Source organism: Triticum aestivum, chromosome 3B (genome assembly GCF_018294505.1).
Source record: "Triticum aestivum cultivar Chinese Spring chromosome 3B, IWGSC CS RefSeq v2.1, whole genome shotgun sequence".
Lineage (NCBI taxonomy): Eukaryota > Viridiplantae > Streptophyta > Magnoliopsida > Poales > Poaceae > Triticum > Triticum aestivum.
The window spans coordinates 30201146-30273234 of record NC_057801.1 but is presented as its reverse complement, the minus strand read 5'-3'; the positions used below and the strand labels follow the sequence as shown (position 1 = coordinate 30273234).

At 45.9% G+C, this 72089-nt stretch overlaps 3 protein-coding genes and 2 non-coding genes across 5 annotated transcripts; 2 read left to right on the top strand and 3 right to left on the bottom strand.

Moving 5' to 3' along the window:
- Positions 1-4589: 4589 nt before the first annotated feature.
- Positions 4590-5075, bottom strand: LOC123064527 (16.6 kDa heat shock protein-like). Its single transcript, XM_044487993.1, has one exon. The coding sequence runs from the start codon at positions 5073-5075 to the stop codon at positions 4611-4613; it is 465 nt and encodes a 154-aa protein (XP_044343928.1). The 3' UTR covers positions 4590-4610.
- Positions 5076-39497: 34422 nt separating this feature from the next.
- Positions 39498-40676, bottom strand: LOC123064526 (uncharacterized). The gene has a single exon (XM_044487992.1). It carries the CDS (start codon positions 40380-40382, stop codon positions 39633-39635), a length of 750 nt encoding a protein of 249 aa, XP_044343927.1. The 5' UTR covers positions 40383-40676; the 3' UTR covers positions 39498-39632.
- Positions 40677-45258: 4582 nt separating this feature from the next.
- On the top strand, positions 45259-45332 carry TRNAT-AGU (transfer RNA threonine (anticodon AGU)). Its single transcript has one exon. It is a non-coding gene; the product is annotated as a tRNA-Thr (tRNA).
- Positions 45333-46293: 961 nt separating this feature from the next.
- Positions 46294-46367, top strand: TRNAT-AGU (transfer RNA threonine (anticodon AGU)). The gene has a single exon. It is a non-coding gene; the product is annotated as a tRNA-Thr (tRNA).
- A 1379-nt stretch (positions 46368-47746) lies between these two features.
- LOC123064524 (uncharacterized) lies at positions 47747-49992 on the bottom strand. The gene is made up of 5 exons (XM_044487991.1): positions 49472-49992; positions 49283-49379; positions 48980-49180; positions 48257-48885; positions 47747-48151 (listed from the first exon to the last, which is right to left on the bottom strand). Exons 1-5 carry the CDS (start codon positions 49664-49666, stop codon positions 48149-48151), a joined length of 1125 nt encoding a protein of 374 aa, XP_044343926.1. The 5' UTR covers positions 49667-49992; the 3' UTR covers positions 47747-48148.
- Between the last annotated feature and the right edge of the window lie 22097 nt (positions 49993-72089).

The window sequence follows — 72089 nt, the reverse complement described above, 5'->3', positions numbered from 1 at the left end:
CGCCGCCTGGCGTGCGTTCACTGTCGCCACTCCCCATCTTATCTGGTTAATGGCGTGCGGGGCCCGGGGGAGGGGTCGGCCGACTCCAGGGGGCCGACTCCCTCCGGTCCGTCTTCAGGGCACTCATGCTGTCTTCGGTCTACCCACTAACGGGCGGCCCAGCCGCCCTTGGGTCGTACAGGCCGGCGTCGTGGGCACAGTGCGCCGCCTACTGTCGCTGAGGTCAGGGCAGGCATGGCCACAGTGCCGCGTCTCGCCGGAGATCTCCAGCGGTACGGCTCACTGTAGCCATGCCGGCTCGTCGTAAGCAAAGGGGGGGGGACTGCCATGCCGTGGCCGTACCCCGCCTCATCCTTCGAGATGTAGGTGGAGTCGTGGGCCGACTCTCCATAGCCAGCCTCTCTCGAGGTTGCCGGCCAGGAGTCGGCTTGTCTTGGAGTCGCCATCTGGGACTCGGCTTGTCGCGGAGTCGCCGCCTGGGACTCGGCATAACTTGAAGTCGTCCCTGGGACTCGTCATATCTTGGAGTCGTCCCAGGGACTCGACATGAGGGGCGCGGCCTGCCCCGATGTCTTGAAAGGTCCTGGGCCACGAGTTGGCCTACCCGTGGCCCATTATTCCGACAGCTAGCTCGCGCGTCTGTAATTGTTTTTTCCAGATTTCTCTTCAACTGTGTTGTTTATTGAAAAACCGGTGGCCATTTTTTTTTGAATAAAAATCTTTCAAAGACATTTGGAAAAGTTCATGGATTTGAAAAATGGCATTGATTTCAAAAAATATATATTTAAGAAAAGTTCAACAATTTTGAGAAAAAGTTCACAAATTTTGAGAAATACATCAAGGGTTCGAAAAAAAGTTCATCAATTTATGATAATACAAGTTCATGAATTCAAAAATAGTTTGCCGGATTCCGAAAAAAACAAGGCTTATTGATTAGAAAAAAACATCAATTTCGATAATAAAAAGTGCACCGAACTGAAATTTTTATTGATTTTGGGAAAAAAACACGGATTTTCTAAAAAAAAGTTCGCGGATCGGAAAAAACTTCATCACTTCTGAAAAAAAGTTCACCGGATTTTATAAAAAGTTTATGAATTTGAAAAATTTTACCAATTTTGATAAAAAACATCACGAATTTGAACGGAAGAAAAGGAAAACATGAATAGAGAAAAAAGAAAAAAGAAAAGAGGAAAAAGGAAAAGACGAAAAAAGATGTAAGCAATCATTCAAGTTGTGGTGTCTAGTTGGCTTACACTGATCGAGCAGGTTGCGGTTTTCAATCACACAATGGGTTGACTTTTTCTCAGGTCAGAAAAGAAAAAGGTTAAACAGGCCGTTTTTTTCAGTTTCCTGTTTTTCTTTGTTTTTTTAACTGGTTTTCTTCATTATGCTTTGATTTTCTTAAGTTTCTTTTCTTGGTTTTCATCATTTTCTATATGTTTTCGTATACGGCATGAACTTTTTCTAATACTCGTTTAGCATTTTTGTTAAATACAAGTTTAATATTTTTTAGTACACGGTCAATATTTTTCTGTTCAGATTTCCAACCTTTTTCAAATACAAGATTAATTTTTTAATATAGTTTCAACCTTTTTTTCTATGCACATTTTGAAAAGTTTTCAAATGCTTTGATTAGCATCTATAAAATACAAGTTTACCATTTTTATTACTTTGTCAACATTTTTCCTATACACAGTTAACATTCTTTTGCAAATGCTTAATTTATATTTTTTAAATACAAGATCAACATTTTATTAATACATGGTCAACGTTTTCTCTATCCGCATTAAAAAAAATTCAAATGCTTGATTTTTTTCCAAATGCAAGCCTAGTATTTTTCAAATGCAAGAATAATATTTTTGTCAACATGTTCAACGTTTTTCCTATACATATTTAATATTTTCAAATGCTTGCTAATTTTGTTAAATACTTGATATTTTATAAGTACATGATCAAAATTTTCACACATTGTATATTGTTTTGTATACATTTTTGGTATACACAGAAAGATTTTCTGTATACAAATTCAACATTTTTTAAATGCTTGGTTTACATTTTTATTAAATTTTCAATGTAAACATTTTATGTAATATATTTTTAATTTTTAATTTTTTAAATTTAAATACAATAAAATAAAAGTAAAAAATAAGCGAGCAAAAAAAAAACGAGGCTGTGGCCTCCAGCGAACCTGGCCCAGCGGCCAGCCCATGTTGTTTCTCACTACTATCGTTTTAGGGTTTTTCAGCTGGTTTTGTATTTGTCTAAAAAACCTGTTATTTATTCAGTTGTTCTTTTTTAGTTTTCACGTCCCTTTAATTTTTTTCCAAAAAAATTGTCAACATTTTTCAACCCTTGTTTCTTTTCAAATTCATGATTTTTTTTAGATTCGGAAGATTCGTAAAATTCGCGATTTTTTTCAATTCATGAACATTTTTCAAATTCACAAATATTTTTAGAAATCATGGAAATTTATTGAATTCGGAACACTTTAAAATCATGATCCTTTTAAGAAAATGTGAATTTTTTTAACTTGTGCTCTTTCCAACTTCGTGAGTTTTGCATATTTAAACATTACTTTAAAATCTTTATTAATTTCTCGAAGGTTCTTTCAATACTCGAACATTTTTTTATTTGTGAACATTTTATGAATTCACAACCATCATTTCTAAGGGTACCTACAACGTAGGATGCTTAGGGAGGCGCAGGATCGATTTCCTACCAATTTTCCCACTGAGTGGCAGTTAGGCCCAGTAACCCCGGCATCGGACGCTGCATCGGCGCAAAGGCAGGCATCAAACGCCTAGCCCTTTTCACTCCCGCAAGAGGCGGCCCGGCAACGGCAGCTCGACATCGAGGCCGACAACGTCAAGGCCAGGCAAAAACAGCTCGACATCGAGGCCACCAATGCCGCCACCAAAGCGAAAGAGGTGGCCCTGGCGATCATGAGCGTGGACTTGTCGAAGATGAGCGAGAAGACGAGGGCCTGGTTCGAGGCCAGGCAGAAGGAGATGCTCGACGCCGACGGCCTGAACTAAGTCGTTCGATCGGCCGTGGCCGTTCTTTTTTGAAGGCTGACATGGTGCCGCCCGCCCGCTGGGCCGCTGGCCATGTGCCGGCGAGAAAAACATTCATTTTGAAGGCCGGCTGTGTTGCCGGCCGCTGGCTGTGTTACCGGCGAGGACAACCATTCATTTTGGAGGTCGGCCTGTGTTGCCGGCCGCTGGCTAATGCCGGCGATGGACGTGTAGGCCGCTGGCTTTGTTGCCGGCGTGCGTGATGAACTGCGGCCGTAGGGCTTTGGCATTTGACACGTTTCTTCCTTTTTTTACATAAACGCGGACAAGATGGGGTAAATGATGCGAGCGCCCGCTGGACGCACGGCCACCGCATCCCCAGACAGGCCCGGACACGACCCCATCCCGCTGCCCAAACGGACAAAATCCGAACAAAACGGACGTCCGTTTGGGGTCGCGCGATGAAGTTGGCCTAAGCGCCTAGAAGTTGGCCTAAGCGCCTAGTTAGGTACTCCCTCCGTTTCTTTTTACTCCGTCTATAAATTTTGGTCAAAGTCAAACTACACAAAGTTTGACCAAATTTATATTAAAAAATATGAACATCTACAATACTTAAACTATATAATATGAAAATACATTTCATGATGGATTTGAAAATGTTGATTTCATATCGTGAATGTTGATATTTACAGTTGATGTTTCATGGTGCAGACTAAAAGAAACGGAGTATCTACTGTTGTAGATGCCCTAAGGCGCTACTTCTGAGTGAAGGTGCGTAAATAGATAAAAAATTGGCCGTCATTGTGGGCTAATCTTTAATCCAGAGATGGGGTGGCCTAAAATAAAAGATGATAAGCATATTGCCATTTATGATCGATTTTAAGATTGGGAATGGTACTATCCTCTACTCACTCTGTTAAAAGATATAAGATGTTTTAAGTTTTTGTTGAATGAAATGTATATAGACACGTTTTAGGGTCTCTTTGATTCGCAGGATTGTCAAAATGAAGGAATAAGAAAAATGTAGGAATATGATGGCATGTCCTATAATATCCTACAGGATTTGAAAGAATGTTTGATAGCACAGGAAAAACAAAGAAATTCTACAAAGAGGTTTGAGTGGATGGAATTTTTCCTTCAAAATGTAGTACAAATGGATACTATGGAAAAATTCCTAAGGACGCCAATCTTACGAATCAAACAAGCATTACAGGAAAAATTTCTAAGGGTTCAAATCCTCTAAAAATCCTATGCAATTCCTTTGAATCAAATGAGCCCTTAGCGTGTTTCTCCACTCATTTAAGTCTTTATGTAATTCATATTAAAATATCCCCAACATTGCATACTTGTGAATGGAGGGAGTATTCGTTCGCGACAAAAACCAAAGGTGGCAACCCATGCATGTTACAAAACTTAGAGTACAATATCTCGCTCGAATTATCGCAATCACATCCCACACAAGTACACTGAGCACGCTCACCTAGCAAACAACATAGGTGTAACAGCACGTACGTAGGTCGTGTGTAGCCATATGCATATAGTTCGACCATGTATATCCCTTTTTTTTGAGACTAACCAACCATGACCCTTGTGGTCTCAGCAGCCTTGGATCTCCACGGCCTTGACCTGCGGCTTCTTGGCCTCTTCCTCCTTGGGCACGGTGACCGTCAGCACGCCGTCCTCCATGGACGCGCTCACCCCGTCTACCCTCACGCCCCCCGGCAGACGGAACCTCCTCTCGAACCCGCCGCTGCTGCGCTCCACCCGGTGCCACCGCTCGTCCTTGCCGCCACCCTCCTCCTCCTCCTTGGCGCGCTGGCCGCTGATGACCAGCACGTCGCCGTCCACGACTTCCACCTTGGCGTCGCCCTTCCGGACGCCGGGGAGGTCGGCCGTGAAGACGTGCGCGGCTGGCGTCTCCTTCCAGTCGACGCGGACGTTCGTGAGCTCGGGGCAGCGCTCGGCCAGGGCGCGGACGGCGCCGCCGAAAGGGTCCGCGTCCGCCCAGAAGTCCACCGACAGCGGGTTGCCCAGCACGCCGCTGCACCGCGCCAGAGCCATTCGCTCGCTGCTCACTTAGTTGATCTGCTCGCTGCGCTGTGCGCTCTCGTATTGACTTGCTCGTTCGCAATCCCTAATAGCCGTATGTGTGAGTGTGAGTGTGACTGTGTGAGGCGATGTACTACGTGCATGGATGTGCGCCTTTATAAGAGAAATGGGTGTGTAGTGATCTCTGGATGTGTCAGGCGACTCCTCCAGAGTTGATAGAGAATTCGAGAGTGGCCCGCGGTTGGTGCCGCGAGCATGCTCGGCGTTGCGAGAAACATCTTTTCTTTTTTGAGAACTGCGAGAAACAAATTTTTTTTTAAGACAACCTCGCAAAGCTTTATTACGTCGTCACAATGTTTACAGAGACGAATAAAATGCCTTCACGCTGGCCTAACCAAACATGACGACCAACACTCAGAGTTAGAGCATGCTTTGCTAAGTTGTGAGCATCGTAATTCGAGCTCCTAGACTGATAAACTACTTTACATGAAATGAAAAAGGACGCTTGCAACTCAATTTCTCTAACCACAGGCCCATAAGCCGAAGTGCTTCTCCTGCCAATCTCACTTGCAACAGCCTTGCAATCTGTAGCAACATGTGCCTTTGTGATGTTTAGATCAGCTGCTAGATCGAGGCCTTCCCGTACTGCCAATGCTTCTAGAGTAGAAGGATCTTTGATATGTTTGAAGATAATGGCTGATGCTCCAAGGAAATTGCCGATTACACCTACCCCTAGACTAAACACCCAAAGTCTAGTGTAAACCCTGCTCATATCCACCGTAAAACGCCTGGCAGCCTGTCCACCCAACCGGCGCAGACGTTCGGCATGTCATGTTTCTTTTTCTTTTTTAATGTTCGGGAATTTCACATATTGTTCAAAATTTCAAAAATTATTCATAATTTCACAAAATGTTCCTGTTTTCAAATTTTGTTCATAAGATCAAATATTATTTGTGTTTAATTTTTTTTTGCCTTTGTCAGAAAAATGTTCCTCTTTTCAAATTTGTACTAAGTTAAAAAATGTTCACGTTTTTCTAAAACAAATAAAAATATAAAAAGTGTCATTCCAAAAAAGGTTCATAAAAGTAGTCTCCAAATTTGTGGTTATCTCCACACACACGACATGAAGTTTTTGTAAAACTTGTCTGTAGGAATAGGATTTCTATTTCCGAAAAACGTTCAAAAATTTATAGAAAGTGTTCGGATCCGCCATTGCAGTTCTCTCTTAAAACGTCACGCTGTCCGTTTGGTTTGTAACGTGCCCTGGTGAGCTCAACTGGCTGGCAATGCCAGTTCATAAGCGAGACGATAGCAGTTCCACAACTTTCAGTGTTCATTCTTTTTTGAAGAATTTTTATGTCGCACCGTACCAGCACAGGGGCGGACTGCCGCGCTCGCCAATGGGCCGGCCAGTCGGAGTTGTGTGTGTGGGTTGCGAGCCTATTTGACGCAGAACACGTTAAATAGACACCGCCTCCACGTCGCATCGGCCCACTATGGATACCTTTGGCTGATCCATCTTCATGATCCTTTTGTATATCACTTCAAGTGGTCTATGATCAATAAAACTTAGCTACACCCCTAAAAGAAAAAGAAAAAACTTATCCCCACAAATACCTCAGCTGAACGACGAACCCTAGTCAACCGCACTCTCTCAATTTCTCCGCTCCACTCACATCCCCTTCCCCTTGCTCTCCCCGGCCTCTCCCCTTTTCTCTGCAATAGCCAGAAGCAGATCCGACAGCGGTGATGACTCCATTAACTGGGCTAAGCTCGTCGCGGAGTCCTTGAGCTCGTTCACGCCAAACGACGAGGCGCTCGTGCTCCGCATTCCCCCCGCAACTCGCGGATGGATCGAGGCAGGAGCTTGTCCTCGAGGACACCGGCGGTAGGAGAGGGCAGTTGTCGCTCTGCGCTGCGCAACGTTGTCCGGGCCATCCCCGCCAGCACCTCCTCCCCCTGGGTGTCGTTGGGTGCTAGTGCTCGCATCACCGAGTTCGCGGCCGTGACATCGGTTGCTGGAGGCCAAGGGTTGCGCTTCTCGGTGCACAATTAGGGCGGTGTATGCCACGTCGGGCCGCTCCGACTACACGTCTTGCAGATCGGTGCTGAAGCTGCTCCCACCCGCCTTCGATGGAGACGTGGCGCTACGCAATCCGTCGCTCCTACACCTCTGCGGTGACGAACGCCCGCCGATGGGGCGACAAAAATGCGGCGGCTCTTCAGATGGGGCTTGAGGAGTCCAAGAGGTTGGTGAGGTAGAGGGCGATGGCGGCTGCGGAGAGAACCGCATGGCTCGCAAGGGTGGAGGTCCAAGCCACTCATCGCATGGTGGGGATCATCGGTTCCTCCTTCTCCTCGGACACTGGCAAGACATAAAACAACGCTCTAGGTTTCTCCGCCTGTCTCTCTAGGTTTAATTACTTTCTAATCTTGCATTTTTGTTAAGTGATGAACTCCGTCGGCTTTTTTGGATCGAGTTGTACTCTATCTGTGTCCCATTGTTGTGTTCATAAGATGTATCGATGATCTATTCAGTGTGTATGTTTTTCAGTTTTTGTATGGATTTAGGTGCGGGCATATACGGAATGCCGCTGTGCAAATGGAGTGTGCCCGTCCACTAAGCGCAGGCCTGCCCATTCGAGCCCGTGGGCGCATCGAACTCCAAATTAGGGGACTAGGTTGTGCTCTAAGCCGATGAGGGCTATATCATCGACCAAAAAAGATAGGGCAATGATCTGCGCCGGCGCGCCGGCCCAAATTTGGGCCGGTCGCGCCCCAGCCCTCCGTTTCGAACAATATCAACTGTAAGATTCGTTCCTCTTTTCTCCTCGATGCACACGGGACCCCCACGCTGCTGCTACGGGAGAGCAACACCGGGGCTAGCCGGAATCCCACGCCCAACCAACAACCCCTCCCCTTCCTTCGCCGAGAGAGAGCTAGGGCACGGACTTCAACCCCAAGTGCCGCCTAGGGTTAACGTCCTCGCTGCCGCCGGCACCGGTTCGGCGCCGGCGTCCACCTCTGTCGACGCGTCTGATCCACGTATTCTTCTCCCCATGTTGATCGTCTGAGGTGCGTTTCACGTGTCGTGGAAGTCTAACGTCTAGTCGCGGTGGCTTGGGCGTTCCTGGAGAGGCCGATCTTGCTCGTGTCTCCTGTCTGGATGGAGTCCAACTCCGATCCTCGTTGTCTTTGTGTATGGTGAGAGACCCCTGCTGTATACGTAAGGATGAAGGTCATGTTGACGTCATTGGATCGGTGATTCGAATGGGAACGACAGTTTGCAATATCGGCCAGAGAATTCATGACAATAAAAGGTTGAAGGCGGGATCTTCAGCGGTAACAAATGATATATCGGCGTCCTCCTCCGGGGAGGGTCGCCGGGAACAATGAAACTCATAAGTTGGAACTGTCGGGGTCTCCTCGGTGCCCCGACAGTTCGCTCGCTTCTGGCCATCCAGAGGCAACATAATCCAGATGCGTTTTTTTTGTACGAGACGCACCTGGACGAGGATAAGGCAGAGGTTCTGATGAGGAAGATGGGGATGGATTATAAAATTGTGGCACCAAGTCTTGATGGCAGAAAGGGTGGATTGTTACTAGTCTGGAAGAAGGAGGTTAGGATCTACTCCCGGACTACTACCTTTAGTTGCATTGATGTGGCGGTGGAGGAACTGGATGGGAAAGAGTGGAGGTTATCATGTGTGTACGGCGAGCCAAACTGGGATAATAAGGAGAGAACGTATCAACTCCTTCGTGATTTGCATGCTCAGTCTAGACTTCCATGGGTTGCGATTGGTGATTTTAACGAGATCTTATTCTCGTCTGAAAAGGAAGGAGGAGCACCACGACAACAAGTTCGGCTTCAGGCATTCCAGGATGCACTCTCAGATTGCTCACTAGAAGATATTGGCTACCATGGTGACAAATTCACGTTCTTTAGAGGAGGATTGAGGGAACGGCTGGACCGGGCTGTTTCGAACGCTGAATGGATGAAACTACACCCATTGTGTGGGCTGTCTAACCTTGATATGGGCAACTCTGATCACCGGCCAATTTTTCTGGATACGGATTACTTGACAGGGGTAGCTGCACCGCGAAGAACTTGATGAGGGGACCATATGGGCACGAAGAACTTGATGGTTGAATATGCCTCAGCCGACATGTTTGGAGACTATGAATAATCTCTCAGTCTCCTGAGTGGTCAATATAATTTATGTCCATTTATGATGTTGTAATAAGAACACGTGTATTGTTGTCATCATATTGTACATCACAATATATTGTATCAGCACTTTGGTACAAAATTCATTTGTATGTATTCTATATATCTGACAGTGATTTTCTTGAGAATGTTCATGCCTATATATAGATTTCTAAGGGGGATAATCTGATGAAGGATGATTTGTGCCATGTGGACATATGCACTAGAACTCTATAGACATTCAATCTACCGGTTTGGTTAGAGGCATCTGACCTTATAGGCCACACCCAAGTAGTGTTGCTGCTTTTCTCCCTGTGTTGCGGGATCTTGTAGCCTAAAAAATAAACACTAGTCAGGCATGTGCATTGGTTGCAGTATTGAATTTACTGAATTTCTTGAAACTACATTGGGATGCTACACACCGATAAAGTGTATCCACGAGCGTTGCAGACATATCTTAACATGCGGAGTGCATGGTCTGCTTTGGCATTAGACCTAGCACACTCCACATAGATTAATAATTAGTTGTTCTTATTCGAATAACATACTATTGATATTATCACGTAGCCTCAAAAAATATTTTATTTGTCATGTCAAATATTTCAAATATCAATGATCAATACTAAAAAAGCTGAGATCCTATCAGTAAAAGGAGATTCTAGATCATATACTTTAAGAGAACTTAACATCAATTAATTACATTCGCCAATATTCAGAGCAAATAATAATCCACCATTTTTAAGAAGATAACAAGCTATGTCGAAGATAATTTTTACTGTGTGATATGTATGTCATTTTAAAGCACCAAATAATTTCAAATATCAAAACTTAAGAACCAATTAATAACAACTTATGCACAAGATATACTTTGGTACATATCCTTGTTTAACAAAAAATACTTTGGTATACATCTATTCAGTTTTATATGTACTAATCAACTCCAGCCAAAAGTAGAAGGGCAAGAACTGATCCTCCCAGGTCTGCTCATGCTTATATAAACACCAACACAGAAGGCATAGGCTGACAAGTACAAACTACAAGGATACCTGGAGATACATACGTAGAAATAAAGAAACAAGAAACGATTCCTCATGGAACTTATCAAGAACAACACAAGAGCCCTACTCTTGGTAGCTCTTGTGATGATGTCTACCACCCTATTATCATGCCATGCAGGTACTACAGTCGTTTGTCTATATATTTTGCATGTGTAATTCAGCCTAACCCATGTAACTTACGTAATTTATGTATGCTGACGCTGCTATACTTTCTCGTGCACAGGTTCAACAAAACCAATCCCCTTGGACTTGTGTGTGCGTTTTGCAAGCTGTGAGAAAGGCCATGAATCCGAGGAGGCGTGCAGGAACCACTGCTCGTTTTTCGAATTCAAAAAGAGCCACTGTAAACCAGACAATGGTGGTTCGTGCTGCTGCTCTAATTAAACGACGTAGAAACAATAAAACGATGCGTGTAAGATAGGCTAAGATACATGCGCGCCATGGATCTGTCTAGTTCATGCAAAAGATTCAATAAAGTATTTATCAGAAATTTGACTGTGATGAGTTCTTCAGAAGAGAGGAACCAATTGTTGTTGTTTTTTAAGCAAGGAAAGGTTAATCTATTTTTGCATTAAAATCAATTGATCGGGCCTGAGTCAGGCACGAAGGCCTCACGAGACGCGCACGGGCCTCACTCCAGCCCTCCGATCCAGGGCCGCCGATAGTGAGAGAGCATGGGCATGGGGCCAGGTCCGCCGCCCACCAAGTGGGCGGTCGGTGATCCCGGCCCTCCAGCCTCCTCACCTCCCGTAGTTAAGGCTCGCCGCCGTCCACGTCGCGCTGCCGACCGGTGAGACATGCACGCACAGCGCCGTTGCCGATGTCCTACCAACTGCCAGGATCAGCTTTACTGGAACACGCCGCCGAAGAATGGAAGTACGAGGAAACCCTTCGAATCGCTTTGCAAAATGTTACGCCAGCGCGGACGTATTCACTACCGGAACAGGGCCATACCCCGACGGCCAAAACAATGCCGACGGCCCAAACAAGCACATGATCCTGTACACTCCCTATTTGGGGCCGGAGGGAGTACTTGATCAACACATGATAAACCGGAAAGGAGGGAGTATGTATGATTGGAGTAATAAAACTGTGTGTTCCGTGCGAGAGACAGAGACATGCTGCGACGCCAAGCAAGCCCAGCCCGGCAGGAAACCCGGGCGGGGACACCGAGTCCCCATGCACTCCATCGGTCTCTCATGGCCGATGAATCATCTCTCTTTCCTCCCCCCACAACACCACATGCACGTCCCTCTCAACCCCCGATCTATCCATGCCTTGACACCCACTAACCAACGACACAACCAATAGGGCTAGGGCATCCTCCATGCATGCACAAAGCAATACTCTGTCCCGTCGCATAGACGCACTGAATCCATCAATCGGTCACGATTCACATGGATTGATTCATCTTTCCATCTTACTTTACTTACAAGCAACCATGGCGACAAGTGGACAACCAGTCAGTAATTTTTGTTAGAGTTATATTAAGTGATGTCTTTTGGCCTTTTGCATTCTAGTCTCTTGGCATCCTCTTGTAGCCTTTTGGCATCCTCATGTATATGTATATATGTTGGCATTGGCCTCCTAATAATATAAGTTGCTTTCATAACATGGTATTAGAGCTCTAGGTTTTTTTTTCCACACGCGCAACTCGTGCTGCTTCCAGTCCAATCTTCTGCACGGCCGCCGTTGCTCTCTGTTCTGCCGGTCCGTGATTTTGCTTTTGCCTATGTCCATCTCCAGCTACAGGCGCTTCACGTCCATGCTAGCTAGCTGATCCATCGCTGTGTTGGATTCTATATCGGATTTCATCCCGATCGATTGAGCCGCTGGCCGCTTGTCTTCATCCAAGGTCGCCGCCGGCCGTTTGTCTTCCTCCGTGGCTGCCGGCCGCCGGCCTCGTCAGCGGCGCTGTTGCCTTCCACGGCTGCCGGCCGCCGTCCTCGTCGGCGCCGCTGCTGCCGTCTGCAGGCCGGCCCGTCGCTGCAGCCTGCTCGAGCCGCCTGTCGGTTCATCTCTCGATCGAGCAGAGGCAGCAGCTATCGGAGGTCAACCGCTCCGTCCCCGCCCGACCGCCGGCCTCGTCTGCATCACTGTTGTCTTCTTCGGCGCCACCGGTCGCCGCCCCATCTGCGCCGCTGCCACCGGCCGCCGGCCCGTCCGCGACGCTGCTGTCTTCCGCAGCTGCCTGCAGGGCGCTCGCGTGGTCACGTGAGTGGCTGCTGCTGTTTCTTGTCCGGGTGTCTACTGCTCCAGATCGCAACTCTGTCAAACCGATTTGATCCTTGTTCGGCTGGCTTTTCGTTTGATTGATCTGCTGCTGGTTCTGGCCGCTCTCATCTTGGCCAGTTGAGTCTTGGGTGATCTTTGCTATTCTCAAAAAAAAAAGAGCACCATGTCTTTGGCGTCATCTGGCTATGTTGCCATCCCGCGCTGCCCAGTGATATTTGATGGGGCTAACTATGCTGAGTTCGTTGCCTTTATGCGCATTCACATGCGTGACATTCGTCTCTGGGGTGTTCTTTTCGGTGAGGTCCCCTGTCCTCCGCGCCCAGTGCCTCCTGTGGCTCCTACCCCACCGCCGACACCACCGGCTATTGACGCAGATGCTTCTGATGCTGATAGGGCTGCAGCCAGGGTTGCTGCTGATGATGCGGATGCCGCTTATGACCAGGAGGTCTTGGATTATTCAAATGCTCTTTCTGTTTATCGTGACGATCTGGCTGCTTACACTCAGTGGTGTGATGATGATGCTCGTGCTGCGACTGTTCTCACTTCCAGTGTTTTGCCTCAGTTTGCTTCTGAATTTATAGGCCTCAGTACTGTCTTTGAGATGTGGACTCATCTTCGTCAGCGCTATCAGCCCTCTGGTGATGCTCTCTACTTGTCTGTGGTCCGTCAGGAGCATGCTCTTCAGCAGGAAGACTCCACTATTGATGAGTTCTACACTCAGAGTTCTGCTATATGGCGCCAGCTTGACTCCCTTCGCACTATTGTTTGTGGCACTTGCCCGTGTTGCCAGACTGTGAGGTCAGACTTGGAGTTTCAGCGCGTCTATGAGTTCTTGTCACGGCTCCGTGGGGAGTTTGAGCCTCGACGTGCTCAGTTGTTTGCCCGTGGCCGGGTTCCTATTTCTGAGGTGCTTTCTGAGCTTCGTGCTGAGGAGACTCACCTCCGTGGTGCTGGTTTGCTTCAGGTTCCCTCTGTGCTCTCTGCTTGAGGTGCTACTCCACCAATGTCTTCTCACTCCAGTGCTCCGCCGCTACTGCCCACTCCTCCGGGTAGTGAGGCCCGCTCTCGTGAAGGCCGCTCTCGTCCTCGTACTCATTGTGACTACTGCAACAGGGATGGTCACCCCGAGTCTGACTGCTTCAAGAAGAAGCGTGGTATGCGTAATAGGGAGCGCAATTCTTCTTTTGGAACTCGTGCTTCTTCCTCGACGCCGTCTACTGTCTCCTTGACTGAGCAAGATATTGTGAAGCTCAAGCGTCTACTTGCTGCTTCAGGTTCTTCGACAGGTACTGCAGGCTCTGTGACTGGTGCTTCTAGTGCTGAGCGACCACTGTCTACACAGTCAGGTACATCCTCATGGGTTCTGGATTCTGGAGCTTCATTTCATATGTCCTCCGATTCTTCTATCTTGTCCTCTCGTAGATCTCTCGATTTTCCAATTAATGTTCTTACTGCTGATGGTACTCCAATTCCTGTTGCGAGTCGAGGCACTCTTGCCACTTCTTCCTTTTATGTTCCAGATGTTTCTCACGTGCCTCGCCTTACCATGAACCTATTTTCTGCGGGTCGGCTTACTGATTCTGGTTGTCGTGTCATTCTTGACGTTGATTCTTGCACTATCCAGGATCGTCACACGAAGGCTCTGGTTGGGGCTGGCCCGCGCTACCGTGATTCTCAAGGGCTTTGGGAGTTGGACTGGCTTAATGTTCCTTCCGCTACCACCACACTCGCCAGTCCATCTGCCTTTGCCGCTTCAACTACCAGCTCCTTCCAGCAATGGCATCATCGACTTGGTCACCTTTGTGGTTCTCGACTATGGTCTTTAGTTCGTCGTGGTCTTCTGGGGCCTGTCTCAGGAGATGTCTCCTTACAATGCCAGGGTTGTAGGCTTGGTAAACAAGTTCAGTTACCTTATCCTACTAGCGAGTCAGTGTCGCAGCGCCCTTTTGATTTAGTACATTCAGATGTGTGGGGTCCGGCTCCCTTCTCTTCCAAAGGGGGCCATCGCTACTATATTATTTTTATAGATGATTTCTCTCGCTACACTTGGCTTTACTTCATGTCTTCTCGTAGCGAGGTTCTCTCTATTTATAAGCGTTTTGCCGCCATGGTCCACACTCAGTTCTCTACACCTATTCGCGTGTTTCGTGCTGATTCTGCTGGCGAGTATATCTCCAAAGTGTTGCGTGGTTTTCTTGCCGAGCAGGGTACTCTTGCTCAATTCTCTTGTCCCGGCGCTCACGCTCAGAATGGCGTGGCTAAGCGCAAGCATCGTCACCTTCTTGAGACATCTCGTGCGATGATGATTGCCGCATCTCTTCCGCCTCATTTCTGGGCTCAGGCTGTCTCCATTGCCACATATCTCATAAACATTCAACCCTCATCTGCTCTACAGGGAGGTATTCCTCTAGAGCGTCTTTCTGATCATTCTCCTGATTATTCTGCTCTTCGGTTGTTTGTTGTGTTTGTTATGTTCTCCTTGCCCCCTGAGAACGCACCAAACTAACCGCTCAGTCTGTTGAGTGTGTTTTTCTGGGTTACAGTGATGAACCTAAGGGTTATCGGTGTTGGGATCATGTCGGTCAACGGATGCGTATTTCTAGGGATGTGACTTTTGATGAGTCTCGTCCATTCTACCCACGACCATCCTCTTCGACCTTTTCAGTAGAGGATATATCTTTTCTCACGTTTCCTGATACACCTCCCTCTATGCCTCATATTCCTACTCCTCCTTCTCGTCCCACTATTGCAGATCCGACACCATCTTCTCCTATCGTTTCTTCTCCTTCCTTATTGCATGACACTCCACCTTCATCACCAATGTATTCACCATCTCCATCACCTCCGGTGGTTCCTTCTCATCCCACTTTTCCTTTTCATTATACCCGTTGTCGACGTGTTATGGATGAATCTACTGACGTGCCATCTACTTCTGGTGCACCGTCTTCCTCGTCCCAGCCGACTTATGGTCTTCGGGCTCGACCTTGCTCTCCTCCTGACCGCTATTCTCCTAGCCGATATGGCCTTTCGGTTGTACTTGAGCCTACCTCTTATCGTGATGCTCTTGTTCATCCTGAATGGCAGTTTGCGATGGCAGAGGAGATTGCCACACTTGAGCGCAATGGCACATGGGATCTGGTTTCTCTTCCTCCCCGTGTTCGTCCCATAACTTGTAAGTGGGTCTATAAGATTAAGACTCGCTCTGATGGTTCTCTTGAGCGTTATAAAGCTTGTCTTGTGGCTCGCGGCTTTCAACAGGAGCATGGTCGTGATTATGATGAGACTTTTGCTCCTATGGCCCATATGACCACTGTCCGCACACTTTTCGCTGTGGCCTCTATTCGTCACTGGTCCGTGTCATAGCTTGATGTTAAAAATGCCTTTCTTAATGGTGAGTTGCATGAGGAGGTTTATATGCAGCCACCACCTGGGTATTCAGTTCCCGATGGCATGGTTTGTCGTCTTCGTCGCTCTCTCTACGGCCTTAAGCAAGCCCCTCGCGCTTGGTTTGAGCATTTTGCCTCTGTGGTCACTGCTGCTGGTTTTTCACCCAGTGATCACGATCCAGCGTTGTTTGTCCACCTTTCTGCTCGTGGTCGCACTCTTCTTCTTCTATATGTTGATGACATGATCATCACCGGCGATGATTCTGAGTACATTGCCTTTGTCAAGGCCCGTCTTAATGAGCAGTTCTTTATGTCTGATCTTGGTCCTCTTCGTTACTTTCTTGAGATTGAGGTTTCCTCCACCTCTGCAGACTTTTTTATTTCCCAAGAAAAGTATATCCAGGGTCTTCTTACTCGTGCGGCTCTTAGTGATGAGCGCACTAATGATACTCCTATGGAGCTCAATGTTCACCTTCGTGCTTCTGATGGTGAGCCCTTGTCTGATCCGACACGTTATCGTCATCTTGTTGGGAGTCTTGTGTATCTTGCTGTCACTCGTCCAGATATCTCCTATCATGTCCATATTCTGAGTCAGTTCGTTTCTGCTCCCACTTCAGTTCACTATAGTCACCTTCTTCGCGTTCTACGATATCTTCGTGGCACGATCTCTCATCGTCTCTTTTCCCCCCGTTCCAGCTCGTTACAGCTCCAGGCCTATTCGGATGCTACGTGGGCTAGTGATCCTATGGATCGCCGTTCACTTTCTGCCTACTGTGTCTTTCTTGGTGGTTCCCTCATTTCCTGGAAGACGAAGAAACAAACTGCAGTTTCTCGTTTGAGTGCAGAGGCCGAGTTGCGAGCTATGGCTCTTCTGACGGCTGAGGTGACTTGGTTACGATGGTTACTGGAGGATTTTGGTGTTTCTATTACTACACCTACCACCCTCCTGTCAGACAGCACAGGTGCTATCAGTATTGCGCGGGACCCCGTGAAGCATGAGCTTACCAAACACATTGGTGTTGATGCTTCTTATGTGCGCGCTGCTGTGCATGATCATGTTTTTGCTCTTCAGTATGTGCCTTCTGAGTTACATCTAGTGGACTTCTTCACGAATGCTCAGACTAGAGCGCAACATGGATTTCATCTCTCCAAACTCAGTGTTGTGGATCCACGATGAGTTTGAGGGGGGGTGTTAGAGTCATATTAAGTGATGTCTTTTGGCCTTTTGCATTCTAGTCTCTTGGCATCCTCTTGTAGCCTTTTGGCATCCTCATGTATGTGTATATATGTTGACATTGGCCTCCTAATAATATAAGTTGCTTTCATAACAATTTTAACGAGTGCGCTTAACTTGTAGTACTACTGCTTGTATTACTACCTGGTTACCCAGCAGCGCACTCCGAAGCCCCTACTCTGCTGCTTGGGGGCCTTCTCGCTACAGTCGCACAGCAGGTGGCTCAGCATGTTCACCACGCTCGTGCCGATGGACGTCACATTCAGCACCGGGCTCACCTGGACCCCGCCGCCACCATGGCCGTCGCTGCCGCTCCTGCCGCCTCCGTACCCGTAGTAGTAAACCGATCTCGCACCGCCACCGCTGTTGCCGTTGCTGTTGCTACCAGCTGCGGTTGTCGTCGTCGGAGCGACTTTCTTGCAATGCGGCCGCTCGTGGGCGCCGACCGTGGCCGTGGCCGCCGGGGCAGGTGAACCTCCCTGACGCTGCCGACGCGCCCTCCTCGGTCCTGGTGGAGTTGACGCTGCTGCTGCGGACGAACGGGGTAGTAGAAGTAGCAGCAGCTCTTCCTCTGCCAGCTCCTCTTCCAGATGGTGGTGGAGTAGTAGAAGTAGTAGCAGCTCTTCCTCTGCCAGCTCCTCTTCTTCCAGATGATGGTGGTGTAGGAGCAGAAGCAGCATGTCTTGGCTGTCTTGCTATTGGTGTAGTAGAAGGACCAGCAGCTCTTGGCTGTGAGGTACTTGGAGTAGCCTTACAAAGAAAAGGAAACAGTTAATAATGATAGAAAGAAATGTACAAGAAAGGAAACATTAGTATATTTCAAGGTGAAAAATTATTACCACATGCTTATTCTTCCTCAAAGCTAGCTCAGGCTTCAACTGTTTAAGACAGTTTGTGTACCTATGCCCTTGTAGACCACAATTGCCACATGTTATGGTCCCCATTCTTGAAGTGTCTTTTGACTTTGGTACTTCAAATTTGCCCTTGACCCTCTTTTCTTTCCTTCTTCCTCTCTTGATTTTGAATGCAGGTGGTTCTATGTCTGGACTAGGGGTCCTTGTCCAATCATGCTCACTAGGCACAGGAAAGATCATTGGTTCATAAGCTGCAACATAAAAATCTTTCTTGAAGAATTTGCTGGCATAATCCTCTGGTTTATTTTTAGCCTTGTTTATTGCAGAGATGGCATGGTTGCAAGGTATGCCACTAAGGTCCCACTTCTTGCATCCACAAGTCTCAAGTTCCAGGTTGATAACATTTGTTTGCTGCCCACTTGTAACTTGCCATAAGTTGACCCCCTGCCTGTATTGGCTTGCAGTATCTGGCCCTCTCCTTCTCAACCTCTAGCTTCTCACTGTAATGAGGTGTTATCTCCCATCTTGCTGCCTTTATGCACTCTCTCTTCATGTGCCACCTCACCATCTACTTATATTTTATCCCATCACACATTGTCCTTATAGGTTTTCTCCTAACATCTAGAATGTACTTGTTGAACACCTCAGACAAGTTGTTCACTACCAAGTCAGTCTTGCAGTTTGTGTCAAATGCATGCCTTGCCCATGTTTTTTTTGGTATTGTAGTAAGCCATTCCCAACTTCCTCACTTTCAGCTCTAAGATCATTCATTGCAATATTAAATATGTGTTCATTGTTGGCATAGCTAGCATTATCCATGCATTTCTTAAGATCTTCACCCCTAAATCCAGCATTTTGGAAATTTGCATATAAATGTCTAAGGCAGAATCTTTGGTTGCAATTTGGAAACACGGCATTCACTGCATTCAATAACCCCTGACACAAACAATTTAACAAGTCTAAGCTACAAGCTAAAGAAATATGCACCAATGAAAATCTAAGCTACTTTAAACACTTGTTCAAAACAGAATGAAATATGCAAACACATACCTTTTGTCTATCTGACATTATAGTATAAGGTCCAAACTTGCCCACTTCTCCCCCTAGGCAAATTTTCAGTTGGTGTAGAAACCAACACCAACTAGGTGTGTCCTCTTGACCAACTATGCCAAATGCCAGTGGATATATGTTGTTGTTGCCATCTCTACCAGTGGTAGCAAGTAGTTGAGCACCTGTAGTGAGCTTAATGAAGCATCCATCAACACCTGCAGAATCAACATTTCCAAACATTAAATACATTCAAGTGAGATACAATATGGAGTACTCTACGTATGTAAATGGTGCACAGGGTTAGGGAACTAACCAGTGAATGGCCTACACCCATTGAGAAACCCCTCCCTTGCTCCATTAAGGCAAAAGAACATGGCATGGAATCTTGGGCCTGGGTGGGGTATTTTTGCATTTGGTACTGGAGTAATAGTAGTGACTATTACTCTACTCCCAGGGTTTGTGTCCATGACAGTCTGAGCATAGTCTTTAAGCCTAGTATATTGCTTCTTGTGATCTCCTAACACAGCTTCAATAGCTATGTTCTTTGCCCTATATGCCATGCACTTGGGCACATCTACACCATATTTTTCATTGCATGCATCAATTATAGTCTGAATACCAGTAGTTATATCAGATATGAAGAGATGCTCATATTTCTGTGCTAGCCACTTAGCACTAACCCTGGTGGTCTCAGTGGTACTAGGGCAAGTGTGCTCTAGTCTCATCTTCTTAATTACAAAGGTTTTCCCCCTTTTATAACTGCTGCCACCATTAAGAATTGGCATTGTTTATCTGTACACTCAACAATTATCCTTTGATCTGAATTCCTGTGATACTTGAAATCCCTGGCCTGAGTGATGTGCAAATTCAACAAAGCATCTCTGAATTGATGCTGATCCCTAAAACACAACTTTATACACAGTTGCTCATGTGGTTGCTCCATTTTCTCATTGTAACACTTCCTAGCAGGCCTTTTCTTTGCCCTACTCTTCCTTTTCTTTAGTAGGACAAAAGAGAGTGGCTCAAAACCATCATCATCACTCTCCCTCAACAACCCCTTCTCTTCTTCATCTGATGATGGTCTGAAATCAGGTTCAACCTCTGGTAGCTTACTACAATGTGACCTAGTGGTTGGTCCTCTTCTAACTGGCAGCTTCTGCTTCTTCTTTACAGGCTCAACTATAATTTCTTCTTCTTGTTCAAAAGTCCTATCTTCCTCTACCTCAAATGGGTCCTCAACTTCAGTGTCACCCTCATAATGCATCATTTCTTCCTCTTCTGTTTGATCATCATCTGGTTCTTCCTCTTGTACTTCTAGCTCTCTCTGTCTCTTTCCCTCTTCCACCTCTACATCTTCATCATCAACGATGTAATGAGGGTCACTTCCAATTTGACCATCCTCATCAGAGGCATCACTGTCCTCATAAGCCTCAAATCCTTGATATCCCTCTTCTTCTTCTTCCAAAACTGATTTTAACTTGGCTGTTGCATTCTTGCTTTCTTGTGTGCAAACACCAGGAGGACCAGCAGGATGAGGTGTGCTAGAGATGCTACATTGACTCTCAAAAACTACTCCTTCCTGGTCGACAGCTAAGATAGGAGGCTCACTCGGATCATAAACAATAGGCTCTTGGTACACCACAGTGGACAACTCTGGCTTTCCAAAATGTTGCATCTCAAAATCAGTATCATGGGGTGGACAAGCCCTGACTAGCAAATTAAGCACCAATTTGTCCTGGATCTTCCTCTTTATCATCTGTAATTCTGCATGATTGTCTACCAAATCCAGCCCTTTCTCTCCTAAAGATGGATTTTCAATGTGATACAAACAATCATATGCATTAAATCCTTGGGTTTCCATCACTGCAACCAAATTCAGATAAGTAATATCTGAACCACACAGCTTCATCTCCAATGGTTCTCTTGCATCAAAATGGATCCTTACTTGCCAAATGTCTTCATCAAAACTACAGAACAAATTAAATTTCATGTATTCATTATAATTGCTCTTAATTTGGAGAGCAACACTACAGTACAGAACAATTTAAAATAACCTGTAAGTCTAATATTTACTATTACTATTACAGATGCTAAAACATGAATCAATGTACTTTACTAATTCAGCACAATAGCAAAATCAAGGAAAAAGACAAGGCCACAATAATTCACTTAGTAAAACCATAATCCCAAACTTTTACTGTAATTGAACTAATTTGAGAGTGCAATACACTATGTTACTAGGTTAATTTAATTGTCCTATACTAGTCACTTCAATTGGATAAAACCTAATACCCAACTGGATAAAGCAGAAGATGAACAAACCCTAAAAATGCCCAATTGGATAAATCAGAGGAGGAGTAGGACAAGGGTACTTACAACACGTCGCCTAGTCCATGCGTCAACTCATGGCTGCTGCTAGGGTTCGCCACCCACTGATGCGCCAACCGCAACCGCTGCTCCATGGTGAGTAACATCGACTCCTCGTCGTCGAACGAGTACGCGGAGCTGGAGTCGTCGCCGCCATCCCCGTCCACGCCAGCCATTCCGCTAGGAGGCCAGAACGACATCTCACCGCCGCCATGGACGCCCTCACCGCCGCCTGGCGGAGTCGTCGACGCCATGGACTAGGGTTCGAGTCGAGGAGGAAGAGGGGAGGGGAATGGTGCGGCCGGGCTCGGGCTGGTGCGACCGCGCCGGTTAGGAGAGCAACGCACCGGCTTGTCCTAGTCAGCGCGCGGGCACACGCAGGCATGCGCCGATTGGCCAGCGTGGCACCTGACGGGTGGGGCCCAGTTGTCGGTTCTAGCGTCAATACGTATAAATACGCATTTTAGCCTCTTTTGTAAAAACCTGGACCAATGTTGGTACTGACACGCAAAAATTAGCAATCGTGGCACCAATCTGCATGTGATGCCTCAATTGTGGTACTTCTGTGCAATTAACTCGCCAAAATCAGAATAAACGAGGCGCTTCTGAATCGACAACAGAATAAGTGGGTGTTGGAATCCATCGATTCAAAGATCATCAAGGCCAAAATAGCAATCAACAAACTGATGAGAATTGAGCGTAGCTCAGTTGGCAAGGCGCGGGAGTTCGCAGCCAGCCCATTAGGGTTCAAGTCTATGCTTGAGTGTTTGGTGCTCATGGAGTTTTCTTGTATACAAAAATGCCACCAGGCGGGGTTGGTGTGATGCCCCTGATTCAATCGTACACTAATCATGCATGCAAATGTGTACGATCAAGATCAGGGACTCACGGGAAGATATCACAACACAACTCTAAAAGTAAAATAAGTCATACAAGCATCATATTACAAGCCAGGGGCCTCGAGGGCTCGAATACAAGTGCTCGATCATAGACGATTCAGCGGAAGCAACAATATCTGAGTACATACATAAGTTAAACAAGTTTGCCTTAAGAAGGCTAGCACAAACTGGGATACAGATCGAAAGAGGCGCAGGCCTCCTTCCTGGGATCCTCCTAACTACTCCTGGTTGTCGTCAGCAGCCTGCACGTAGTAGTAGGCACCTCCAGTGTAGTAGGAGTCGTCGTCGACGGTGGCGTCTGGCTCCTGGGCTCCGACATCTGGTTGCGACAACCAGGTAGAAGGGAAAGGGGGGAAAGAGGGAGAAAAGCAACCGTGAGTACTCATCCAAAGTACTCGCAAGCAAGGAGCTACACTACATATGCATGGGTATATGTGTAAGGAGGCAATATGAGTGGACTGAACTGCAGAATGCCAGAATAAGAGGGGGATAGCTAGCCCTATCGAAGACTACGCTTCTGGCAGCCTCCGTCTTGCAGCATGTAGAAGAGAGTAGATTGAAGTCCTCCAAGTAGCATCGCATAGCATAATCCTACCCGGCGATCCTCCCCTCGTCGCCCTGTTAGAGAGCGATCACCGGGTTGTATCTGGCACTTGGAAGGGTGTGTTTTATTAAGTATCCAGTTCTAGTTGTCATAAGGTCAAGGTACAACTCCAAGTCGTCCTGTTACCGAAGATCACGGCTATTCGAATAGATTAACTTCCCTGCAGGGGTGCACCACATAACCCAACACGCTCGATCCCATTTGGCCGGACACACTTTCCTGGGTCATGCTCGGCCTCGGAAGATCAACACATCGCAGCCCCAACTAGGCACAACAGAGAGGTCAACACGCCGGTCTAAATCCTATGCGCGCAGGGGTCTGGGCCCATCGCCCAGTGCACACCTGCACGTTGCGAGGGCGGCCGGAAGCAGACCTAGCCTCCCTTATACAAGAGTAGGCGTTCCAGTCCAATCCGGCGCGCGCCGCTCCGTCGCTGACGTCAAGAAGGCTTCGGCTGATACCACGACGTCGAGTGCCCATAACTGTTCCCGCGTAGTTGGTTAGTGCGTATAGGCCAGTGGCTAGACTCAGATCAAATACCAAGATCTCGTTAAGCGTGTTATTATGAAATAACCACGGACGCCGACCAGGGCCAGGCCCACCTCTCTCCTAGGCGGTCTCAACCTGCCCTGTCACTCCGCCACAAAGTAACAGTCGGGGGCCGTCGGGAACCCAGGCCCACCTCTACCGGGATGGAGCCACCTGTCCTTCCAGCCCCCACATCAGAATCACTTGCGGGTACTCAACGAGCTGGCCCGACTTTAGTCACCATCTGTATAGTATGTATATATGTATAGTATATACCCGTGATCACCTCCCAAGTGATCACGGCCCGATAGTATAGCAAGGCAGAATGACAAGAATGTAGGGCCAATGATGATAAACTAGCATCCTATACTAAGCATTTAGGATTGCGGGTAAGGTATCAATGACTGTAGCAACAATGACAGGCTATGCAACAGAATAGGAGTAACCAAACAGTAACATGCTACACTACTCTAATGCAAGCAGTATAGAGGAGAATAGGCGATATCTGGTAATCAAGGGGGGGCTTGCCTGGTTGCTCTGGCAAGGAGGGGTCGTCAACTCCGTAGTCGAACTGGGGTCGCCGGCAGTCTTGGGGTCTACCGGAAAGATGTAACGAAGGGGGAACACAATAAATAATGGAGCAATCAAAGCATCACAAAGCGTAACACGGCAATACGCGGTGCTAGGTGTGCCCTAACGCGGCAGTAGGTGGTACCGGCGAAAGGGGGAAACATCCGGGAAAGTATCCCCGGTGTTTCGCGTTTTCGGACAGATGAACCGGAGGGGGAAATTTGCTTGTTTGCTATGCTAGGGACGCGTGGCGGACGAACGGGCTGCGTATTCGGATTCGCCTCGTCGTTCTGAGCAACTTTCATGTACAAAGTATTTTCATCCGGGTTATGGTTTATTTTATATTAATTATCAAAGTTTTAATTCATTTTTAGAATTAACAGAACTAATTTAATTACAAAATATAAATATGATGTCAGCATGACATGTGCATGATGCCAGCAAGACCAAAGGTTGACTAGGTCAACCCTGGCAGGTGGGTCACGCCCGTCATAGCCATAGATTAACTAAACATGGTTAATTAGTTTAATTACTGGATTATGTTAACTAATTTTAATTAGTCTAGTTAAACAGAATTAATTAATTAATTAATTCACTAATTAATTAATTAACTAATTAATTTTAACATTTTTATAAACGTTCTAGGGCAAGGGCCCACTTGTCATAAGCCCCTGGGGCCATAGCAGGCATGGGCGATGGGCACAGCCTGAACGGGCGAAAGGGAAATGGGTGACGGGCGGGCGCCCGTTAACGGGCGAACCCGAGCGGCGGCTGTGACGGCGCGAGGCGAGCGGCTGGCATAGCGCGGCAGCAGCGGCAATGAGGCCACACACGGGCGTGTGCGCGTGAGGGCGCCGGCTGCAGGCGCGGCGAATAGTGCAAGGGCGCGGCCCACGGCAGGTTCGGTGCTGGATGCGGTCGTCGCCGGCGACCGAAGGGGGAAGGGGAAGAACGGGGTCCTCACCCCACGTTGTAGATGTACGCCGGCGAGGCTTGATGAAGACGGATCGAGGAAGGGCACGGGGAGGTCCGGCGATGGCGAGGCGACGACGATGAGCGGGTTGACGAGCGGCCGCAAACGATGGAGAACGACGTGGTCGTCACGCGGGAGGAGCTGGTGGTGCTGGCTGGTTGCTGCGATGGCCGGCGCGGCGCGGGCCGCCGTTGACAAGGCAGTCGGGCAGGGGCGATGGGGAGGCGCAGAGGAACAGGAGGAAGGGAGCCGGTGGGTGGCAGGGTAGCGAAGCATCGCTGGAGCGGCTTGCATTCGCGGTGGTAGGAGGCACTCGCGAAGGGGACGTGCGCGGGGAGCTCCTCTCCCGGGCGCGATATGTGCGAGCACGCAGGTGGCGGTGGATGGGGGAAAGCGAGGGGAGAGATGGGGATCGAGGAGTGCAGGATGGTGTGGCTAGGGTTGGCCGGGAGGGCAGGCCATATAGGCGAGGGGCGCGAGGGGGCCTGGCTGGCCAGTTGGGCCCGTTGGCCCAGTGGGGGGGGGTTCCTTTCCTCTCTTTTTTCTAGTTTTGTTTTTTTTGTTTTTATTCTTTTCTTTGCTTTCTGTTTTCTTTTATTTCTTTAATATTTTATAGTTTTACAAAAGGTAAAACCCACACCTAAAATAGAGTTACAATTCCAACTACCATCACAAAAAGTTTTACCCCTGAACAAAATAGTTTAGTATTTTATAAAATTCAAAAGGCACTTATTAATTGTTTTAGCTACTATTTATTCATTTTAGATTATTTAACATTTTATAGAAGTGTGGTCTCTCCACCATAATTACCTATGCAATATTTAGTACAAACCAAACATTTTTATTTTAATGTGTGAAAACTTTTATTATTTACCAAACTTTGAATTTGAATTTTGGACCGGTTTTGATCTAGCAATAGATTAGCAGCAGTAACCGTGGTGACGTGGCAACATTAGCGTGGGATCACTATAGCTTAATTATCCGGGCGTCACAATTCTCCTCCACTACAAGAAATCTCGTCCCGAGATTTAGGAGGGGAGTAAGGGGAAAAGGATTGGGTTACAAAAAATCTAACGGATCTTCTCAGTTTCGGTTGCTCTTCTCGAAGAAGTTGATCCCTTTCGTTGATTTCTTTATTTCTCTGCTCCAGTCATCATGATGAAGTCGGCATCCTTTCTTCAGGAACTTTCACCGTACTTATGAAAGAATAAAGGGGCTGGGAGAACAGACCTCTGCAAGGTTGACTAACTTGTTGATAACATCGGGGAAGGTGGGGGAAGTAACTCTCGAATTAAAAACCTTTAGAAAATATCGAGAGCAAAGTAGGAAGGTGTCATGAGAAGTTTCAAGCGGCAGGCAATCGTTCGATGCCTGAAACAGAGTGTGAAAGGGGTTCAAAGCAATCAGAATAAGTATTTTGTCTTATGCCAGTATAGATCAGTAGGACGGTGGTCCGTGAATTACATACGAGGCCACGCGCGAGGAATAAATTTGGGAACAGGGGGTGCACAGGAGAGTCAGGTTTCGATCATGTGGAACTGTGGGTTATGGGCCCACCATGTGGGTTAAAAGTAGGAAGGGCGGAGACGTCTTGCGTGATCATGCAAGCAAGGCATGTCTGAGGGTAGCCTGCCGATTATGTCGGCAATAACGTCGGTACCAAGGGCGAGGGACAAAGAGAACCATTTTCCTGCTCGTTAGGACGAGGCGGACCAATAGGCAAAGTTCTCGTCCATCGGTGGTTACCGGAATGCTATCGAGAAATGCAACAGGGTCTTACTGACACGGTTGTACACTAAGGTGTTTACATAAGCAGAAGAACATTAGTGCTTAGATCATATGGATCACAAGGAAGGTCAAACAATTTAATGGAAAGGAATATGTGTTTAAACACATATTTCAGGGTATATCCTTCCCAAGGACAAGCCGAGCATGATATCCATGACAGGATATAATGTAGAAAACCCTTTAGGTAAGGGGAGAGAAATTTCATGACATTACCCATGCAACGGTGTTTGGATAATTGAGTAAGAAACATTTAGCATTGGGCTTCAAATGTTCTTGTTGAAAATCGGAGTACCACAGACATGCTTCGAGATAGCATTGGCATGGTCATCAGCTGATGATCAAACTTTGGAAACACAAAGGATTCATCGGAAACAACTTATAGGGTAAGTCTTACAATTTCCTCATGGAAGAATGGATAGCCTTGCTGAAAAGGATTCTATAACAATAGGGACTCGGGCCAGGTGTGCTAGGCATGACATCACCTTACTGGGTCATATAAATACCAATGTTATAACTCTTGGAAATATGTCCCAACCATCATATCTGACAAAGATTCAGATCTGATTGGTGTCAAAATCCTCAGACTCGGGATGCCTGAGAAGAAAAGGTACAACACAAATTGACGAGATGACATTGTAAAATTCTCGGAAAATGAACTATGGAAGCGAGTACCGAAACAAGAGTTCATAGTAAACAAAAGAGAGGATGCGGAGGTGGCTGATGGACTCAGCGACAACCCATCAAAATTTCCAGAAATATGGATTTCCACAATCATGTGAACAAGGAGATAACATCAGTCAGATCAGATGATATAATGATGTATGCTCGAGGAAAACATACACAATTAAACATTGGTTGAAAAGGTGCACCCAAAATATGGGCCTATGTAGCATGATCAATGCTTAGAACGATGATTCGATAACCAATGGTCTAAGAATGAAATGTAGACCATTAACTTCAAAGCAATAGGGTCACTAGAAGTGCAGAATCCAAAGAGTACCGTTCACTTGTCGGTGTACCAGTTAGAATTGACATAGGGAACAAGAATTAATGGTGATGGTGAGAAGTATCACTATACTAGGAACTCTCAAGAGGTGGAGCAATCCTCACAACATCCTTGACATAAAAGATAGTAATACTTCAAGGTAGAACATAATACAAGCTGGAAAGCAAGTTGTATTCATAATGTGGACAAGTTCGCGATGAAAGGAAAGTCAAGGGTGTTGTCGATGATACTAAAAATCATCGAGGGCAAGGAGGGTATTTCTCATGATGAACACAGTTGACATCTCGAAAGAAGTCAAAGTGTTGAAGGTGATCCGACACATTTGCCGGGAGGTTTCAAGAGGATGCAATCAAACAACAATGGCAACAAGCAAGGAAATGACGAAGTGGCAAGTTATAGGATCAATATATAAGATGCAAGCTCGGAACCAAAGTTGCCTTTGAAGACAAGCAACATGATGTTGAAAGCTCGACGTAAGTCGTGCTCACACACTGAAGAATTCGTGCACTAGAGAAGGACGAGGTAGCACAGTCAAAGGTAGCAAGACCAGGATGCAGCCGATAGTCTAGGAATGAGCAGATTGAGTTCAAAATTTCCTAGTAAAAATACTAGGGGTATTTGATTTGTAGTGCAGAATAATTTCACTAGTCGGTGTCCTCGGTTGACAACAACCCGGAACCCGTAGAGTGATTACGACAAGGAAAGACATTACTTCAACAAAGTTAGTAAGATGTGGTGCAATGGCAAGATATCTTTGAGATACCAGGGGTAATACTCGAAGGTAGAACATGATAGAAGTAGAACCGGGTCATTGATCTGTGATAGTAGATACTTTAACCTCGCCAAAAATAGACGAGGCATTGGAATGAATTCCCATCAGATATATCAGATCAGGACAGCATGGTCGGAACCATAACTGTAAGGAATCAATTCAAGAATACCGAAAGAATCATACAGCTGGATAATCATTTTGCAAGAAGCTTCCGAGATGGTCTACATCATTTTCATGGGCATGAACACAAAGTTCAAGGTTAACTCCCACTTCTTTAATGCATATCATTTCATTCACCTCTCGCTTTGATATAACTGTAGTTTTGGAATTTTATCTGGTAAAACACCAGAAGAGTATGACTTGTGAAAACTTTCGGGTTCTCACGAATTAGGGGAAGGCATAGGTTCAACCCATCGGGCATCTTAGTAACATATACCACAAGTTTCAAAAGTAAATACACAAGCTTGAAAGCAGAGCATGGTTGGCCAAGCAAAGGATACAATTTACCAAAGGCATTATATACCCGTGGAAAGGCTCACAAGGTTATTGAATATGAAAGACGATGTCGGATGAAATCCAACAATGGATCGGGCGATCCACACCGGAGCTGATCTGAGTATCAGTACTCAATCAGAGGAAGAAAGAATGCACGGGCATCAGATTATAGAATATCCGAATAATTCGATGCTTAGATAACAAAGGAATTATGATTTCCAAAACAAGGGATCAGAAGCAGACGCTATGATCAAGGATGGATAAGTTGGATAGACCAGAGGCACAATTGACGACAAATAGTTTGGTCTAGAACCAGTTCATGTTCAGAATGATGTCTGAGACGGAAAGATAATTTAGAAGGGTCGATTGATGATTGTGTGCATTCGCACACATGTTGAATCAATAGGATCAAAATGACAGTGTCAAAAGATACTAGTGAATATTGCTAGTGATATGGGAGCATCCATAATGTAAGCATACAAGTATTTGCAGAGCAATAGTTTGAAGAGGATGCTCAGAAGGTCGGATAGTATTTCAGAGACTCTTATGAAGCATATGAACAACTGGGGATGAACGGATACTCAATAAGTGCGAGGAATTTTCAATAGGGGTATTCATGTGGTAGAGAACTGCAACACAGTAAGCTTAAAAGATTTTCGGAACAACGTAGAGCAACTTAAGGCATCTTGTAATAACAAGAGCAACTGAGGATGAAGGTATGAACGACAATTGTAGGTAGTTATCCATAAGGGTTTATCGGTGGTAGGGGATTATAAAGTCGATGGGCACAAGGGTCTCGGAAAAACCTCGAAGAGTATCTTCGGAATCTTCTGGTGCGGCAAGCGATCATCTGGAGTGAGGGCTCTCCGGGAGAAAGTATTTTCGAGAACCTAAAGTTAGTCTTTTTAGCAAAATCATTTAACCCGAATAGAAGAGAGATCAGAGTCCCAGAGTATAGACGAGGAGTAAAAGATCCTAATACCACCCAAATGGAGACGTGGGCCCGTAAGACACGCAGCCATGTTAGTAAAAGTTTTGTAGTGACTAGACTCGACTTTGGCCAAGGAGTGTGGAAGGGGATTCCTACAGGCAGTCGGCTCTAATACCAACTTGTGACGCCCTCGATTCAATCGTACACTAATCATGCATGCAAATATGTACGATCAAGATCAGGGACTCACGGGAAGATATCACAACACAACTCTAAAAGTAAAATAAGTCATACCGGCATCATATTACAAGCCAGGGGCCTCGAGGGCTCGAATACAAGTGCTCGATCATAGACGAGTCAGCGGAAGCAACAATATCTGAGTACAGACATAAGTTAAACAAGTTTGCCTTAAGAAGGCTAACACAAACTGGGATACAGCTCGAAAGAGGCGCGGGCCTCCTGCCTGGGATCCTCCTAACTACTCCTGGTCATCGTCAGCAGCCTGCACGTAGTAGTAGGCACCTCCAATGTAGTAGGAGTCGTCGTCGACGGTGGCGTCTGGCTCCTGGGCTCCGACATCTGGTTGCGACAACAAGGTAGAAGGGAAAGGGGGAAAAGAGGGAGAAAAGCAACCGTGAGTACTCATCCAAAGTACTCACAAGCAAGGAGCTACACTACATATGCATGGGTATATGTGTAAGGAGGCAATATGAGTGGACTGAACTGCAGAATGCCAGAATAAGAGGGGGATAGCTAGCCCTATCGAAGACTACGCTTCTGGCAGCCTCCGTCTTGCAGCATGTAGAAGAGAGTAGATTGAAGTCCTCCAAGTAGCATCGCATAGCATAATCCTACCCGGCGATCCTCCCCTTGTCGCCCTGTTAGAGAGCGATCACCGGGTTGTATCTGGCACTTGGAAGGGTGTGTTTTATTAAGTATCCGATTCTACTTGTCATAAGGTCAAGGTACAACTCCAAGTCGTCCTGTTACCGAAGATCACGGCTATTCGAATAGATTAACTTCCCTGCAGGGGTGCACCACATAACCCAACACGCTCGATCCCATTTGGCCGGACACACTTTCCTGGGTCATGCCCGGCCTCGGAATATCAACACGTCGCAGCCCCACCTAGGCACAACAGAGAGGTCAACACACCGGTCTAAATCCTATGCGTGCAGGGGTCTGGGCCCATCGCCCATTGCACACCTGCACGTTGCGAGGGCGGCCGGAAGCAGACCTAGCCTCCCTTATACAAGAGTAGGCGTTCCAGTCCAATCTGGCACGCGCTGCTCCGTCGCTGACGTCAAGAAGGCTTCGGCTGATACCACGACGTCGAGTGCCCATAACTGTTCCCGCGTAGTTGGTTAGTGCGTATAGGCCAGTGGCCAGACTCAGATCAAATACCAAGATCTCGTTAAGCGTGTTATTATGAAATAACCACGGACGCCGACCAGGGCCAGGCCCACCTCTCTCCTAGGCGGTCTCAACCTGCCCTGTCGCTCCGCCACAAAGTAATAGTCGGGGGCCGTCGGGAACCCAGGCCCACCTCTACCGGGATGGAGCCACCTGTCCTTCCAGCCCCCACATCAGAATCACTTGCGGGTACTCAACGAGCTGGCCCGACTTTAGTCACCATCTGTATAGTATGTATATATGTATAGTATGTATATATGTATAGTATATACCCGTGATCACCTCCCAAGTGATCACGACCCGATAGTATAGCAAGGCAGAATGAAAAGAATGTAGGGCCAATGATGATAAACTAGCATCCTATACTAAGCATTTAGGACTGCGGGTAAGGTATCAATGACTGTAGCAACAATGACAGGCTATGCAACAGAATAGGAGTAACCGAACAGTAACATGCTACACTACTCTAATGCAAGCAGTATAGAGGAGAATAGGCGATATCTGGTGATCAAGGGGGGGCTTGCCTGGTTGCTCTGGCAAGGAGGGGTCGTCAACTTCATAGTCGAACTGGGGTCGCTGGCAGTCTTGGGGTCTACCGGAAAGAAGTAATGGAGGGGGAACACAATAAATAATGGAGCAATCAAAGCATCACAAAGCGTAACATGGCAATACGCGGTGCTAGGTGTGCCCTAACGTGGCAGTAGGTGGTACCGGCGAAAGGGGGAAACATCCGGGAAAGTATCCCCGGTGTTTCGCGTTTTCGGACAGATGAATCGAAGGGGGAAAGTTGCATGTTTGCTATGCTAGGGACGCGTGGCGGACGAACGGGTTGCGTATTCGGATTCGCCTTGTCGTTCTGAGCAACTTTCATGTACAAAGTATTTTCATCCAGGTTACGGTTTATTTTATATTAATTATCGAAATTTTAATTCATTTTTAGAATTAACAGAACTAATTTAATTACAAAATATAAATGTGATGTCAGCATGACATCTACATGATGTCAGCAAGACCAAAGGTTGACTAGGTCAACCCTGGCAGGTGGGTCACGCCCGTCATAGCCATAGATTAACTAAACATGGTTAATTAGTTTAATTACTGGATTATGTTAACTAATTTTAATTAGTCTAGTTAAACAGAATTAATTAATTTAATTAATTCACTAATTAATTAATTAACTAATTAGTTTTAACATTTTTATAAACGTTCTAGGGCAAGGGCCCACTTGTCATAGGCCCCTGGGGCCATAGCAGGCATGGGCGATGGGCACAGCCTGAACGGGCGAAAGGGAAATGGGTGACGGGCAGGCGCCCGTTAACGGGCGAACCCGAACGGCGGCTGTGACGGCGCGAGGCGAGCGGCTGGCATAGCACGGCAGCAGCGGCAATGAGGCCACGCACGGGCGTGTGCGCGTGAGGGCGCCGGCTGCAGGCGCAGCGAATAGTACAAGGGAGCGGCCCACGGCAGGTTCGGTGCTGGATGCAATCGTCGCCGGCAACCGAAGGGGGAAGGGGAAGAACGGGTCCTCACCCCACGTTGTAGATGTACGCCGGCGAGGCTTGATGAAGACGGCTCGAGGAAGGGGACGAGGAGGTCCGGCGATGGCGAGGCGACGACGGTGAGCGGGGCGACAAGCGGACGCAGACGATGGAGAACGACATGGTCGTCACGCGGGAGGAGCTGGTGGTGCTGGCTGGTTGCTCTGATGGCCGGCGCGGCGCGGGCCGCCGATGACAAGGCAGTCGGGCAGGGGCGACGGGGAGGCGCAGAGGAAGAGGGGGAAGGGAGCCGGTGGGTGGCAGGGTAGCGAAGCATCGCCGGAGCGGCTTGCATTCACGGTGGTAGGAGGCACTCGCGAAGGGGACGTGCGCGGGGAGCTCCTCTCCCGGGCGCGATATGTGCGAGCACGCAGGTGGCGGCGGATGGGGGAAAGTGAGGGGAGAGATGGGGATCGAGGAGTGCGGGATGGTGCGGCTAGGGTTGGCCGGGGGGGGGCAGGCCATATAGGCCAGGGGCGCGAGGGGGCCTGGCTGGCTAGTTGGGCCCGTTGGCCCAGTGGGGGGGTCCTTTCCTCTCTTTTTTCTAGTTTCTTTTTTTGTTTTTATTCTTTTCTTTGCTTTCCGTTTTCTTTTATTTCTTTAATATTTTATAGTTTTACAAAAGGTAAAACCCACATCTAAAATAGAGTTACAATTCCAACTACCGTCACAAAAGGTTTTACCCCTGAACAAAATAGTTTAGTATTTTATAAAATTCAAAAAGCACTTATTAATTGTTTTAGCTACTATTTATTCATTTTAGATTATTTAACATTTTATAGAAGTGTGGTCTCTCCACCATAATTACCTATGCAATATTTAGTACAAACCAAACATTTTTATTTTAATGTTTGAATTTTTTATTATTTACCAAACTTTGAATTTGAATTTTGGACCGGTTTTGATCTAGCGATAGATTAGCAGCAGTAACCATGGTGACGTGGCAATATTAGCGTGGGATCACTGTAGCTTAATTATCCGGGCGTCACAGTTGGTCTCGTTTTTTTAGCAACCAACAAACTGCCATATGAGAAGAAAAAAGGTACTTCACCATGTTTTTTTCACTCTGTAGAAAGCACTAGCATCAGCCACGGTGCCGTATCTTGCCACGCGCCCTCCTTATCTTCTTTCACCGGCTCCTGGCACTGGCGTACGACGGAACCGCGCCATACAGTCAAGGAACGACAGCGACAGTCGGTGCGGTCTGACTCGCACCTCCCGACGCGGTGCTCGCAGACGCACGAGGCTGCGCCGCTGCCATCTCCGACCCCCGCGGTCGTCGAGGTCGTCGCCAGCCACGCGCTCGCCTTCTTGCTGCCGGGATACCCGTGCATGCCGTCCTCCACGGGACGCGGCTCCCTTGCCACTCGGCGTCCCGCTGGTGAGCCCACCGTCGAGCAGCCGCTCCGGCCGTGCCGAGGCGCTCGGGCTCGCGAGTCCTCCCTGGTGACTCATTCGAGGACGAGCGCGGCGGGATCTCTTCTCGCCGTCGGTGATGCGGCCGGTCGGCCAGCGCTGGGGTCTCCGCCTGTCTCGGTCCGGATTTGGGATAGAAAGCTCCTGGGCGATTTTTCCTCTGGTCGCTCTCCCTTGTCTGCTCGGGTTGACCAGGCTAGGCTGCCTTTTACGTGGCCAATTTGCTTGTGGCTGGGACTTTAGGCAGCCAGCAACGCTTGCTTTACTTGCTATTTGCTCCATTGATTTAACATATTAGCAGATATCTCACCTAGCAGTAGTTCTAGAAGTGATTTCATTCATGTTTTTACATGTTATATTTCAGTACTGTTTTCTGTTGAGTACCAATGTATTCCAGAACCTAAGTTGATGTAATATATTTTCACGCTTGTCACGTGTCGAGATTAATTACGTCTATTTGCAATTGAGATTGTTAATTTCTTGCAAATATGAATGCAAATTTTTTAGTGATTTCTTCAAATTGATGTATTGAGGTCACAAGGTAGTGTGTAGATTTACTGCTTTGCAAATTATCACCACTACTGTTAAAGCCAACATTTTGTCATCTTGACATTATGATTACTTTACAAATTAAGTGCTCTCCCACATATTTTACTATGTCGTGACATAAGACATTACGAGTGAGTATCTACTGATTTCATCAGATTATACTCCTTGGTGCTGCGAGATCTAATCCATTTTGAAGACTATCTTCAAGATGTCATACTTAGCAATTTGAGATTCACACTAATGATTTCAACCTAAGTTCTTGAAATATCCATTAATTTTGCAAAATTCATTAGAACACTAACCATGATGGTCGTTAATTTACTGATCATAAATTAATTATCTCTGGTAACCGATGGCTAGAGAATTTGAGGCATTCGCCCTCAATGGCCACCATAGCCCTACCTGGGCCATGGACATCATGATCGCTCTTGTGTCACGTGGGATAATATGTGCAATCCAAGACCTGTCGGATTCACCTATGCTTGGAGTCACACCGCTAACAGGATAAATATGTTACCTTATGCATCATAAGGCATTATATCGATCTAGATCTCAGCATCTGGTTATTCTGTATTAGCAATCCCTGCGATACAAAGGGCCTTAAGGGCAAAGGTTTGAAGCCCACTCCAACCATCAACCTGACATCATCAAAGGTGAGGGGACCATATGGGCACGAAGAACGTGATGGTTGAATATGCCTCAACCGACATGTTTGGAGACTATGAATAGTCTCTCAGTCTCCTGAGTGGTCAATATAATTTATGTCCATTTTTGATGTTGTAATAAGAACATATGTATTGTTGTCATCATATTGTACATCACAATACATTGTATCAGCACTTTGGTACAAATTCATTTGTATGTATTCTATATATCTGACAGTGATTTTCTTGAGAATGTTCATGCCTATATATAGATTTCTATAGGGGTTAATCTGATGAAGGATGATTTGTGCCATGTCGACATATGCACTAGAGCTCTATAGACATTCAATCCACCGGTTTGGTTAGAGGCATCTAACCTTATAGGCCACACCCAAGTAGTGTTGCTGCTTTTCTCCCCGTGTTGCGGTATCTTGTAGCCTAAAAATAAACACTAGTCAGGCATGTGCATTGGTTGCAGTATTGAATTTACTGAATTGCTCGAAACTAAATTGGGGTGCTACACACCGATAAAGTGTATCCACGAGCGTTGCAGACATATCTTAACATGCGGAGTGCTTGGTCTGCTTTGGCATTAGACCTAGCACGCTCCACATAGATTAATAATTAGTTGTTCTTATTCGAATAACATCCTATTGATATTATCACTTAGCCTCAAAAAAAAAATATTTTCTTTGTCATGTCAAATATTTCAAATATCATGATCAATACTAATTTTTTTTTGAGATCCTATCAGTAAAAGGAGATTCTAGATCATATACTTTAAGAGAACTTAACATCAAGTAATTACATTCGCCAATATTCAGAGCAAATAATAATCCACCATTTTTAAGAAGATAACAAGCTATGTCAAAGATAACTTTTACTGTGTGATATGTATGTCATTTTAAAGCACCAAATAATTTCAAATATCAGAACTTAAGAACCAATTAATAACAACTTATGCACAAGATATACTTTGGTATATATCCTTGTTTAACACAAAATACTTTGGTATATATCTATTCAGTTTTATAAGTAGTAATCAACTCCAGCCAAAAGTAGAAGGGCAAGAACTGATCCTCCCAGGTCTGGTCATGCTTATATAAACACCAACACAAAAGGCATAGGTTGACAAGTGCAAACTACAAGGATACTTGCACATACGTAGAAATAAAGAAACAAGAAACCATTCCTCATGGAACTTATCAAGAACAACACAAGAGCCCTACTCTTGGTAGCTCTTGTGATGATGTCTACCACCCTATTATCATGCCATGCAGGTACTACAGTCGTTTGTCTATATATTTTCATATTCATTTTTAGCGTGCGCACGCCTTTGCATGTGTAATTCAGCCTAACCCATGTAACTTACGTAATTTATGTATGCTGACGCTGCTATACTTTCTCGTGCACAGGTTCAACAAAACCAATCCCCTTGGACTTGTGTGTGCGTTTTGCAAGCTGTGAGAAAGGCCATGAATCCGAAGAGGCGTGCAGGAACCACTGCTCATTTTTCGAATTCAAAAAAAGCCACTGTAAACCAGACAATGGTGGTTCTTGCTGCTGCTCTAATTAAACGACGTAGAAACAATGGATGGGTCGTGCTAATAAATCGGTGCGTGTAAGATAGGCTAAGATACATGTGCACCATGGATCTGTCTAGTTCATGCAAAAGATTCAATAAAGTATTTATCAGAAATTTGACTGTGATCATTTCTTCAGAACAGAGGAACCAATTGTTGTTGTTTTTTAAGCAAGGAAAGATTAATCTATTTTTGCAGTAAAATCAATTGGTCGGGCCTAAGTCAGGCACGAAGGCCTCACGAGACGCGCACGGGCCTCACTCCAGCCCTCCGATCCAGGGCCGACAGTGAGAGAGCATGGGCATGGGGCCAGATCCGCCGCCCACCAAGTGGCCGGTCGGTGATCCCGGCCCTCCCGTAGTTAAGGCTCGCCGCCTTCCACGTCGCGCTGCCGGCCGGGTGGTGAGACATGCTGGGAGAGCGCCGTTGCCGGTGTCTTACCAACGGCTACGATCCGCTTTACTCGGATCGCTTGCAAAATGTTGCGCTTACAGTACGGATCAAACAAGTACGTACTTGATCGACACATGATAAAGTATGACACCACTTGCAAAGTACTAAAACTGTGCTCCGTGCGTGCGAGAGACAGAGACATGCTGCGACGCCAAGCAAGCCCAGCCCCGCAGGAAACCCGGCCGGGGACACCCAGTCCCCATGCACTCCATCGGTCTCTCGGGCCAACTCCACCGTGCGACCCCAAAGGACGTCCGTTTCGTCCGGATTCTATCCGTTTGGTAGGGGTTTGGGGGCGTATCCGGGCCTGTTCTGGATGCGGTGGCCGTGCGCCCAGCGCACGGCCGCATCCATTTGCCCCATCCTGTCCGCGTATATTTCTTTGCAAGTCCTTAAATTTTTTTTATTATTCATTTTTGGTACATGACAATACATCATCACATTTTGACTAGTAAAGTAAGGCCAAAAAAAATAAGAACCACAAGAATACATTTGAGAAGATACCCAACTTCCATAACTGCTCCCTTGAGTTGGGTTAGCGCCTTCTCAATGCACTCATTGTTGATCTGTGGAGGAGGCACGACGTTGCCCCCTCCTTTCTTCTTCAAGCCAGAAGTCGATGTTGCTTCCTCACACATAGTATCGTGCCTTGTTGCTTCTTCGCACGTAGTATCGTGCCTAGACTCTAATCTAGCAACAAGTGCACTAGTCTCATCTAAAACCTCTAGGCTAGCTAAAAGTGCACGAACATGCACTACATTTCGCTCTATCAACATATCGATATACTCTTCTTCCCAATACCAAAACTTTCATCCGGTCTACACAAAAAAACTTAAAGTTAGCACCACTAGTCTAATCCAAGAGCACAAACCGAAGCTAAAAGAGCACATACCCCATCGTTTAAGCACTTGATGAACACCCATCCGGGATGCTCCGGCGTTGTAGACACGCGGCGCACGACCACCCTTGGGCAGTGGTCGCATGCACTTGATGAGGGGCAACGGTGCGCCGACGAGCTTTTGGGCAAGCACAGAGCCCGGCCGGCCGCCATTCGCGTATCTGTCGGCGGACCACCGACGGTGCAGATCCGAGCGGCTAGAGGACGAGCTACTGCCTGCATGTGGCCTTGCGGCCCTGCCAGGGCCTTCGGGGAAGGTGCCCGGCCAGTCCATGGCGCGGCCCGGCCTCCCACAGCCGGGCGAGCTCAAGACCGACCGGATCCGCCCCAAATCCGGCCGGCGGGTGCGCAAACAAGGTGGCCGTGCTTGGGTAGCTCGGCGGCGACGAGAGGAAGGGCTGGGCAAGCGCGCGTCCGAGTTGCACGGCTGCAATGGCAGCGGGCGGCCGGCGGCGGCGAGGGGGAGAGAGGGGAAGAGTGGGGAAGAGTGGAGTGGATGCGGCCGGAGGAAGGAAGGGTGGCGGATAGAAAAAGGCCCGTCCTGTGCCACCGACGGCCGAGCCAGGGGAGGACACGCGCAGATGACCCGCGCGTCCGCGTGATGTCCGTTTCACCCAAAAACGGCGCAAACTTGAGCCGCGGATGGGTCGAAAGCGGACACAAAACGGATAAAAATTCGTTTGTGCCCGCGCGCTGGGCCGCCTCCTTTATCTCTTTTACCCCAAACGGACGGAGGCGGACAGGATAGGGTCGCGCGGTGGAGTTGGCCTCATGCCGGATGAATCATCTTTCTTTCCTCCCCACAACACCACATGCACATCCCTTTCTTCCCCTTTCAACCCCCGCTCCATCCATGCCTTGCCACTAACCAATGACACGACCAAAAGGGCCTCCTCCCATCCCATGCATGCACACAGCAATAAGCCTACTGTGGTACTCATACTCTGTCCGTCGCGTCACATAGACGCACTGAAATCGATCAATTGGTCCCGAATTCACATGGTTTGATTCATCTTTCCATCTTACTTACTTACAAGCAACCATGACGACAAGTGGACAACCAGTCAGTAATTTTAACGAGTGCGCTTAACTTGTAGTAGTACTACTGCCTGGTACTACTACCTGGTTACCCAGCAGCGCACTCCCAAGGCCCTGCTCTGCTGCTTGCCGGCCTTCTCGCCGCAGTCGCACAGCAGGTGGCTCAGCATGTTCACCACGCTCGTGCCGATGGACGTCACGTTCAGCACCGGGCTCATCCGGACCCCGCCGCCACCATGGCCGTCGCTGCCGTTCCTGCCGCCGCCGTATCCGTAGTAGTAAACCGATCTCGCACCAGCACCGCTGTTCCCGTTGTGAACGCCACCGGATGCGGTTGTCGGAGCGACTTTCTTGCAATGCTGCCGCTGGTGGGCGCCCACCGTGGCCGTGGCCGCCGCAGAGCCGGTGGACCGGCTCCGCATGAGCGGGAACGCGGGGCAGGTGAACCTCCCTGACGCCGCCGACGCCGCCCTGGCGGAGTTGACGCTGCTGCTGCGCGCGAACGGGGACGCCCACGACCGCGGCGCCGGCCTCGTCGCCTTGGCGCAGCGCGCGTGCGGGGCGGTGGGCGGCAGCGGCGGCACGGGGAGCAGCTTGCCGTCGGCGAAGAGGCGGTCGGCCGGCGCGACGTCGGCCGCCGCCGCGTTGGCGAAGTCGAACTCCGGCTCGGCCACGCGCCGCCGCCTCCGCCGCGACATGAGGGACGCGTCCGACCGCCTTGGCTCGGGCTGCGTAGTCGTCGGACACGCCGCGAAGGCCGCGAGGTCGTGCGAGAAGGAGATCCTGGGGCTGATCAGCTCCGCCGAAGCTTCCTCCTCCTCCTCCTCCATGGTACTACTGGATCAGCAAGGGGAAGCAAGTTGCTGTCAGAGATGCAGAACGCGATGTGAGAGCTGCTGCTCCCTAGAAGAAGGTTGAGAGGAACGTGGATATAAATAGGCGGCATGGCGAGTGTGGTGCGGAGGGTCCGGGGAGGTACCGGCCAGGACGGCAGGGCCCGTTCGCCGTGCTGTACAAACCTCGCATCCGATCGAATTCTGATTGCAAGTGAGAGGTGAGGTTGATTCGATCTCACTCGCGCCACCGCAGGGATCCTGGTCCCTTGGTCGGTCGGGTCACCTACCTACGCGAATGAATGGCATAGCCGCATAGGAGGAGTAGCTCCCTTTTTTGGTTCATTGAACGTGAATTTTTGGCAATCAAACTTGCCCAAGCATCAACCCACAATTGATCCCAGTTTACTTCTGACCTTGTTGTAATTTTTAAACAAATCTCTCGTTGGAAGATTTTATGATGCTGATTGATGAGTTTAATAATAAGCGGCTTAGGTCACATCGTTTTCCCAATTAGTTGTGTAGGGATAAAAAAAAATCGCGATGCCAGATTGCCACAGCACTGTGCGTGCTGCATGGCTCGACATGGATGGACACGAAAGGAGCCCGAGCGAGGCAAGCAAGCAGGCTCAGGCCTCCTTTGGTTTAGAGGAATTTCATAGGAATTCTAGAGGATAAGATTTTTATAGGATTTTTTTCTTTAGAGCCCTTTGGTTCATAGGAATGGATTCCTATTCCTATATAGGATTGGTTCCTATCCTTCACATTTCATAGGAAAATAAAAAAAAGTCTAGACTCAATGGAAAAATTCCTTTGGTGTCAACCAAATAACATCTTGTTTCTTATTCCTACTCATAGAATTTGAGATACATGTCATCTCATTTCCTACAAGATTCCTATTCCTATAATAATCCTATCCTATGAACCAAAAAAGGCCTCAGCAACTCACTTGTGTCGGAATGGAACAGAATATCGTGGCGAGGGGTCTGTCCAGTCCCTGTCTCCATGAATGGAATGAAACGAAACTGTGGGATCGAGCACAAAAACATGGCGGAATGGGCTTCCGTTTTCGTGCGCATTTCGACCGATCGATGGATCAAAAACCTCCAAACATGAACAGAAGAGGAAGCTTCGCTCCTTCCCTATCCTGCACCGCGGAACAGGAAAATGCTACAGCGAGCAGGATTCCGCTGTCTGCTCTCTGCCCTGCCTCTAGACTCCACTAGTAGTCGCTATAGCAGAGCAAAAGCGGGGGCAGGGACGCTGAAATCTTGTCCCTTCTGCCCGGAGTGGTGAAACATCCAATCGGCCAAGGCGAAATGGCAGCGTAAATTCTTTCCAGGATGTAGCGTGTCGTGTAGCACACCGTGCTGGTTGCACTTGCACATACAGGGCAGTAGAGTGGGCGTGCTCCTTTTGGAATTTGGACAGTGGGCACGCGCGCTAGCATGGCTCAATTATTCGACACACAACACAAGCGCACACTCCTCGCTCGCTTTAGTTAGTGCAACGCTGGCTTGGCTGGACCAGGATGCATATGGATCGATCGGGACGAATCATTGTGCATCGCCATGCATCCAAATGAAATGATCTCCACCACCTGATTATACATACATACATACAGTATACTAAAAAAAGTTACGGTTGCACCGACTCGATAGCTCCACCGGACGGCACAAAAATAGGCCCGTGCTGGTGTGGCGAAGGCCGGCTGCATGCGCCCCTAGCTAGGCTAGGGTAGGGGTGGTGGTGGTCAAAGTCGCAGGGGGGCATCTGGAACAGAGCCGCCCATGTATTCAGGGAAGCATGCATGTGTGGATGCGCTCATGCAGCAACTATGCATGAGGAGCACGAATGTTTGGACGTGCGGCGCACAGTCATTCTAGGTTTCTGATTCTAGGGAGAAAGAGAAACTGTTCCTCCTCGGCGCGCACTGTGCTCGTGTCTTTGACCTGCATCCACCGACCGATCTCCTCCACCTTCTACGGCGGACGGCGCTGCTGTGCTGTGCTGTGCATGGGTGTTACGGCCTCTGACGGTGTCTGGTTGGCTGCTTGGGGTCCCAGCCATTCCTGGATCTATGGTGGTGGATCCTGGCATCTTGCAGCCACCCTTCACTGTTTCAGTCGGGGAGGATGAAAATCCCGCATCGGTACGCGGACAGGGATCGGGCTCGGGTGTGAGAGGCCGCCATCCAACGTATCCTATATATGTCCGCTAGTAAATTCAAATCCAAGTGTATGTTGATCTACACAACACGTCGGATCGCATTCTTGATCACAACCAAAAAAAAGAGGCAAATATGATTAGTTTTTACATTCCCGAATCCAAAAGAACATCAGTCAGGTAGTTCACGCATTTCTGCCCTGCCAGACCGGCAATCCGCGCAAGCTGCTCTCCGACCAAGAAGATGTCGTCGCCGCTGCGTAGGCAGCCTCCACGTCCTCATCGTCCGCTACCACCAACTCATCTGCAACAACTGGTAGCAGAAGGATTGCACGATCATTCTAGCATCGGTATCCAAAGAGTCGACATTCAAGGTCAACCTCTTGGCTTCCTCCGCATTGGCGGCGATTTTCGCCCTCTTTTTTCTCGAGCGCGGCCTTCCTCTCTTCGATCATGGTCCTCCTCTCTTCGAGTTTGATCCTCTTCTCTGTCGCCTCCATCAATTGTTTGAACCTCTCCGCCTTCTCATCCTCCTTGATGTCCGAGTGCCACACGCATGCCGCCTCCTTCTTCACCAAGATGTCCTCGAACCTCTCTATCAGCTTGGCCGCCGCACCTTCTCGCTTCGCCCTCTCCTCCTCCCACTCCTTGCCTTCTTCGGCAGTTCTTGGGTTGGGTTGGTAGGGTCATCGGTTTCTTCCTCATTGGCTTGGGCGGTGGTCTTGCGAATGATCAGGTTCCACTTCGGTTGCCCATTCAACTTCAACCAACAATGCATGATGGTGAAGGACTTCTTATCCAACTTCTTTTACACCACACAAGCATGGTAGGCTACAAAGTGAAACAATGCATATCCGTCTAGTGAGCAAAAAAACAGTCCATGTATGGCTAGTGGTCAACTAAACTAAAGCATATCTGGCTAGTGATCGACTTACTTGCTCGGTGATTTGTGCACCGCTAGGCCACCGCATGATGAGATGCTTCAAGCGCCCACAATACCTGGACACGACCTCTTGGATGGTTAAGGGACTTCCACTCACGGTTGCGGATGACCGCGTCGGAGTAGGGCGTGAAATGCTTGTGTTCATGGAACCATATGTGAATGTTCCTCCAAAAGGTTGTGCTCTTTTGCTCCGTGTCATGGAGAGGATCAAGGCTAGTGGCCAACCATGCATATCACAACAGTTCGTCCTCCCGCATGTTGAAACTTTCTCATCTACCCTTCTTCTTGGATCGCCGGTTGTATCATCCGGATCATCATCGTCACTGTCCTCCTCCTCCCCCTCCGGATGTTGCTCTCCGGCGGCCCAATGCTACTGTTGTTATGTGCCATCGCCGATCTGGGTGTAGGACAATTGTGTGGCCACCTGGATGTAGGACTGCTGCTCCTGGTAATTGCCAGACTTGGTGAAATTTGAGTCTTCCACATGCCTGTACTTATAGCCCCCTCATCCTCCCTTGCCTCCATCGTGGATGATGTCAAGCATCTTCATGTCCGCGTCGTACGCCAGCTCCCCCGCTCTGGGCACCCATCTACTCCCCGGCCGCCGGCCATGCCCGGACGAACTACAACGAAGAATACTCAGAGAAGAGCGGCGCCACATTAACGTCGATAATGTAAGGCACCGTACCGGTGGTAGTTCCGAGCTGCTTGGCGGCGTAGTAGTACGGCTCCAGCCACGACGTTGTATGTATTGTCTTCGTTCCCGTCTGCTGACGTCCGCCACGGTCGCGCCGACCGCCTCGTCTGCCATGACCTCCACGCCCATCGCTACCACTAGGCCCACCGACAGCCAGCCGTTTCTTGAGCTTCTCCTCCTTTGTGGCCTTCGCTTTGACACGACGATTTTGCTGCATCTCCAAGCTGATCTTCCGAGGGAGCGTGATGCTCGGACCTCCGACACCTCTACCGACTCCATCTCCGATGGTTCCATGCATCGCGGCGGAAGGAAGGAGAGAGTGGGAATTGGGCGGAGAGCGGCAGGGAATGGAAGAACATAGTGGGCGATTTTGGCGCAGAAATTGTGCGGGATGCTACAAGAGCGCGGGCTCTGCCTTCCTTTTTGGTGGGTCGGCGGGGGGGTGGGTGGGGGGGAGAGCGGTATTTCGCGTGTCCGTACTCCCGCAAAGCACCCCCCCCCCCGGTTTGTCTCCGGTTTTGCAGAGAAGTCGTGTCCGGACCGCGCCGTGGACCGATACAGGACCGCCTTTGATGGCTTCCGTTGTCCGGACGGTTGCGGGAGGTTTGAGAGTCGGCGCTGGAGATGCCTTTACGTGTCTCTTTCTCTTTCTCTCTGCAAACTTTTTTTTTGAGGGAGTCTTTTTTTTTTGACTAATTTTTGAGGGATTCTCTTTGTGCAACTGTGCATGCCTTCGGTCTCTTTATTTTTCCTGTTTCCGTGGCTGGGTCTGGACCTATAGCCGATGGAAGGAAAATTAAACAGAGACCTGGACCTAGTCGATGCTGGGCTTGGGCCAGATTTTATTTCAATTTTGTAGTCGTGGGCCAACTTGTAGTACACCGCAATTTTCGCTGTGCAAAAGGGAAAGGACGAGGATTCTGCTTGACCATTCGATCATTTTTAGCAGCGTGAAGCACTGTCTGAGAGATGGATGATTCGGCCAAATTTCTACATCCAGTAGTGAATTTGGCCCGTTTAGAGGAATGTTTTGTTCTTATAGACTACATTTATTACTGCCAACAGTTGCTTTCATAGCTCAGTTGGTTAGAGCACCCGTTTAGTAAGCGGGAGGTCTTGAGTTCAACTCTCAATGAAAGCAATTTAGTTTTTTCTCTTCGACTCATTCCATTATTATTTTTCCTTTTTCTTTTGTCAGGATTTTTTTTTTTACTTTCTGATAAAGACGAAAAGCCACAATAGCAGATTCAGAAGCTAAGATTAAGTTTTGTTCAATGAAAGCAATTATTGAGTATAGGGTTCAGAGGGTCAATTTAGTTTTTTCTCTTCGACTCATTCCATTATTATTTTTCCTTTTTCTTTTGTCAGGATTTTTTTTTTTACTTTCTGATAAAGACGAAAAGCCACAATAGCAGATTCAGAAGCTAAGATTAAGTTTTGTTCAATGAAAGCAATTATTGAGTATAGGGTTCAGAGGGTGAGGATGATGGCAAAACCAATGTACACTCCAGCTAATTTTACAACAACAGCGTTCACGGGGGGGAATGATAGGAAAAACTTCCAACACTTCACCCGTGTTTCAGACACAATAATGCAGGCCAAGGTATTGCATCGCTAGCAATGTTATGTCTGCAGAGACTGAAGTTCAGTATTTAGAAACAGCCGTAATAGAAAGGATGGAATCTAGCAGTCCCTTTGAGGTATCACCAACGTTCAGAGGTAGGAGTACAACGCTATGGTCCAACAGCAATTCGTCGAAAAAACTAACTACAGGTGCCCTGTATGCTTCAGGGGGACGCCAAATGTACTTTGCCCCGCTACGTAGCTGTCCTTTGCTGAATCATTCAGACCGCTAACTGTCACCAAAGAACACCGCAAATTCCGCCTTCCTCACTGAGGTCTCCATGGAAAGGGAATGAACCCGGGCTGGCTCGAGAATTCTCCGTGATGATTTGATCATTTACTACACACTTATGGTTAAAAAAAATGAGTACACAATTAGCATGAAGCTACTGCCTGGAAGATGATTCGGTCTTAGTTTTATCCCATTCGCCGGTAGTGTTAGCTTATAATGAAACTACTTTTAAAAGTTCATCGCAATTGCTTTCATAGCTCAGTTGGTTAGAGCACCCGTTTAGTAAGCGGGAGGTCTTGAGTTCAACTCTCAATGAAAGCATTTTTTTCCTTTATAGATCAGTGTCATTATTTTTGAAATGAAAACCACAATAAAGAGTCCAACACAAAGTTAAAGTTTTTTTCAACACAAAGTCCAATTATGTTGTGTTATGCAGAGCTCAAAACGACAAGGTTCACATGGCGGGAGGTCTTGAGTTCAACTCTCAATGAAAGCATTTTTTTCCTTTATAGATCAGTGTCATTATTTTTGAAATGAAAACCACAATAAAGAGTCCAACACAAAGTTAAAGTTTTTTTCAACACAAAGTCCAATTATGTTGTGTTATGCAGAGCTCAAAACGACAAGGTTCACATGGCGAGAGCGATAAGGAAAACATAGCAGTAATTCAGTTCAACTCTCAATGAAAGCATTTTTTTCCTTTATAGATCAGTGTCATTATTTTTGAAATGAAAACCACAATAAAGAGTCCAACACAAAGTTAAAGTTTTTTTCAACACAAAGTCCAATTATGTTGTGTTATGCAGAGCTCAAAACGACAAGGTTCACATGGCGAGAGCGATAAGGAAAACATAGCAGTAATTCAGTTCAACTCTCAATGAAAGCATTTTTTTCCTTTATAGATCAGTGTCATTATTTTTGAAATGAAAACCACAATAAAGAGTCCAACACAAAGTTAAAGTTTTTTTCAACACAAAGTCCAATTATGTTGTGTTATGCAGAGCTCAAAACGACAAGGTTCACATGGCGAGAGCGATAAGGAAAACATAGCAGTAATTCGCAAAACTGCAGGCCTAGATATTGATCTCGGCGCTACGGCAACCAAGAAGACACCGCCACATCGCTAGCAATGTGTTGTCAGAAGAGACTGTGACTTCAGTATTCAGAAACTGCCAGAAACGATGTAATCTAGTGCTGTGAATTTTGGTCAGCTCGGAACCGTAATCACTCAACAGGCAGCAACGAGACAGTGTTCTGCTCCCATTACAACTAACAACGGTTGGATTGAACAAACACCATAAGAGCCAACTTTGCATTTTGTAGCATGTTTAACAGAAAGCATGAATTTCCAAACACTATAGCGCCAACCTTCTGCTAGCTTCTGTTCACTCTGAATTCCACTCACACACAATCACCACAGTTCAGAGCAACAAAACTATGATCTAGCTGAAATTCGTCGAACAAAAACTAATTACAGGTCCCCTTTATGCTTCAGCTTCAGCGAGACACCAAATGTACTTTGCCATACTATATGTATCTATCTATCCTATGCTAAATCATCCAGACAGCTAACTGTCACCAAAGAACAGAAGCAACACCAAAAATTGCGAGCCGAGACATCGGGTATAACATTCTGAAGTGGAGTTCAGAAAACTGCAAGTTGAACCAATCTGGAGTCTCAAGGGACTAAACATTCAGTATTTGAGAAACTGCAACCTGAGTGTGTCGCAGGCACTCACATGGTAGATTGAGTTCATTCTGAATTTCAGGTACATACAAGTCACCATGGCACATTATCTCTGATCATAAATATGTGGATAAATTGACTGCATACAGCTGAACTCAAAGATCACCTCATGGCACATCATCTCTGATCTTAATATGTGGAGAAATCAACTGCATACAGCTTCAACTCAAAGATCCCCCCCTCCCTCCCTGGCCCGTTAAAACAAAAAAAATCTGACCATCAACTGTCACTGAAGAACAGAAACAGCACCAAGGGATTTCAAGGTATGTAAACTTCAGAGAAGAGGAACACCAAAATGTGCTCTGATCCACTATGCAGCTATCCCCTTTGCTGAATCCTGAATCGCTCAGACCGCTCACTGTCAGTGAAGAACAGAAAGATCAACAAAAATTGCAGGTCAGAACACATACACATAAGCCTGCACGACAAAGTTGCATGAGAATTGAGAAGCAGGGGCCATTACCTTGTCCTGGTTCTCTCCGGACGGAGCAGCCTCGCTCCCCCGACCGACGAGGTAGAACAGCACGCAGGACACCACGCTGAGCGCCAGAGAAGCGCCGAGGACGGCGAGGATGCCGTACATCCTCCCGCTCCCGCTCCCCTCGGGCTCTCCTGGCGCCGCCGTTGACGGCGACGATGCGCCGCCGCACGAGGCTCCGAGGCGGCTGATCGCGACGCGTAGCCCGCAGGCGCGCGCGGCGTGGCGGCTCGCGTCCCTGATCCTGAAGCTCTCGACGCCGCGCGGGCGCTCGGGCTGGCCCGCGTCCTCCGCCGTGACGTCGCTCGCCCAGTCCGAAGCTGAGGAGCCGCGGGCCATGGTAGACGAGAGGAACCTGTCGAGGACGATGTTGGCCCGGCGAGCTTTGGCGCCGGCCGTGGCTGCCGCTTCCTCCGGGATGAAGTGCTCGGGCCGGGGCTGCTTCCTGCCTCGAGCAGGGGGAGCTGGGTCGCCTGCGGCCGGTGCGCCGGTCGAAGTCGATGCCCCCGCGGAGGCGAAGCGCATCGGGGAGTACTGCTTCCTGTTTCGCGACGGCAGGCGACGGTTGGAGTCGGGCGGCGAGGCGTGGGCGATCGCCACCGTGTCGCCGGGCACTGACAGATTACTCGGTTCAGTGAGTACAGAGGAATCATCAAGATCAAGAACGCAACCAAGAACAGAATGCTTCGGATTGTGTGTCGATCTTACCGGCCATCGCTGAGAAGTCCTCGTGCGTACCCGCCGCTCGCGCCGGCGACGAAGACGACGACGCGCCAAGAACAGGCGCCTCGGAGCCGGCACCGTCGGGAGCTCCCACGGCAGTGAACTTCGTCGGTCCGGCCTGCTTCCTTGACCGTGCGCGGAGGGAGGTGTACGGCGGCGTCGCATCGGCAGCCGCCGATCGGAACTCTAACGAATTCGCGCCAAGATGAATCAAGATTCAAGAACGGACGCGCCGCAGCCTTCAGTTCAGGCAATCGGTAAACACATGCCGGTGTTTGGAAATCTTACCGAAGTGAGTCTCCATAGGGTCCTCCAACGCCTCGCGGTCTTCGCTCTTGATGTTGGCAGACGCCGCCGCGGCCTCGTCCGACTCCGGCGAAGGTTCCTGCGCCAAAGAAAGAACCAGCAAGAACGTCAAGAACAGAGCATTCCGCTGTTTCGGTCGCCCGCCGCTCTGAACCACCATCAATCAATTACGTCAAGATCCTGCTTCCTGGCGCCCTCCGACGCGGCGGCGCCGACGGGATTGTGCGTCTCCGGGACGCGCTCCTGCTCGCCCTCCTTGGCGCCGGCCACCTCGCCGGCGAGAACCGCCGACGGAGCGGGATCCTCCTCGCCCTGCTCCGTCTGCCCCTCGAGCGGATCAACAGCCGAGCGCTCGTGTTGCTCCATGGGCAGGGATCGAGTTCTTGGTGTGGACGAAGAAGAGGGGGCGAGGGGAGGAGGAGGAGGAGGGAAGGCGGTTGTTCGAACTTTGAAAGAAGGCGGGGGAAGATGGTGGGGGCAAAGCCAAGGGCGCGAGCGGTTATGAGCCGGACCAAGTTCGTGAGACGGTTGCCAGCTCTGGTGTTCAGGCCCCAGGCCCGACTGTTCACGGGATCCGACGGTGGGCCCTGCTCCTTGAGATCCGTTCGAGTGCAAACTGTTACTACAAAAATGCCAAGAAAATCATGCAATGATAAACGGAAATGTTAACGCCCACACGTGTGCATCGCCCACACGTATGGGCGTTTGCACATCGTCCACACGCCTCCATCACCACTCATTTTGCCACGTATGAATAGATGACATCAGCAGAACTTTTTTTGGTTTTCGGCTTAAAAATGTTGTATTTCCTAAATAAAAAGGCAAACTAAAAATCCGTTTTCACCATTAAATCCGTCTTAACGAGATCTTCAAAACTAGACCCCATGTTGATATGTTTCGACGAATTTTTTTTTTTGCCAAAAGTTGCCACGATGTTTACACTGCAGTTGCCATAGGGCTTAAACTAAAGTTGCCATGTGGCAATTTTAGTTTGTAGATCATGGCAATTTTAGTATTTTGATGATGGCAACTCCAGTACTTTGATCATGAAAATTATTTTTTGTATGAACCATGGTAATTTTACGTGCATGTATCATGGCAATTTTAGTTTATGGTTCATGGCAAGTCTAGTTTCTTAATTCCCCGTTTTATAAATGTCAAAATTTACTTTTAAATGTAGAAGAAAATAGCTGAAACATATCATGGCAACTTCAGTGTAAACATCATGGCAACTCATATACAATAGATATGGCAACTTTTAATCCAATTTTTTTTATTGAAACATATCAACATGGGATCTAGTTTCGAAGATCTCATCGCGAGGGATTTAATGGTGAAAACGGATTTTCAATCGGATTTTTCGTTTAAGAGATAAAACATTTTAAAAACTGAAAATGCAAAAAGATTCCTGCATGCATGCATGCGCTGACGTAGCAATCTGTTTACATTAGAGACGTGTGGTGCGTCTCCCTTCCTGCCACACGTGTGGCAGTTAGCGCGACCCATGATAAAATGGCCGTGGGAAAAAATAGTGAAGACACAAAATTTTAAGTTTGGCCATGTGGTTAGTAAACATGATGGCAAATATAAACATATTACAAAATGGACAAGCAAAGAGCAAGGCAGATAAATGCTTGAATTTGCCATCTGAAAGCATGGCAAAAAAATGGAAAAAGAAAAGAAAAACCAAAGATCAAAATGCATAAAAGGTTAGAAAAAAAGTTGGCAAGTCACATTACATATATGATATATATCTATTTGGCATGATGGCAAAAGTATGCATCAATTGGTTTGCCACATGGTCTGAAATATACATTTGCCACTAAAATGTCATGTGATTTAAAGCTAATTTTGGCCATGGCTATAATGTTAATTTTCTATGGGATTTAAATTTATTTTGCCATGGGTTTTGAAAATGAATTGCCATGGGCTGTGGAGTTAAATTGTCATGATATTTAAAGTTGATTTGCCATGGCCGTAAAGGTGAATTTGCCATGGACATCAAACTAAAATTGCCATGGATTTTCTAGAAAAACTGCCATTATATGTAATTGAGATTATATTGACCAGTACGTAAAAGGTTAAAAATTACCATGGCAATATAGGTAAATCTGGCATGGGAAAAATAAATAAAAACTATCACAACTGAAACTATCTTTGCGGATGACTCGTTGATCTTGATGAAAGCCAATCAACATAATGCGGCGGCCCTGAAATCAGCACTAGATTTATATTGTGCGGCCACGGGACAGCTGGTAAGCGTGGAAAAGTCTAGTATTTTCTTTAGCCTCAATACAAAGGTAGATGTCAGAGAACACTTGTGTACAATGCTCAATATAATGACGGAGGCCCTGAATGACAAATACTTGGGCTTGCCAGCAAATGTGGGCGTTGATAAAACAGACTGCTTTAAATTTCTGATTGAACGTGTTGTTAAGAAAATTAGTGGCTGGAAGGAAAAACTACTATCTGCCGGGGGGAAGGAGATCCTGCTCAAGGCTGTGATCCTAGCCATACCTACCTATGCAATGTCGGTCTTTAAAATTCCTAAAAAAAATTTGTAAAGGAATCATTGACGCGATAGCGCATTTCTGGTGGGGAGACGAGGAGAACCAGAGGAGGATGCACTGGATGGCCTGGTGGAAAATGTGTGTACCAAAAAAACCAAGGAGGAATGGGATTTTGTGATATCCACTGTTTAACCTGGCTCTGTTGGCCAAACAGGCATGGCGTCTCCTTGATAATCCTGATTCCTTGTGTGCCACTATTCTAAGGGCCAAGTACTGCCCTGATGGCGATTTGCTGAATTCCAAGCCAAAGCATGGTGCTTCCTTCACCTGGCAAAGCATTATGGCATGCATTACTACTCTGAAACGCGGCTATATTTGGCGAGTGGGAAATGGACATAACATCAACATTTGGGAAGATGCATGGATCCCAAATTGTGCCACTAGAAAGATTGTGACTCCTAGGAGGGGACAATTGTTATCATGAGTGGTTGATCTGATTGACCCTATTTCCAATATTTGGGATGAGGACCTGATTAGACAAACTATGTGGCCCATTGACGCTGAACGGATTCTTAAAATCCCTCTTTCGCAACATAACATGTCAGATTTCATTGCTTGGAGTTATACGAAAAATGGTATGTTCTCGATACGGTCTGCTTATTCCATGGAGTGGAATCATCAGTACGACAGTAAACTAAAACACTCTAACGGGATGGGGCGAACCACACCTAACCCTATTTGGTGTCAGATATGGAAATTATCCTGTCTGGCAAAAGTCAAAATTTTAATATGGCGTACGTTACATGGCACTCTCCCATGCCGGGCAACTCTTGCTAATAGACACATGAAGGTCTCCCCCCTTTGTCCTACTTGCTCTCAGGGTGTAGAAGACACGAAGCACATGCTTTTCCTATGTACTAAAGCAAAGAAGGTTTGGAAGAGGCTAGGAATAGATGAGATTATTGATAGAGCTTGTGAGGTTGATCATGCTGGAGAGGCGTTACTGGAATACCTTTTAGTTCTTCCAGATCAAGATTTGCGTATTATGGGGTACCAAAATGTACGAGAAATGATAGATATTTCAGCTTGGTATCTATGGTGGGAGAGAAGGAAATTAGTGCACAAGGAAACAACTCAGAATGCAACTCAGATATCAATGGGGATCATAGCCCTCACATACAATTTTGTAAATGCATCATCTTCAAAGGCGTCCATGAAAAAGTGGGGTTGGCATTGTCCCCCTAGGGGTTTCGTGAAACTCAATGTTGACGCCTCTTGTGACCACGACATGCTGAAGGGTATGATGGGGGCGGTTTTGCGAGACGACAAAGGTAAGTTTATTGCAGGAGGAAATGGAAGGATTGACCATTGCGCGGATGTTCTGATGGCATAAGCTTTAGCCCTCAAATTTGGACTAACACTAGCGCAAAGGGCAGGGTGCAATCACCTAATCATCAACTCAGATAATCTAGAGGTGATTCAGACCATGCAGGATGGAGGATAGTCAACGAGTGCGGCAACGACAATTTTCGATGACTGCTTCCACTACGCATGTGATTCTATCATGACTAGATTCGAACATTGTAATAGAGAGGCAAATAGAGTAGCACATGAACTTGCTAGATTAGCTAGATTTTCTTCAACTTCAGATTGGTTCGAGGAGCCTATCAATGAAATTGTACTCATCCTCACAAACGATGTATTGGTTATTTCTAATGAATAAAGTTTCATTTTATTTCAAAAAAGTCCCCCACCCCTAAAAAAACAGAAGCTAACAACTTGATACCACTTTTCATATATTTTTTGCAAGACAGTACCAGTTTTGGGACACGACATTACAAATTGCACTGATAAGGTCAGGTTGTACGCCGTCAAACCGTCAATGCTCGAGGATCCCCTTTCCCCTATACCCTCCCGCTTCACCCCCGCATGGCGACCGGGGGGATCCCAAATTCCGGCGCCGCCGCCTCCCTCCTCACCTCCTCCCGCCTCCTCCGCCGCCGTCCCAGGGCTCGGTAGGGAAAAGCCCGATCGGAGCTGGCGGCAGCGGGAACCTCTCGTTCCATCAGTGGCTGGGGCTGGTGCGGCGCCCCCCCATCCTGGGTGCGGCGTGAAAGCCGGGCGCCGCGGCGCACAGGCACCTAGCTGGTCGCTGGCGCTCCTGCTGGGTTTCGGGCAGCATGGATGGTGGCGGGGCGCGCGAGGTCAGTGGTGGTGGCGGGGTTGGATCTGCGCTGGCTGCAGCTGCTTGCGGCACGGGCCGAGGACGGCGGGGCAGGTGGAGCGCGTCTGGCCACGGCGGCCGGCTTGGCTGGCAGGCGGCATGGGCCTAGGTGGCCTCGGCTGGTTGCTGCGGCTCCGCCTTGCGGGTGTGGTGGCTAGCGTTGGTGGGCCCTGCCCGGCTTCGGTGTGCATGCCTTGGCTAGGTAGGGGGGCGGTGCGGGCCTGGTGTGCTACGGCGGTGTGGCAGCGGTGGTTCGGCAGGCGGCGCGGGGCGGCGGTGGCGACCTCTGATGACCCACAAGTATAGGGGATCTATCGTAGTCCTTTCGATAAGTAAGAGTGTCGAACCCAACGAGGAGCAGAAGGAAATAACAAGTGGTTTTTAGCAAGGTATTCTCTGCAAGCACTGAAATTGTAGATAATAGATAGTTTTGTGATAAGATAATTTGTAACGGGTAACAAGCAATGAAAGTAAATAAAGTGCAGCAAGGTGGCCCAATCCTTTTTGTAGCAAAGGACAAGCCTGGACAATTTCTTATAATGAGAAAAGCGCTCCCGAGGACACATGGGAATTATCATCAAGCTAGTTTCATCATGCTCATATGATTTGCGTTCGTTACTTTGATAATTTGATATGTGGGTAGACCGGTGCTTGTGTACTGCCCTTTCTTGGACAAGCATCCCACTTATGATTAACCCCTATTGCAAGCATCCGCAACTACAAAAGAAGTATTAAGGTAAACCTAACCATAGCATGAAACTAGTGGATCCAAATCAGCCCCTTACGAAGCAACACATAAACTAGGGTTTAAGCTTCTGTCACTCTAGCAACCCATCATCTACTTATTACTTCCCAATGCCTTCCTCTAGGCCCTAATAATGGTGAAGTGTCATGTAGTCGACGTTCACATAACACCACTAGAGGAGAGACAACATACATCTCATCAAAATATCGAACGAATACCAAATTCACATGACTACTAATAGCAAGACTTCACCATGTCCTCAGGAACAAACGTAACTACTCACAAAGCATATTCATGTTCATAATCAGAGGAGTATTAATATGCATAAAGGATCTGAACATATGATCTTCCACCAAGTAAACCAATTAGCATCAACTACAAGGAGTAATCTACACTACTAGCAACCCATAGGTACCAATTTGTGCTTTTGGATACAAGATTGGATACAAGCGATGAACTAGGGTTTCAAAGGAGATTGTGCTGGTGAAGATGTTGATGGAGATTGACCCCCTCCCGATGAGAGGATCGTTGGTGATGACGATGGTGATGATTTCCCCCTCCCGGAGGGAAGTTTCCCCGGTAGAACAGCTCTGCCGGAGCCCTAGATTGGTTCCGCCAAGGTTCCGCCTCGTGGCGGCGGAGTTTCGTCCCGTAAGCTTGCTTATGATTTTTTCCAGGGTAAAAGCCTTCATATAGCAGAAGATGGGCACCGGAGGGCCACCAGGGGGCCCACGAGACAGGGGGCGCGCCCAGTAGGGGTGGGCGCGCCCCCCACCCTCGTGGCCAGGGTGTGGGCCCTCTCTGGTACTTTCTTTGCTCAATAATTCTTATTAATACCAAAAATGACTTTCGTGGAGTTTCAGGACTTTTGGAGCTGTGCAGAATAGGTTTCCAATATTTGCTCCTTTTCCAGCCAGAATCCCAGCTGCCGGCATTCTCCCTCTTCATGATAAACCTTGTAAAATAAGAGAGAATAGCCATAAGTATTGTGACATAACGTGTAATAACAACCCATAATGCAATAAATATCGATATAAAAGCATGATGCAAAATGGACGTATCAACTCCCCCAAGCTTAGACCTCGCTTGTCCTCAAGCAGAAGCCGATATCGAGAAATAGGTACACATGTTTAGAGATAGAGGTGTCGATAAAAATAAAATACGGACATGAGGGCATCATGATCATTCTTATAACAGCAACATATATAAATTTTGTCATATGATTTCTTATGCTCAAGTAACAATCTATTCACAATGTCAAGTATGGTTCATAAACTTCATTGAGAACTAACAAACTATAATCTCAGTCATTGAAGTAATTGCAATTTATCATAACATAGGAAAGAGTCAATATAAGAGCTTTTCAGCAAGTCAACATACTCAACTATCATATAGTCTTCTACAATTGCTAACACTCACGCAATACTTATGGTTATGAAGTTTTAATAGGACATTGAGAAAGATAGGGGCTTATTTTCGCCTCCCAATGTTTTACCTCAAGGGTAATGTCAACAATAATAGTTCATGCTAACGAACATCCAATTAGGTATATGTATCAGGATCTTTCCAACACGAGGTGCTTGCCAAAAGGATAAAATGAAAAAGGGAAAGGTGTGGAGATCACCTTGACTCTTGCATAAAGTAAAAGACATAAGGTAAAAGATAGGCCCTTCGCAGAGGGAAGCAGAGGTTGTCATGTGCTTTTAGGGTTGGATGCACAAAATCTTAATGCAAACGAACATCACTTTATATTGCAACTTGTGATATGAACCTTTATTATGCAGTCCGTTGCTTCTATTACTTCCATATCACACGATCGTATAAAGCTTATTTTCTCCGCACTAATAAGTCATACATATTTAAAGAGCAATTTTTATTGCTTGCAACATGACAACTTACTTGAAGGATCTTACTCAATCCATAGGTAGGTATGGTGGACTCTCATGGAAAAAACTGGGTTTAAGGATATTTGGAAGCACAAGTAGTATCTCTACTTGGTGCAAGGAATTTTTGGCTAGCATGAGGGGGAAAGGCAAACTCAACATGTTGGACGCTCCATGACAATATACTTTAACTAAGATGTGAGAAAACATAAACCATTATGTTGTCGTCCTTGTCCAACATCAACTCTTTAGCATGTCATACTTTAATGAGTGCTCACAATTATAAAAGATGTCCAAGATAGTATGTTTATATGTGAAAACCTCTCTTTCTTTGTTACTTCCTATTAATTGCAATGATGACCTAAACTATGTTTGTCAACTCACTACAAGAAATATGTCAACTAGTGACCTTCTGTCAGTGACCCTGGAAGAATTGGTCATAGATCTATGACCATTTGAGACCAATTGGTCAAAAGCTGTTCGGGGCGCTCCAAACCCTAAACCATTGCGACCATTTTGGTCAGAAAGGTCGTAATTTCCTTACACGAAATGGTCACAAAGCAAACAGTGCTGGTCTGCTGCCTTATTTCTAGTTGTTAACGACCAATATAGATGGTCACAGCCTTGTAGATTGTGGTGGGTTGTGATGACTAGGCGCCATCTTATTAGTTTTGCCTATGTGTCATGTCCATGTGTCGATTTTTGCCCTAGGTTGTGAAGCAACCTATATTTCTGTTACTCCAAAAATTCCCAAAAAATTCTCATAAATTGTTTGGATCGTATCTTCATCAAATATGTTAAAAACCTTCCTTGCCTAGTTCAAAAATAACTCAACAATATTCATTTTCCTATTCTGTTCAGAGCAGCACTTTGTGAAGGAAGTGTTATTTATATATTCTTGATTTCCCTAAAAATTTGTGAAGACATTCTTCTTAGTATATTATCATCCTCAGCCAAAACTCACGCCCATTGGCCATGTACATTTCCTGTACCACTAATCAAACACTTGGCTGCTAATTCATGTTTGAGCATAGTTCGGTCTCCTCATGAGAATCTTATGTTATAATTTTCTTCCTAGCACCTACATGGGGAGTGCCCAACCCACTAGACATGCCTAGGCCGCCCAGAATGCATGGCAACGCCACGGTCATGCGGTGACCACGCGGCGGCATGCGAGCGTATGCGCTCTAGAGTTGGGGCCCTCGGCCACCGTCCAAACCTCGATGTATAGGCATCAAACCATGTATTTCTGATTAAATAGATACTTATTTACCTAGAAATGATTTTTGGAAAAAATAAAGAGCAAACTATGAGGCACCTGCAGTTCAAATTTGACCCGCTTCCACCTGAATCGACGGGAATTTGTCTTTCTCACCAGAGGTGGATCATAACTTTTGACACCCAACCATTTTGTCAATTGTGCATTATATATTGCCTAGTATTTTATAAAATTGATTAGGTCTAATTTTGCAACAAATATATGGTAGGTCCTTCACAAAAAATCTCATTTTGGGCACTCGAAAAAATGGAAAATGAATTTTTCGTCCAAAGAAAATGAAAAGTTCCTTAAGCAACATTGTTTTTCATTCCAAGATGCACCCTTGTGCACGATATGAGGTCATTTGAACAAACTATGCCATGAATGTGGTCATAAGATTGATCATTTGGCTTGAAAGCCATGAATCTTCACACATGATAGCTCATTTCTGAGAACACTTTTTTAAAATAATTACCGTATTACAAGTTTATTATTTTTCCTGGAAACTTGGCCACATATAATGACACAATGCGGAGGTTTTCCAATTTTTTAATTTTTTAATTTTTATGCCCGTTTCAAAATGCGGTAAAAACGCCGGGCTTGACCGGTCCTAGCTAGTGGTTGAATCTTGGAATTTTGGTGTTTCTGTGATTAAATAGATACTTATGTACCTATAAATGATTTTTGGAAAAAATAAAGAGCAAACTACGAGGTAGCTACAGTTCAAATTTGACCCGCTTCCAACTAAATCAGCGGGAATTTGTCTTTTTCACCAGAGGTGGACCAAAATTTTTGACACCCAAAAATTTTGTCAATTGTGCATTATATATGGCCTAGTATTTTATAAAATTGATTAGGTCCAATTTTGCAATAAATATATGGTAGGTCCTTCACAAAAAACTCATTTTGGGCACTCGAAAAAATGGAAAATGAATTTTTCGTCCAAAGAAAATGAAAAGTTCCTTAGGTAACATTGTTTGTCATTCCAAGATGCACCCTTGTGCACGATATGAGGTCATTTGAACAAACTATGCCATGCATATGGCCATAAGATTGATCATTTGGCTTGAAAGCCATGAATCTTCACACATGATAGCTCATTTTTGAGAACACTTTTTTAAAATAATTACCGTATTACATGTTTATTATTTTTCCTGGAAACTTGGCCACATATAATGACACAATGCGGAGGTTTTCCAATTTTTTGATTGTTTTTGAATTTTTTATGCCCGTTTCAAAATGCGGTCAAAACACCGGGCTTGACAGGTCCTAGCTAGTGGTTGAATCTTGGAATATTTTTGGTGTTTCTCTGATTAAATAGATACTTATGTACCTAGAAATGATTTTTGGAGAAAAATAAAGAGCAAACTACGAGGTAGCTACAGTTCAAATTTGACCCGCTTCCAGCTGAATCAGCGGGAATTTGTCTTTTTCACCAGAGGTGGATCAAAACTTTTGACACCCAACCATTTTGTCAATTGTGCATTATATATGGCCTAGTATTTCATAAAATAGATTAGATCCAATTTTGCAACAAATATATGGTAGGTCCTTCACAAAAAAAACTCATTTCGGGCACTCGGAAAATGGAAAATTTATTTTCCGTGTAAAGAAAATGAAAACTCCCTTAGGCAAAATTGTTTGTCATTCCAAGATGCACCCTTGTACACAATATGAGATCATTTGAACAAACTATGCCATGAATGTGGCCATAAGATTGATCATTTGGCTTGAAAGCCATGAATCTTCACACATGATAGCTCATTTCTGAGAACACTTTTTTTTAAATAATTACCATATTACAAGTTTATTATTTTTCCTGGAAAGTTGGTCACATATAATGACACAATGCAAAGGTTTTCCAATTTTTTGATTTTTGCTGAATTTTTTATGCCCGTTTCAAAATGCGGTCAAAACGCCAGGAATGACCGTTCCTAGCTAGTGGTTGGATCTTGTAATTTTTTTTGGTGTTTGTCTAATTAAATAGATACTTATGTACCTAGAAATGATTTTTGGAAAAAATAAAGAGCAAACTATGAGGTAGCTACAGTTCAAATTTGACCCGCTTCCAACTGAATCAGCGGGAATTTGTCTTTTTCACCAGAGGTGGATCAAATCTTTTGACACCCAACCATTTGGTCAATTGTGCATTAAATATGGCCTAGTTTTTTATAAAAATGATGTGGTACAATTTTGCAACAAATATATGGTAGGTCCTTCACAAAAAACTCATTTTGGGCAATCGAAAAAAGGGAAAACTAATTTTTCGTCCAAAGAAAATAAAAGATTCCTTAGGCAAAATTGTTTGCCAATCCAGGATGCACCCTTGTGCACGATATGAGGTCATTTGAGTAGACTATGCTAAGAAAGTGGCCATAATATTGACCATTTGAGCAGACTATGCCATTTGAGCAGACTTTTTAAAGGTATTTATCGTATTAGAAGTTTGTTTTTTCCTAGACACTAGATCACATATAATGACAGAATGCAAAGGCTTTCCGTTTTTTGATTTCTTTAATTCTTTATGCCAATTTCAAAACGCGATTAAAACCATGGGCATAACCGTTCGTAGCTGCGGGTGGAATCTTACAAAACTTAAATGGCCAAAAAAGGCTAGAACGATTGGAAATGCATACAAGCTGGTTATCATCATCCATAAAATGCGGTATAACTTGAGTGAAAATTTTAGTGGTTCCATTTTGCAAAATATTATTGGTAGTTGCTTCATAAACCCCTTTGTTTTTAGCACTTAGAGACTATATATTAAATTATAGCCGTAGTCTCCAACCAATCAGGACGACTCCCCCGGATCACCCTACCGTAGGCGATCTGAACTATCCGATTGTCCCGGATCTAACAGCAGACTTGACCCCCCCTCCCACCATCTCACAACCCGCACCACTCGTCCTCTCGCCCCCTCTCTCCTACGCACCCACAGCCGCCGCCCTCTCCCTCCCTCAGATCTCGATCCGATCCAGATCGACGCCGCCACCCCTCTCTAACCCTAGCTTCCAGTCGCCAGTGATGGCGCCCTCCCTCCCTCGCCCTCTCCTTCTTCCCTCCTCACGGCCATCTCTCCGTTCCCCCATAGCCACACCGCATCCTCCTCTCCCTCCCTGCTCCGGCCCCAGCCCTGCCCGGATCCACCGTGCTTGTCCACAGCCACCGCCCCCACCTTGCCATCGATCTCTCCCACGGCGGCCGCCACCACCCCAAGTCTTGTCTTGCTATAACTCTTCATGAGCAGCGAAGGGAAGAAGAAGGGGAAAGTGGATGGCCGCCGACACCGCCTACGTGAAGCGGGTGCTGCTCGCCTGCAACGGAGGCGCCGACGCCGTCTTGCATGGGGTCGCCGTCGGCCTCGCAAGGCACGGCTGCAGGTACTCGCTCTCACTTTTCCCCTTCTTCCTCCTGTCGTTGGGCTCTGAATCTAAGCGCGCGCGCACACAGCCTGGTCCTGGTGGGCGACGGGAGCGCCCTGGCTGCGACGACAGAGGAGGCGCGGCGCAGCGCGGCAGAAGGGGCGACGGCCATCGCGGTGGTCGGGTTGGACCTCGCGGCCTGCGACGAGGCAGCCGTCGGTGCCGCGGTGGACGCGGCGTGGCGCTGCTTCGGGGACGGTGGGCTCCACGCCCTCGTCAACTGCTGCTCCTACGAGGGTATGCACATACTACACCCAACGGAGGAGGCAGAGCGGCGCCGGCACAGGGTCCAGATCTAGGCGGGGTCCTTCTTCCTCTGTGTGCTTCTGCTCGGATGCCATGGGAGTGCTAGAGACGCCACAGCGCAGCTGCTCCCATGTCAAGGTAGCCACTATCTCGCCCATCTTCTCCCCATCCAATCCATTCCCTTCGCTGACGCGTTTAGTTTCCAAGGGAGTAGCTCGTGCGCTGGGGCATGTGTTTGTCGTTGCCGTGGGCATGCTCCCGCTTCTTCACTACTTCTCTAGCCTGCTTTGCCAACTTGGCCTACTTCCTGGCCCATTCATTAGCATAATCCTCACCATGTTTAAGGCTTGTTGGATCAGCTCTTTGGCCAGGTGCCAGTGGAGGTCTTGAGCAAGGAGGGTTGAGAGCAAATTTCTTCATATATTTTGGAGTGACATATCTGTATTCTCTCCACTCCCGTGCCCATCTCCGTTCAATCCTCTATATGCGCACTTTGCGCTCATTCTTCGTCTCTTTGCCATGAGTTGCCTCATCAGGCGTGCAGTACCATGCATAAATGTCATCAGGGATTTCAAAGGCAGTATTGACTTCAAGCTTCTTTCCTCCTTTCTGAGGCCTTTTACCATCTGCCATTTTCTTCAACTGAGGAATTTGAACAATAGAATTCTCTGAGGAAGTATGCAGCTTTTCTTCGAGGAACGCTGCAAATGAGTTAAGTTGATGAAAACCTAGTGATTCAGCAGCAGACATGTGTACCTGTGAACAGAGTATAGGTGCGAAGAATTTGGAGAGGTCATATGCGCTCTCAGAAGTTTTTTGCAAATTGGAACAAGTTTGAGGAAATTGACTAGTTGAGTCTTGAAGAATTTCACTAAGCGTTCTTTGACTTAGGTTCCAGAGTTGTGCGGATTGTGAAATTCACACAATTGAGGAATCTTGAAGAAAAATGTCACTTAGAGAAACAAATCAAGAGCAGAAGTTGTGCGAGGTCTTTAGAGTGTTGAAGTTGAAGAATAAACACCTTTTGAAGATTTGATGAAAATCATCAGTAGCAATAAGGGCAGTAAAAGTAACTTTTAATTACCCTTGACGAAGAACACGACGAACAGGAAGTGTAGATTTAGAAGTTCGTCGGCTCAGATCTTCCACACCCTAACTTGGCAGAGGAAGACAAATACGGCGGCGTCGGAGTGAAGCTCTTCCTCACCGGTGACGATGGAAGTAGAGGTGACGCTAGGTTTGGAGAGACGAGCTAGGGAGTGAGGTCAAGCAGAGTAAAAGACGAAGTGAGGAGGGGAGGGTGTATTTATAGCCACTGTGAAAAATTGTTCGCCCAAAGAATTAGGACAAACGTGCCCCTGATCCTTCTCATTCGCGCGACATGTGTCACCCACGTACTATGTAGTGGAGATCATGTAAGATCGTGGGTGAATAGATAAGTTTTATCGTGGAATGTGTAATGGTTTGAGCGGCAATAGCCGAAAATTCAGATAAGAATATTTTAAAGTTTCGTTCGCAATTTCTTCAGCTGACAAGGACACAGTGAAGATTTTGAACGTGTTTCCAATAGAATGCACATGAAGAATTTGTGAACAAACTGGGTTGAGTTTAGCATAGAGTGGGAAAGGGTCCGATCACATTCACTTAGCGGAAAAGTCAACTTGAAGAAATAGCAATAAGTGAATGTTGTAGAGGACATGTAAACTCAAGTGTGTGTGTGTGTGTGTGTGTGTGTGTGTGTGTGTCTATATATATATATAGGAATTCCAAAAATGAAGAAAAACTCAAATTGAAGATTTTCAACCTTGGTTGGTGGCGTAACCCGCCGTATAAGAAAGCTAATTTCAGACACCGCGTACAATTGTTGTAGGGTTCTGAGAATCAATTTCTTCATTAATTTCTTCACATTTAGAGGGTTAGTCTTCATTGATTGAAGAAAAACGTTACTTCGTGTGTTGCACATCTAAGTCATCAAGTCAGCATAAGTGTTAGGATGTGTGTCCTTTTCAAAGAACATTCAAAGATTCTAGGATATTTAGCTCACACCACAACTTGCTAAATCTCTTCTCATCCAAGGGCTTTGTGAAGATATCAGCCAGTTGGTCTTCAGTATTTGCGTGGTCGATGGAGATGTCGCCCTTCAACACATGGTCACGAAGAAAATGATGACGAATCTGGATGTGCTTTGTCTTCGAGTGTTGAACTGGGTTGTGAGCAATCTTGATAGTACTCTCATTGTCGCAGTAGAGCGGCACATTCTTCACATTGATGCCTGATAACCCGCAAGTATAGGGGATCGCAACAGTTTTCGAGGGTAGAGTATTCAACCCAAATTAATTGATTCGACATAAGGGGAGCCAAAGAATATTCTTAAGTATTAGCAGTTGAGTTGTCAATTCAACCACACCTGGATAACTTAGTATCTGCAGCAAAGTATTTAGTAGCAAAGTAGTATGGAAGTAACGGTAACAGTAGCAAAAGTAATAATAGCAGTTTTGTAGTAACTGTAACACTGGCAACGGTAAAGTAAATAAGCAAAGCACAATATGTGAAAACCTCATAGGCATTGGATCAGTGACGGATAATTATGTCGGATGCGATTCCTCATGTAATAGTTATAACATAGGGTGACACAGAACTAGCTCCAGTTCATCAATGTAATGTAGGCATGTATTCCGAATATAGTCATACGTGCTTATGGAAAAAAAACTTGCATGACATATTTTGTCCTACCCTCCCATGGCAGCGGGGTCCTAATGGAAACTAAGGGATATTGGCCTCCTTTTAATAGAGAACCGGACCAAAGCATTAGCACTTAGTGAATACATGAACTCCTCAAACTACTGTCATCACCGGTAAGTATCCCGATTATTGTCACTTCGGGGTTAACAGATCATAACACATAATAGGTGACTATAGACTTGCAAGATAGGATCAAGAACTCACATATATTCATGAAAACATAATAGGTTCAGATCTGAAATCATGGCACCCGGGCCCTAGTGACAAGCATTAAGCATAGCAAAGTCATAGCAACATCAATCTCAGAACATAGTGGATACTAGGGATCAAACCCTAACAAAAGTAACTTAATTACATGGTAAATCTCATCCAACCCATCACCGTCCAGCAAGCCTACGATGGGATTACTCATGCACGGTGGTGAGCATCATGAAATTGGTGATGGAGGATGGTTGATGATGACGATGGCGATGGATTCCCCTCTCCGGAGCCCCGAACGGAGTAGAAATCAGCCCTCCCGAGAGGTTTTAGGGCTTGGTGGCGGCTTCATATCGCAAAACGCGATAAATCCTTCTTCCCTTATTTTTTTTCTCCGTGAAAGAGAATATATGGAGTTGGAGTTGAGGTCGGTGGACGTCCAGGGGGCCCACGAGGCAGGGGGCGCACCCAGGGGGAGGGGCACGCCCCCACTCTCGTGACTAGGGTGTGGGCCCCCTGATGTTTTTTCTTTCGCTATTATTTTTTATTAATTCTGAAAAGTGTCTCCGTGGATTTGCAGGTCATTCCGAGAACTTTTATTTCTGCACAAAAATAACACCATGGCAGTTCTGCTGAAAACAGCGTCAGTCCGGGTTAGTTCCATTCAAATCATGCAAATTAGAGTCCAAAAACAAGGGCAAAAGTGTTTGGAAAAGTAGATACATTGGAGACGTATCAACTCCCCTAGGCTGAAACCTTTGCTTGCCCTCAAGCAATTCAGTTGATAAACTGAAAGTGATAAAGAAAAACTTTTACAAACTCTGTTTGCTCTTGTTGTTGTAAATATGTAAAGCTAGCATTCAAGTTTTCAGCAAAGATTATAACTAACCACATTCACAATAACACTTAGGTCTCATGTTTACTCATATCAATAGCATAATCAACTAGCAAGCAATAATAATAAAACTCGGATGGCAACACTTTCTCAAAACAATCATAATATGATATAACAAAATGGTATCTCGCTAGCCCCTTCTGAGACCGCAAAACATAAATGTAGAGCACCTTTAAAGATCAAGGACTGACTAAACATTGTAATTCATGGTAAAAGAGATCCAGTCATAGTCATACCCAATATAAACTAATAGTAATGCATGCAAATGACAGCAGTGCTCTCCAGCGTGTGCTTTTTAATAAGAGGGTGATGACTCAACATAAAAGTAAATAGATAGGCCCTTCGCAGAGGGAAGCAAGGATTTGTAGAGGTGCCACAGCTCGATTTTTTAAAACAGAGATAATAGCATTTTGAGCGGTATACTTTCACTGTCAACATAACAACTATGAGATCTCGATATCTTCTAGTCTACACACATTATAGACGGTTCCCAAACAGAATGGTAAAGTTTATACTCCCCCTCCACCAACAAGCATCAATCCATGGCTTGCCCGAAACAACGGGTGCCTCCAACTAACAACAATCCCGGGGGAGTTTTGTTTAATTATTTTGATTTGATTTGAGCATGGGACTGGGCATCCCGATGACCAGCTATTTTATTGTAAATGAGGAGCGGAGTCCACTCCTCTTGAGAATAACCCGCCTAGCATGGATGATACAGACAACCCTAGTTGATACATGAGCTGTTCGAGCATACAAAACAGAATTTCATTTGAAGGTTTGGAGTTTGGCACATACAAACTTACTTGGAACAGCAGGTAGATACCGCATATAGGAAGGTATGGTGGACTCATATGGAATAACTTTGGGGTTTATGGAGTTTGGATGCACAAGCAGTATTCCCGCTTAGTATAGGTGAAGGCTAGAAAAAGAGTGGGATGCGACCAACTGAGAGAGCGACAACAATCATGAACATGCATTAAAATTAATAGAGACTTAGTGCAAGCATGAGTAGGATATAATCCACCATGAACATAAATATCATGAAGGCTATGTTGATTTTGTTTCAACTACATGCGTGAACATGTGCCAAATCGAGTCACTCAATTCATTCAAAGGAGGATACCACCCTATCATACCACATCACAACCATTTTAATAGCATGTTGGCACGCAAGGTAAACCATTATAACTCATAGCTAATTAAGCATGGAATAAGCAACTATAATCTCTAATTGTCATTGCATGTTTATTCATAATAGGCTGAATCAGGAACGATTGGCTAATCATATTAACAAAAAAAAAGAGGTCGAGTTCATTCTAGCTCCTCTTATCCCAATCATTTCATCATATATCATCATTATTGCCTTTCACTTGCACGACCGAATGGCGTGTATAATAATAATAGTGCACGTGCATTAGACTAAGCTGGAATCTACAAGCATTCAATTCAAGAGAGAAGACAAAGTAATATGGGCTCTTGGTTGAAGTAAATCAATTATGCATATGAGAGCCACTTAGACATTTTCATTATGGTCCTCTTCTCTCGACTCCCAAAGGAAAAGAAAAGAAATAAAACTATTTACACGGGAAAGCTCCCAACAAGCAAAGAGAGGAAGGAGAAATCTTTTTGAGTTTTTCTTTTAATTATTACTACTACAGGCATGGAAATTAAACTAACTAATTTTTTGGTTTTTCTTAAGGTTTATCTAACACATAAGAAAGGAGAAAAATAAATTAAACTAGCATGAATAGTACAATGAAAGAGTATGAGCACCGACACTAGAATGAGTGTGTGAACATGAATGTAAAGTTGGTGAGGAATATATTGGTCTAAGTTGGTCTATGGCTATGGGTCAGAGCTACTCCCTCTGGTGTACTGAGATGCATCATCTGGGTACCAATGGCTGGCAAACTCCTCCGGATTCCACTGATAAAAGGATGGTCGATAAGGGTCAAGTTGTGGTTCCGGCTCAGGCTCTGGGGCTGATGTCTAGCCTTGGTAAGCACGAGCGGCCTTCGGTAAGACAAGAAACGTGCCTGAAGATAAATCAAACAAAGAGGGTGCATGCAGGATAATAGTTTCACTGTGTTTCTTATGACATCTCAAATTATATTTAAGCATATTCTCATCATTTGCAACAATAGACTCGTGTGCTACCATGCTCTTGTAATCTAGAAAAGCCGGGGGGGGGCAGTTTTTCTTCATCCTCATAGTGCTTAATAGGTATCTCAAAGTGTTTAGCGAGGCGTGAAGCATAGATACCTCCAAACATGGGGCCCTTAGTACGGTTCATGCTTAATCTTCTAGCAATAATAGTGCCCATATTAAAAGTGTTGTCAGAGAATAAGGCATGGAACAAAATGATAATATCAGGAATACTAAGGTTTCCACAGTTTCCGCGACCACTCAAGCATTGACTAGCAAATATTGCAAAGTAGCGTAAGACAGGAAAATGAATGCTAGTTATTCGTGCATCGAAAACTTTCCTCGTTTCCCCTACAGTGATAGTGTCAATAAATCCTTCCACATCTTTATGATGTGGTTCCTCTAAGCTGCCCCCGAAGGATATCTTGCAAACCGTGCAAAATTCATAAAGTGACATCTCCCTATCAACATCATATAATTTAAACTCTACTGAAGGAGGTGACTTCTTAGGACAAAAGTAGAAATTTTGCACAAAAGTATTGGTGAGTAAGAGATACTGTTCAAGTTGGTTGTGTAGGAAGTCGGTGAGGCCCGCATTATCAACCAAAGAATAGAAATCATCATATATCCCGGCCACTCTCAAGAAATATTCACAAGGCCATTCACACGGTCGTACTTCCGCCACACGAGGAAGATTATACTTGGGCTTTTCATTCTTCGTAACTTGTTTATCCTTAGAACCTTGGCTAGAAGAGCCCCTCAAGAAGAGTCTCTTCATCATTTTCTGAAAATATCTGAAATTTTTAGTGACTCAAAATAAAAGTGAGATAAACTCAATAAAATTGATAGCAACTACTCCCACAAGTGCCTAGAGCCTCTATCATGCATTAGAATTACTTGGGACCTCATAAATTTAACATGCAAGCTCAAGAACAGGGTCACCTAAGCAGCAAGAATTTACAATGAATAAAGCACCAGAACAAAAACTAATTGGATCATTGGAGGAGTCACATGCCAAAGAACAATCCCCCAAAGCAGTTTTGCGAATGGAGCTTTGAGCAAGGAGATCGAAAATGGCAGCAAAACAAGCTGGAACTCGTGCTTGAGCTAGGTAGTGATTTTTTTGGAAGGAAGATGGAGTGTGTGGGTGCAGGATTAAGTGGAGGGGAGCCACCGTGGGCCCACGAGGTAGGGGGCGCACCCTGGACCCTCGTGGCCAGGTGCTTGCTCCCCCTGTTGTGTTCTCAGTGCCAAATATGCTCAAATATTTCAGAAAAAATCATATTAAATTGGCATGGCATTTGGAGAACTTTTATTTTCGGGATATTTTTTTATTGCATGGATACTTCAGAAAACAGACAAAATATACTATTTCTACTTTATTTATTCTAAGTAACAGAAAGTAAAAAGAGGGTACAGAAGGTTGTGCCTTCTAACTTCATCCATCTCATGCTCATCAAAAGGAATCCACTAACAAGGTTGATCAAGTCATGTTACCAAACTCATTTTGAATCACATGAAACCGAAGAAATTTCAAAGTGACACTAGGTTAACTCAATGGGGATATGAATATCCCCAATAATAAGAATATCATACTTTTTCTTTGCAGGAGGAAGAGGAAATTCGAAACCTCCAAATATAATTGATGGAATTTTCCCAATAGAATTTATGCTGTGAACTTGAGGTTGTTTCCTCGGAAAGTGTACCGTATGCTCATTTCCATTAACATGAAAGGTGACATTGCCTTTGTAGCAATCAATAACAGCACCTGCAGTATTTAAGAAGGGTCTGCCAAGGATAATCGACATACTGTCGTCCTCTGGAATATCAAGAATGACAAAGTCTGTTAAGATAGTAACATTCGCAACAACAACAGGCACGTCCTCACAAATGCCGACAGGCATATCAGTTGATTTATCAGCCATTTGCAAAGATATCTCAGTAGGTGTCAACTTACTTAATTCAAGTCTACGGTATAAGGAAAGAGCATAACACTCACACCGGCTCCTAAATCACGTAAGACAGTTTTAACATAATTTCTTTTGATGGAGCATGGTATAGTGGGAACTCCGGGATCACCAAGTTTCTTAGGTATTCCACCCTTAAAGGTATAGTTAGCAAGCACGATGGAGATTTCAGCCTCAGGTATTTTTATTTTATTTGTAATGATATCTTTCATGTATTTAGCATAAGGGTTTGTTTTAAGCATATCGGTTAAGCGCATGCGTAAGAAAATAGGTCTAATCATTTCAGCAAAGCGCTCAAAGTCCTCATCATCCTCTTTCTTGGATGGTTTAGGAGGAAAAGGCATGGGTTTCTGAACCCATGGTTCTCTTTCCCTACCGTCTTTCCTAGCAACAAAATATCTCTTATCATAACGTTGATTTCTTGATTGTGGGTTATCAAGATCAACAACAGGTTCAATTTCTATATCGTTGTTATTACTAGGTTGAGCATCTACATGAACATCATTATTAGCATTATCATTGGGTTCATGTTCATCTCCAGATTGTGTTTCAGCATCAGAGATAGAAGTATCATTAGGATTCTCGGGTGTTTCTACAATAGGTTCACTAGAAGCATGTAAAGTCCTATCATCTTTCCTTTTCTTCCTTTTAGAAGGACTAGGAGCATCTAAATTATTTTTCTGAGAATCATGTTCGATTCTCTTAGGCTGGCCTTCAGGATACAAAGGTTCCTGAGTCATTTTACCAGTTCTAGTAGCCACTCTAATAGCAAAATCATGTTTATTATTTAATTCATCAAGCAATTCATTCTGAGCCTTAAGTACTTGTTCGGCTTGAGTAGTAACCATAGAGACATGTTTACTAGTGAGTTTAAGTTCACCCTTAACTCGAGACATATAAGCACTCAAGCGCCCAATCATATAAGCATTATTTTTCAATTGTCTACTAACATGATTATTGAAATTTTCTTGTTTATCCATAAAGTAATCAAATTCATCTAAGCATTGGCTAGCAAATTTAGTAGACGGGATTTCAACTTTATCATATCTATAAAGAGAGTTTACCTTCACTACCTGTATCGGGTTATCAAGACCTTGTATTTCTTTAGGTGGTATATTGAGGCCATGAATTTCTTCAACATGAGGTAAAATTTTAACATCTTCAGCTTTAATACCTTTCTCTTTCATAGATTTCTTTGTCTCTTGCATATCTTCAGGACTGAGAAATAGAACACCTCTTTTCTTTGGAGTTGGCTTAGGAGTTGGTTCAGGAGGTGCCCAATTATTTTCACTTGCCAACATATTATTTAATAGCAATTCAGCTTGGTTGACTGTCCTGTCCCTGAAAACACAACCAGCACAACTATCCAAGTGGTCCTTGGAAGCATCGCTTAGTCCATTATAGAAGATATCAAGTATTTCATTTTTCTTAAGAGGATGATCAGGCAAAGCATTAAGTAATCGGAGAAGCCTCCCCCAAGCTTGTGGGAGACTCTCTTCTTTGATTTTCACAAAATTATATATTTCCCTCAAGGCAGCTTGTTTCTTATGAGTGGGGAAATATTTAGTAGAGATATAGTAGATCATATCCTGGGGACTACGCACACAACCTGGATCAAGAGAATTAAACCATGTCTTAGCATCACCCTTTAGTGAGAAAGGAAATATTTTAAGGATATAGTAATAGCGAGATTTCTCATCATTAGTAAATAGGGTGGCTATATCGTTTAACTTATTAAGATGTGCCACTACAGTTTCAGATTCAGTGCCATAAAAGGATCAGATTCAACTAAAGTAATAATCTCAGGATCAACAGAGAATTCATAATCCTTATCAGTAACAAAGATAGGTGAAGTAGCAAAAGCAGGGTCATGTTTCATTCTAGCATTCAGAGTCTTTTGTTTAAGCTTAGCTAATAATTTCTTAAGATCTGATCTATCATTGCAAGCAAGAAAATCTCTAGCGGTTTCTTCATCCATAACATAACCCTCAGGAACAACATGCAATTCATATTTAGGGGGAGAACCTTCACCATCACTATCATCAATATTATCCGTTTCAATAATTTCATTCTCCCTAGCCCTTCCAAGTTGTTCATCAAGAAATTCACCTAATGGCACAGTAGTATCAAGCACAGAAGTAGTTCATCACCAGTATCATGCATAGTAGAAGTGGCATCATCAATAACATGCGACATATCAGAATTAATAGCAGAAGCAGGTTTAGGTGTCACAAGTTTACTCATAACGGAAGGAGAATCAAGTGCAGAGCTAGATGGCAGTTCCTTACCTCCCCTCCTAGTTGAGGGATAAATTTTAGTTCTTTGATATTTCAAGTTCTTCATAGTGATCATCAGATATAAATCCCAAGTGACTCAAAGAATAGAGCTATGCTCCCCGGCAACGGCGCCAGAAAATGGTCTTGATAACCCGCAAGTATAGGGGATCGCAACAGTTTTCGAGGGTAGAGTATTCAACCCAAATTTATTGATTCGACACAAGGGGAGCCAAAGAATATTCTTAAGTATTAGCAATTGAGTTGTCAATTCAACC

Excerpts from the sequence above, each read along its gene's own strand:
- LOC123064527 (XM_044487993.1), bottom strand. The coding sequence starts at position 5,075 with ATGGCTCTGGCGCGGTGCAGCGGCGTGCTGGGCAACCCGCTGTCGGTG.
- LOC123064526 (XM_044487992.1), bottom strand. The coding sequence starts at position 40,382 with ATGGAGGAGGAGGAGGAGGAAGCTTCGGCGGAGCTGATCAGCCCCAGG.
- LOC123064524 (XM_044487991.1), bottom strand. The coding sequence starts at position 49,666 with ATGGAGCAACACGAGCGCTCGGCTGTTGATCCGCTCGAGGGGCAGACG. Across the intron at positions 49,380-49,471 it reads CCAGGAAGCAGGATCTTGAC|GAACCTTCGCCGGAGTCGGA; the intron begins GTAATTGATTGA and ends TCTTTGGCGCAG. Across the intron at positions 49,181-49,282 it reads CCCTATGGAGACTCACTTCG|AGTTCCGATCGGCGGCTGCC; the intron begins GTAAGATTTCCA and ends CGAATTCGTTAG.